General features: G+C 35.9%; 4 protein-coding genes and 3 long non-coding RNA genes across 10 annotated transcripts; 2 read left to right on the top strand and 5 right to left on the bottom strand.

Moving 5' to 3' along the window:
* Window positions 1-501: 501 nt before the first annotated feature.
* Window positions 502-1,115, bottom strand: LOC142541006 (uncharacterized). Its single transcript, XR_012819203.1, has 2 exons — window positions 1,013-1,115; window positions 502-879 (listed from the first exon to the last, which is right to left on the bottom strand). It is a non-coding gene; the product is annotated as an uncharacterized LOC142541006 (long non-coding RNA).
* A 12,880-nt stretch (window positions 1,116-13,995) lies between these two features.
* On the top strand, window positions 13,996-19,730 carry LOC142541004 (uncharacterized). Its single transcript, XR_012819202.1, has 4 exons — window positions 13,996-14,725; window positions 14,787-15,364; window positions 15,514-16,900; window positions 18,715-19,730. It is a non-coding gene; the product is annotated as an uncharacterized LOC142541004 (long non-coding RNA).
* A 1,292-nt stretch (window positions 19,731-21,022) lies between these two features.
* On the top strand, window positions 21,023-22,744 carry LOC142538588 (SNF1-related protein kinase regulatory subunit gamma-like PV42a). The gene is given in 3 exon segments (XM_075643896.1): window positions 21,023-21,558; window positions 21,940-22,291; window positions 22,409-22,744. Coding segments are annotated over 3 exon segments (1,134 nt in total). The 5' UTR covers window positions 21,023-21,112.
* Window positions 22,745-23,741: 997 nt separating this feature from the next.
* Window positions 23,742-27,799, bottom strand: LOC142541003 (uncharacterized). Its single transcript, XR_012819201.1, has 2 exons — window positions 26,263-27,799; window positions 23,742-26,022 (listed from the first exon to the last, which is right to left on the bottom strand). It is a non-coding gene; the product is annotated as an uncharacterized LOC142541003 (long non-coding RNA).
* A 5,294-nt stretch (window positions 27,800-33,093) lies between these two features.
* Window positions 33,094-34,292, bottom strand: LOC142539082 (DNA-directed RNA polymerases II, IV and V subunit 8B-like). Of its 2 annotated transcripts, XM_075644375.1 has the most exons (4): window positions 34,133-34,292; window positions 33,786-33,943; window positions 33,478-33,600; window positions 33,094-33,293 (listed from the first exon to the last, which is right to left on the bottom strand). In XM_075644375.1, exons 1-4 carry the CDS (start codon window positions 34,281-34,283, stop codon window positions 33,159-33,161), a joined length of 567 nt encoding a protein of 188 aa, XP_075500490.1. In that variant the 5' UTR covers window positions 34,284-34,292; the 3' UTR covers window positions 33,094-33,158. The 2 variants fall into 2 exon arrangements, with proteins under 2 accessions (XP_075500490.1, XP_075500491.1); XM_075644376.1 differs by lacking the exon at window positions 33,478-33,600.
* A 1,064-nt stretch (window positions 34,293-35,356) lies between these two features.
* On the bottom strand, window positions 35,357-37,647 carry LOC142541002 (DNA-directed RNA polymerases II, IV and V subunit 8B-like). Of its 2 annotated transcripts, XM_075647530.1 has the most exons (6): window positions 37,515-37,647; window positions 37,135-37,215; window positions 36,789-36,946; window positions 36,477-36,599; window positions 36,183-36,292; window positions 35,357-35,705 (listed from the first exon to the last, which is right to left on the bottom strand). In XM_075647530.1, exons 2-6 carry the CDS (start codon window positions 37,202-37,204, stop codon window positions 35,594-35,596), a joined length of 573 nt encoding a protein of 190 aa, XP_075503645.1. In that variant the 5' UTR covers window positions 37,205-37,215; window positions 37,515-37,647; the 3' UTR covers window positions 35,357-35,593. The 2 variants fall into 2 exon arrangements, with proteins under 2 accessions (XP_075503645.1, XP_075503646.1); XM_075647531.1 differs by lacking the exon at window positions 36,477-36,599.
* Window positions 37,648-40,045: 2,398 nt separating this feature from the next.
* Window positions 40,046-42,356, bottom strand: LOC142539081 (DNA-directed RNA polymerases II, IV and V subunit 8B-like). Of its 2 annotated transcripts, XM_075644373.1 has the most exons (6): window positions 42,239-42,356; window positions 42,056-42,136; window positions 41,710-41,867; window positions 41,398-41,520; window positions 41,104-41,213; window positions 40,046-40,626 (listed from the first exon to the last, which is right to left on the bottom strand). In XM_075644373.1, the coding sequence occupies exons 2-6, from the start codon at window positions 42,123-42,125 to the stop codon at window positions 40,515-40,517; spliced, it is 573 nt and encodes a 190-aa protein (XP_075500488.1). In that variant the 5' UTR covers window positions 42,126-42,136; window positions 42,239-42,356; the 3' UTR covers window positions 40,046-40,514. The 2 variants fall into 2 exon arrangements, with proteins under 2 accessions (XP_075500488.1, XP_075500489.1); XM_075644374.1 differs by lacking the exon at window positions 41,398-41,520.
* Between the last annotated feature and the right edge of the window lie 29,733 nt (window positions 42,357-72,089).

The raw sequence follows: 72,089 nt of genomic DNA, 5'->3' as shown, positions 1-72,089 counted from the left end.
TAGTGGTCAGTACACAAAGATTTAAGGTCATTTCTTCAAATTGATCTCCATTTCTAAGTTCACAACCTTCGTGGTAACTTCATCGATATTACCTACCAAATAAAAGGCTTGTTCAGGAAGACCATCTAATTCTCCAAAAAGGATCTATTGAAACCCTCTAATCGTTTATGCTAAATCAACATATTTACCTGAAGAACCAGTAAATACTTCTGCTACAAAAAAGGGTTGTGATAAGAAACGCTCAATTTTTCACGCTCTTGCTACAATTAAACGATCCTCTTCGGATAATTCGTCCAAACCGAGGATATCTATAATGTCTTGAAGTTCTTTATAACGTTGTAAAGTTTGCTCAACTCTTTTCGCAGTTTCATACTTTCTCAGCAGGAGGGAAAAAATTCATGTTTTTCCTATAACATAATTTAACTGAAGTTTCATCAAAACGTTCAGTCGAGCCAAAGCCAATATATATATATGGAACAACCGTAAAACAAAACCCCCTCCTTTGTGGTTTTTTATGCGTATCCAAATCCATGCAACTCAATTTAAACAAGTAACAAATTGAACTACTAGATTCAATTCATCGGATATATCAAATGATTTCGAAAGAAAGAAATTCATCTTTTTTCAATATTTGTTGGAATTGATACTTTAGATGCAGATAAATCCTATCGTGTAAATTATTTTTGTCAATCGACCATTTAATTTATCCTTTCTTTTGTGTTCCATTACTAATATTAGCCAATAAAGGGTTTTCTTAATAAAGAAAACGGGTCCATCTCTGTCTTGTTTTACCACTTATTTTTTTATCTTCACAATATCTTTCTCTCAATTATTCTATTCTTCGATATGGATAATCGTTGGATTTTTTTTCAAAATATTCTATATTTGTATATAAAAGAGAATTCTTTCGCCTCAAAATATCAATAATAGTCATTTCTTAAAGTGTCTCATTTCGGTCATTCATCGAAAGGAGACACTTTAAGAAATTTGATGAATTGAGATATCTGAAAACGATATTTTTGATTATTTCTTGATTCAAATTCGAAGCGGAGTCGTAGTCTATTTTTGTATTCGTTCTAGATTCACACAAAATCACAAATAAAATAGATTCATAGGTGTGATACCTTGTCTAGAACTCATGGGTAAAAGAAATATTCGATCACATAGAGTCGACGAATGAAGTGGGTTAATTAATAATTCACAAACGAAAAATGGCAAAAAAGAAAGCATTCATTCCTCTTTTGTGTCTTGCATCTATAGTGTTTTTGTCATGTTAAATATGGAATCTGGGGTTACTAATTGGTCGAATACTTATCAATCCGAAATCTTTTTGAATGATATTCAAGAAAAAATTATTTTAGAAAATTTCATAGATGTCACGGCCTAGTCCACTTGTGATATTGTCTGCTTTGGCCCGAGAGCCTCACGGCTTTAAAACGCGTCACAATGGGTTGCTACACGCTCATTTAAATGCCCAACATCTCTCCCGTTGTTTGGCGATGTGGGATTTCGCCTAAGGGCCCTCTCATCCCCCCCTTTCGGGACTCAGCGTCCTCGCTGAGGTTTGCCCCACCATCCCAAACCCACGCGGAGTCGCTCTGATTCCAAATGTCACGGCCCAGCCCACTTGTGATATTGTTCGCTTTGGCCCGAGAGCCTCACGGCTTTGAAACGCGTCACAATGGGTTGCTACACGCTCATTTAAATGCCCAGCATCTCTCTCGTTGTTTGGCGATGTGGGATTTCGCCTAAGGGCCCTCTCCATTCATCTGACCAAATTAATCGTTGATTGTTCTGTGTTAGTTGAGTAATATGTTTAGCTATTTTCGAAAACCCTTACAATAAATCAACGATAATATCCAGCTAAACCCATGAAGCTACGGATCTCAGGAACATTCGTAGGTCTCGGCCAATTCAATACAGCTTCAACCTTCGCAGGATCAACTGATATGTCATGTCTCGAAATGACGTGATCTAAAAATATCACTTTGTCCATCCAAAATTCACATTTGGACAATTTAGCATATAAATGACTATTGCGAAGAGTTTGAAGTACCAGTCTCAAATGTTCAGTATGCTCTTTTTCCGATTTCGAATATACAAGAATATCATCAATAAAAACAATAACGAATCGGTCAAGAAAATCTCAAAAGACACGATTCATTAGATCCATAAATACACCAGAGCATTCGTAAGACCAAAAGGCATAACCAAGAACTCATAGTGGCCATACCTGGTACGAAAAGCAGTTTTAGGCACATCTTCATCTCGAACTCGTACTTGATGATATCCATAACGAAGATCAATCTTAGAGTAAACAGAAGTACCCTGAAGCTGATCAAATAAGTCATCAATACGAGGAAGTGGATACTTGTTTTTCACAGTAGCCCGATTCAATTGCCTATAATCGATACACATTCGCATAGTACCATCTTTCTTCCGAACAAATAAGACTGGAGCTCCCCAAGGTGATACACTCGGTCGAATATATCCCTTATCGAGAAGATCCTGTAATTGTTCTTTCAATTCTAGAGGTGTCATGCGATAAGGAGCTTTAGAAATAGGTGCAGTCCCCGGCACAAGATCAATACTAAACTCAACTTCTCGATGAGGAGGAAAATCAGGAATCTCATCGGGAAATACATCCGAGAATTCTTTCGTAACAGGAATCTCAGATAAAGAAGGCTCCTTCTTAGAGACATCAATAGCGTAGATAAGATAACCTTCATCCCAGCTAAACAAAAGTCGGGACATTTCCAAAGAGGATACCAATGGAATTTTAGCTTGGGAACCCTTACCATAAAAATTCCATTTGGGTCCATCAATAGGTCGAAATCGAACCACTCCACGACAACAATCAACAGTAGCTCGATTTGTTGTCAAGATATCCATGCCATCAATACAATCAAAGTCGTGCATTGGAAGGACAATCAAATTCAGAAATATCACATTGTCCTCATATATCAATACACAATTTTGCACAACTTGCTCAGAAAAAATAATCTTTCCTGCTGGCGTGGCTATCGATAGTGTATCATACAATGGGGTACACATAATATCATGAGATGCAACAAATGCATGAGATATGAATGAGTGGGATGCTCTTGTATCAAATAAAACACGTGCAGGATAATCGCAAAGCATGCAAATACCTGCAATCACACCACCAGGAGCTTCCTTCGCATGATCCCCCGTCATAGCATACACTCTAACTTGAGGAGGAACTTGAGCAGTCTGACCACCTGGTCCTCGATATCGTGGAACACTCGACTGCTGAAAAGAGGGAACAGGAACAACAGGTCTCATCATACTAGGGCCACCTCTAAATCCAGGCTGGGGTTGAGAAGAAGTCGTACCCCTGTTCGGACATACTCGAGAGAAATGGCCTTCCTGTCCACACTGATAACAAGTACCAAACATACCTCGACACTGCTCGATAGTATGTTTACCTCCACAATGGCTACAATAAGGAGCAATCACAGGACTCCCTCTCTGGGATCCACTCAAACTCGAAGAAGACGAAGAAGCAGAACCAGTCTTCTTGAACTTTTTACCTCTTGGGCGCAATGTAGGCTGCTGAGCTGACACTGGTGGTGGAGGAGTATACTATGGACCTCCTCGCCTGAGTCCAGCCTCGGCTGCCTTGGCTCGTTCAACCGCCTCTGCGTAGCTGGTAGGCAAACCAGAAACAACAAAAGTATATAAAGCAGGATGCAATCCATTTACAAACCTATTATATTTTGCTTTTGCATTCCCAGCTACGTGAGGTGCATACTTCAACAGAGTAGAAAACTTCGAAGCATACTCTGCAACAGTCATCGTTCCCTGCTGCAGACTATTGAATTCATTCTCTTGGGCAGTATAATAAGGAAGGGAATACTGCTCCAAAAACTGGGCCTTGAAGACATCCCATGTGACTTCAATCCCGGCTTCTTTCAATCCAATCTCAGCGGCTTCCCACCAAGATTTAGCTCGGTCTTTCAATTGATAAAGAGCAAGTTTTATTCGCCAAGCCTTGGAATATTCAACGATATTAAACAAGTGCTCAATATCTTTCAACTAGGCCTCTGCCCTTTCTGCACTCTCATTGCCAAAGAACCTTGGTGGTTTCAAATCCTGGAATCGAGCCATCACTAAATCCATGGACAATCCTTCAAATTGTCCAACTATCCTCTCAGTACTGCTACTCGCAGTTTCATTCGTGGGATCCATCTACAAATCAGAGGATGAATATCACAAATCAATATCAATTTTCACATCATCATCATCTCATATAATCAATTTCATCAATAACTTACTCAAACTAAATCAAGTACGAGCAAGTAATACAAATAAATCAAACACATACGCACAATTCATTTGTGCCTATTCACGTGTACACAAGACTCAATCGAGCATTCTCAGCGATGCTCTGATACCATACAATGTATGGTCCCTTAACTCCTAATCGTTATTACAACACAATCTGATTAGGGTTAATTAATTACAGCGGAAAACGAGTTTAAATTTTCTTTACAATGAGCCCAAATCATTTTATTTGAATACTAAAAATAGTATTTAATCTCATATCATAAAACTCGCCCACACATAATCAAATCCAAATACAGTCAAACAACTCATATCTTCGGGACATGTCCCGATATATAGATACATATATATACTGGGAACAAAACATAAAACCTCAACTCAAACTGTGACTCCCTCCAGAAGTACCCTCTCCGGCCTCCTGATATCCTGGAGTACTTGTCATTGTCCACACACAATGACAACAACAGCCCCCCTTGGGGGTGAGCAAAGCTCCGTATGGATCAACCATCATATATACCACAAGTATCTAAACAATGATATATGGTATGCAATGCATGTATGTCGTGGAGGTATCAGGTCAAATGCCCATCCACTGAGCACCTGTCAGAATCAAACGAATCGCTATCAAATCAATGCTCGTGCTGGCACACCGACATCAATCAGGGATACTTGTATGATAACGTGGACAAAGCGTCATCAAATCCCAAATCTCAATCAATCATCGGGGCCACAAATGTCTATGTTTTAAGGGTCATATAATACCAAACATAGCATTGTGCTCACAAACCCCAGAATCCAATCAAATCATATCAGGGTATCAAAGGATCATAGCTCAACGTGCATGTCATGTATCGATGTATGCATCAACGATGTGTGTTAACAAAACATTTATTTTATACATCGATATTCAAATCACAATGTCATGTATGCCACATAAACTCAACAAATAAGGCATATAGACATGTATTCTCATTCCAATCAATCAAACATATATCATATGATACAGATACATGTCGTATGTTACCCGGTCGCAACATACCTCAATTTTTCGTTCCAGTTGATGTAGTTTGAAGATATCAGTATAATAATCTATCTACATCAATAACATATTCATTTCAATCAATAACATGATCCAAAATCAATAATATAAGTTCCAAATATCTTTTGAAACTTTGAAAATTCATATCAAATCAAAATCATAACATAATTCAATTTCGACTTCGAATATGAGTTTCTTGTCGGTTATTCTACCACATATAGGAATCTCGACTTCAAATACATGATATTCCAGCACTTTCATATTTAGAGCTGCTGAAACTAGAAGAAATTTACCTCAAAAAGAAGCTCTCGACGCGAAGATTTCGAATCTATAATTTGTTTCGCGTTTGGACAACAGTTTCGAAGTCGATTTCGTACGAAAGAAATCAATTTCCCTCTTTTCTCTCTCGAAGCATTCGGCGGAAAATGAAGAAGAAACGAACAAAATTCCTATTCTTATCTCCACCGCATTCGCGCTCGGGCGGTAGAATTCTCGCGCCCGAGCGCGAGATGTTCTGCACCCGAGTGTCACTTGCACCGCGCTCGGGCGGTCATAAATTGCCGCTCGGGCGCGGAAAGTTCTGTCCGAGCAAAATTTTGTGCTGCACTGGCGCTCGGGCGGTCATTTTCTTCCGCTCGGGTGCCACATGTTCAGTACAATTACTCACCTTGTGGTGTACTGGCGCTCGGGCGGTCATCTTCTACCGCTCGGGCGCCAGATGTTCTGTCCAAAATATTAGTCTTGTATTGTATTGACGTCTGACTTCTCCACTCGAGCTCTTACAACTTCAATTCTGTTAATTAATCAATATCTAGTGCAATATTTCATTATCACACTTATTTTCTCATTTTCATTGTGATGATATACCTCATGTACATAATCACATGACAATTTCATAAATTATCGATAATCAACATAGGATTTACGATAATACGATACACGGTCCTTACAATAGAATTAGAGGAAATCCTCTTCTTGGACGAACTGATCAAGGAATACTCGAAAATACATCTACAAAAGCTTCCTAAAGGAATCCACAAAGAAACGATCTAATTAATCAAGATACACAATTGGTTAGTATACATATGATTTTGCACTTCTCGATAAATATAATATGTTTTGTATTCTAAATGGTTATTCTATTTTAGGTAATGAAGAACTTGTTATTCTTAACTCTTGGGCTCAGGAATTCCTATATAATGTAAAGGATACAGTAAAAGCTTCTTCGATTCTTTTATTAACGGATTTATGTATCGGATTTCATTCATCCCACGGTTGGGAACTAATGATTGGTTCTGTCTACAAGGATTTTAGATTTGTGCATAATGATCAAATCAAATTTGGTCTTGTTTCCACTTTTCCAGCTATTCTCGATACTATTTTTAAATATTGGATTTTCCGTTATTTAAATCGTGTATCTCCGTCACTTGTAGTTATTTATCATTCAATGAATGATTAATAAATGATCCACCATTATTAATCTAATCAAATTATAATGTTTCTTAATGTATAGTTCTACATAAGCATTAAAAACTTTCTACCCGGGGGATTTTCATCCTGTAGCATTCCAGTAAAATGATTCCAGTAAATAGCAGAATCGTGGATAGGGAACTATATGAGCGACCTACCCAATTTATTGTAGAAATTTTCGGATCAATGATTAGACCATGCAAACTAGAAATACTTTTTCTCGGATAAAGGAACAGATTACTCGATCTATTTCCGTATCGCTCATGATATATATCATGACTCGAACATCCATTTCAAGTGCATATCCCATTTTTGCACAGCAGGGTTATGAAAATCCACGATAAGCCACTGGGCGTATTGTATGCGCCAATTGCCATTTATCTAATAAGCTCGTGGATATTGAGGTTTCACAAGCGGTGTTTCCTAATACTGTATTTGAAGCAGTTGTTCGAATTCCTTATGATAAGCAAGTGAAACAAGTTTTTGTTAATGGTAATAAAAGGGGTTTGAATGTAGGGGCTGTTCTTATTTTACCGGAGGGGTTTGAATTAGCTCCTTCCGATCGTATTTCTCCCAAGATGAAAGAAAAGATAGGAAATTTGTCTTTTCAGAGCTACCGCCCTAATAAAAAAATAGTCTTGTGATAGGGCTTGTCCCTAGTCAAAAATATAACGAAATCGCCTTTCCTATTCTTTCCCCCAACCCCGCTACTAAGAAGGATGTTCACTTCTTAAAATATCCTATGTACGTAGTGGGAAATAGAGGAAGGGGTCAGATTTATCCCGGCGGAAGTAAGAGTAACAATACAGTTTATAATGCTACAGGAGCGGGTATAGTAAGTAAAATCATACGAAAAGAAAAGGGGGGGTACAAAATAACCATAACAGATCCGTCAGATGGAGGTCAAGTGGTTCATATTATCCCTCCTGGACCAAAAATTCTTGTTTCAGAAGGTGAATCCATAAGATTTGATCAACCATTAACGAGTAATCCTAATGTGGGTGGATTTGGTCAGGGAGATGCAGAAATAGTACTTCAAGATCCATTACATGTCCAAGGTCTTTTATTCTTCTTGGCATCTGTTGTTTTGGCACAAATCTTTTTGGTTCTTAAAAAGAAACAGTTCGAGAAGGTTCAATTGGCCGAAATGAATTTCTAGACTCGTCGATTTATCGATATCAAGTTCGTAAAAAGAAATAAATTATTGTTGTCGATTATGTTTCATCAAAAAAACTGAAATTCTGAAAAACCTTTTATTTACTTGTTTATACTATTTTTCTACGAGCTTCGGGGAATCTCTTGTACCGCATTCCTAGTCATATCATATATAGGTATATCTTTTTTGAAGAAGACTATTTTATTTGACTTTACCACCGCTTTCTTTGTTTTTTTTAGCCAAATTGAATTCGTACGACTATGTTACTATACTATATGCCGGATTTCAAATAAAATAAGATTGGGATAGATAGTCGCATAAGTAAGCGAGGAACTATAAATGCGGGCAACAAATAATTCTAGGAGGGATTATTTATCTTCCTATTCTTCGACACAAGAATAGGGGTGGAGAAAATTCCCCTTCTTGTGTCGAAAGAGTAATGATTTTTGATCCTGTTCGTCAAAAATTCCTAGTCTTGGTGTCGGTTTTCAGATGTATCAGAACTTTCTTTTTTATTTATTACGTAGAATAAAAATAAAGTAGTGGACAAACAAAAAAGGAGGGAATCTCATTTTTTTTTATTAAATAGAAGTTATTCAATGAACTTATAAAAATTGAAATCTTTCTGAGATAAGAAAATAAAATAGAAATTAGAAATAAAGTTGAGAGTATAGAAAGTATTTGTACGATATCCAATCTACAGAAATATAGATAATCCGAAAATTGAGTAATTCCCCCTTTCTTATAACTTGTAAAGTATCCATAGATACTATCAATAAGAAGGTGAATCAATCAATGAAGTTAATTTTTTCAAAAGGATCATCAATTAGAAAAAACGGATTGGAGTTTTTTGGAACAGTAGAAAACTAAATCAACTTTGTCATTTAGACGAAAAAAAAACTCTGATTCTTAAAAACCCAACGGGCCCTTTCCCCTCGAATCAGACAAACAAAGAAGGGAATCTCGTCGGGTTCTTACGTCTACAACGCAATTCATCCGATTACTACAGGGATGAACCTAATCCGGAATATGAACCATAAAAGAAAATACCTATTTAACCAATCACAAGAATACCAGTTATAGTACCTATTATCCAAAGAGGAATCCTTCCAGTAGTATCGGTCATTTACTCCACTTCCCTCCAATTTTATCAAGTGGTCATGCTAGAGACATAAATAGTCATGGATAATTATGAGATGAGATCCTTCCGAATGAACTAATACAATGCCTAGAATTATTATTGATTTTCTTTCGTTTTCATAATTGAAGAAATAATTGGAAAATAAAACAGCAAGTACAAAAATGAGTAATAATCCCCAGTAGAGACTAGTACGATTCAATTCAACATTTTGTTCGTTCGGGTTTGATTGTGGCATAGCTCTATAATTCGGAATTAGGTTTATCATTGGATGAACTGCATTGCTGATATTGACCCCAAAATGAAGACGGTAGGTACAGCTAGACCATGAACAGCCACCAGCGTACTGTAAAAATTGGGTAGGTTCGATCTATAGTCATTTGATTAAGGCCTCCTAAAATGATCTACTAAATTCATTGAGTTGTTCCAAAGGATCAAAACGGCATGTTATTAATGGAATTCCTTGGCGGCTATCTGTGAAATATTTGTTTGGCCGAGGGCTTCCAAATACATCGTAAGCCAAACCGGTACTCACAAATAACCAACCGGCAATGAATAGGAAAGGTATAGTAATGCTATGAATGACCCAATATCGAATACTGGTAATAATATCAGCAAAAGAACGTTCTCCTGTGCTTCCAGACATGCTCAACTCCACGTATTCTTGTACAGTCAAAGGGGATTCGATTCCGCAAAAGATTATATCAGTAAACGGCAATCACTGAAATTAGATCTTTATAAGATTATCAATATAGTACCGAGAGCATCTCTAGAGTATACCGAATCAGTATAGCTCTCCTTCTTCTGACACAGGAACGCTATTTGCATCAGTATCGAAAGAAAGTGTGAAATAATTGATTTATTGCTTTCATTTAACATGTTGCTGTGAAACAATGCTGTATTTAATAGAAAATTTGTACAATGAAAGATATTTTCATATTTTCACAATTTTAAGTAGATCCGAGATCTAGAAATTTATTTTTCATGATTGTAGAGACAGTTTTTTTTGTTGGAATCCCTTTTTCCCATTTTAAGGAATTGTTTAATCGTCCAGTGACAAATACGAGTAGTAGATTTTATTCGCTGAAAGAAAGCGAAGAAAGAATTAAATAAATAGTTGTGATGAGGATATCAATCAAAATCTTGATCTATTTACAAGGATGATGCTTTATTTTCAAATATAGAAATAAAAAATGGCAAAATGGTATTCCATACAAATTGAATTCACAATTAAGAATTCAAAAGGAGTTTCGTTTTTGAATGAAGTTACATGATCTAGTTCGTATTATTAGTTTACGCTCAACGAATCGGTTGATAGGAATCACGCGATGGGTAGATGTTAGAAATTATGAATCGGTTTCTTTTATATGTCTGGCACTTTACCTTTATTTGTGCCGTCTATAATGATAGATGAATCAAAAACTTTCAATTGAACTTATTTTTTCAATTGTTATTTTTCTATATTTTCCTATTTTACAAAACCGTATTTCATTTAGCCCCTTGATGCTTACTATAACTAGTTATTTCAATTTTCTATTAGTGGCTTTAACTATAACTTCAGCTCTATTTATTGGTCTGAGCAACATACGACTTATTTAACTATTTGAAAGAAGCAATTCATAAAAAAAAATCTTTCTGTGAGATTCTATATATTCTATAGTTCCTTATCAATTGTTAATGTTTAGTCATTAAGATTCACGTCAATTCGGATTACTTTTTAGGTCAAGATATTTCCTCTTTTTTTTCTCCTTTTCGAAAAATTGAGATGATTGAAGTTTTTCTATTTGGAATCGTGTTAGTCTAATTCCTATTACTTTTGCTAGATTATTCGTAACTGCATATTTACAATATAGACATGGTGATCAGTTTTACTTTGATTTATTAACATTTATTTTTTTGATTGACCTCCTCCTTTCTTTAATTCACACGGGTTCAAATTTGAAATATTGTGCAAGTGATTGAATCGATTTCAGTCTAATTCGATCTACAAAGAAAAAACCACGCTCTGTAAGATTTGAACCTACGACATCGGGTTTGGAGACCCACGTTCTACCGAACTGAACTAAGAGCGTCCTTTATCAGGATAGATAAGAGACTACAAAGAAAATGATTCTTTTTGTAACCCTTAAATATATAGTTTCATAAAAATGAATGATTCCGTCCAATTTGATCTCAATTGATTCCTCGTTACTACTCCTTTGAGTCGTAAAAGGTAGGGATGACATGATTTGAACCCGTGACATTTTGTACCCAAAACAAACGCGCTACCAAGCTGCGCCACATCCCTTCAATTGTTCTATAGTGTCATTGTAGAGAATTCTTGTCTTGTTTTCCATATCCATAGTTCTTGCTGTGAGTAACACAAAATTTCTGCTCATTTCGTCTTTTTAGTTTCATTTAACATCTAATAATAAGAAAAGGAAAATCTTATGGATCATTGTACATTTCAATTTGAATTAGGGATTTCGTGTACAACTCTAAGTGTCCCTTAACTACATATGCATATGATATATATGCATTATTTTTATTTTATGTATTACAATAAATAAAAAAAGAGGTTTTTCAATGCGAGATCTAAAAACATATCTCCCCGTGGCCCCAGTACTAAGTACGCTATGGTTCGGGGCTTTAGCAGGTCTATTGATAGAGATTAATCGTTTTTTCCCGGATGCGTTGACATTCCCCTTTTTTCATTCTACTTATTGACATCGGAAGGAGTGAAGAAGATTAAAGATACAGTCAAATATCTGTGACTCATCCTTCCCCCTCCCTTTTTTCTATTTTTTCCATTTATTTCTTATTTTTAGAATAAGGGACGAAAGAGAAAGAATAAATGTGTATTCAGCGCCTGCGAGACTCGGGTTTAGATTCGAATTAAATAAATTAATAGAGGAACGGGGGTGGGGTAGAGTAGAAAATGTGGGTCTAGGATAAGAATACACGATCTTTAACTGCAATACCGTGCTTGGGATTGAAATATAGTTTCAAAATCATAGTCTTACTTCTTTTTTACTACAGCTTTACTTTGATTTATTATTACTTAAATTGAATTTATTTTTGTCTTTTAGTAGTGGATTTCAAGTTAGTAACTTCTCTTTTTTCCTTCTTTCCTTTTTATTCGTTTCGAATAAAAAAAATGGAAGAGTTAAATAAATCAAAAATCAAAAGGAGGTTCATGGCCAAGAGGAAAGATGCACGAGGAACGGTGATTTTGGAATGTACCGGTTGTATTCGAAATGGTGTTAATGTTAAGAAGGTATCAAAGGGCATTTCCAGATATATTACTCTAAAGAACCGGCACAATACCCCTAATCAATTAGAATTGATAAAATTCTGCCCCTATTGTTACAAACATATGATTCATGGGGAAATAAAGAAATAAATCGAACCAAGCCTTTCAAGGACTGGAGTAAAATCACGTTATATAGAACATATTCATATTTAAATCATCCTATTTTGGGTTAAAATGACAATTCAGAAATAGGATTTTCGAAATAAGAAAATAATAAATAAATTAAACAAAAAAACCATGGATAAATCCAAGCGACCCTTTCTTAAGTCCAAGCGATCTTTTCGTAGGTGTTTGCCTCCGATTGAATCGGGAGATCGAATTGATTATAGAAACATGAATTTAATTAGTCGATTTATTAGTGAACAAGGTAAAATATTATCTAGGCGGGTGAATAGATTGACCTTGAAACAACAACGATTAATTACTATTTCTATAAAACAAGCTCGTATTTTATCTTTGTTACCCTTTCTCAATAATGAGAAACAATTTGAAAAAGTCGAGTCGACCGCTAGAACTACTAGTCTTAGAATAAGGACTAGTAAATATGAAGATTCCATCCTCTTGCAGATTGAAGTCACTAGAATAGCTGTGAAATTTCTAAGACTCTAGTGGTTGTTGAAAAATTTATTTCCCAGTCATTTTGCAACAAGGAATGTCATCACTGATGGCATCAGTTGGTGCAGCTAATGGATAAAAAACACAGACATAAGGAATTGGCACCCGACGCATGAATTTCAAGCACACTATCACAAACAAACATTTCAACGTGAAACCAAGCCTCTCAAATGACAACCTCTACCTTCATGGTTTGGAATTACAAAAAACACTGCTACAAATATCAAGTATGCAAAATGAAGTGATGCAAGAACATAATGGTAACATCAGAATCAACTATTATCTCCTCTTATTACCAAATTAAACAACTGGTTCTTTTTGCAACTTAATTAAACTACAAGTCAACTCTCAATTGGCCTAGTATGAAGAAACTAGTTCACGATTCAAGCAATTATTCAAAATTTAAGATCACATTGGATGATCTAAAATTAACCCAAAAAAAATAATGCATATAAGGTTTGAATTAACATAATACAGAGCAAGATCAAGAGTTCAACTATGTTATAATATTTTTATTACCCCTTAAATTTTTGTGATTGACAAAATAATCAACATCGAGTTTTTTTCGGATCCAACCACTCATTTATTTGTAAAACAGTTTTTCAGACCGTTGGATCATTTCAAGTCGTTCTAAGTCGTTCGGTCAAAGAAGTCAAACCGTTGTATTTATTGAACTCCAGCTACGAGATATCATCTGCCAAACTGAACGATCCTAACACTTATTGCAGTACACGTGTTCAAACCGATAAAGCTTTATTGTATGCAAACGGTCAGAAAAAAGTATTTCAAAACTTTCACGCCCCGAAACCGAGGTTAGTCGACACCGGCGTTGTTTAACAATTTAACATTGAAACAACAAGCCTCATAGTACAAATCTTACCAAAACCAATCTATTTCATAATAAAAAAATATTGTCTTTATAATGAAAATACGGAAATGCAGAAGCGTAGAAAGTATTAAAAGAAAAATAAGAAGTGACTTATTCACCATCCAATTGTGATCTTAAAATTTTTCTTGTTCGAATTGGTTTGTCCATGCCCGTAGTTGTATGATTTAGTGTAGACTTGAAAATGTATAATTGCTCGATTACTTGTCCTCGTATTTTAGGTGTGATAACACATAACATTGAATATTATATTTAAATTTAGTCATTTGCCATTTTCCTATAAAACAGTACATGTGCATACATACATCACTAGTTTATTCTCAATAATTTATTTATTTTTATCTGAATGTTATGGTAAATAATAACAAATTAGGGAAAAGTAACCACACATAAGTTTTTATGATATACTAGAATTGTTTCATCATCCAAAAAATTTAATCTTAGATAAATCTTAATTAGAAATATTATAAATTGGAAAATACCAAAAAATGTACACAACACCACACCCCGTCAAATTCATGGCTATTTGTTAAAACATCAAAATTACATAGTTTATCATGTAGTCAAAATCTCAATCATACTATTTTTAATAATCGGAAACAAATTGTGTATATATATTTGAATTAAGCGCGGAAATGTATGATCTCATTAATCTTGGTTGAATACCTTTTTCAAGTCCGAATAAAATCAAACGTACCTTCCTTCAGCATTGCACTCACTTTCTCTTCTTCCCACTTCCATGGCTTCTTCCTCATCATCTTCTTCTAGCAGCGGTGCCGGTGGAGAGCATGGGAGAAGACGAAGACCAGTTCGAGTTTTAGGTTTTAACTTTCAGTCTTCTTTCTTTTTCATTTTTGATTGATGTACTCATAACAATTTCAGAGTTCTTGTTGAGAGGTGAGCAACGGATACGTAGGGTAAAAAACCACAGGGAGAAGATGGAACCATTCAACAAGCAATTTTTCAAATGGAAAAGGAAGACGAAACAAGAATTCTGTTAAAGATGCAATTTCCTGTTCCGAAGCCTTAGACAGAAGATAAGATTAGGTAATTACAATTTATTCTTTGTGTTTCTATAGTTCATTATGCACTAAATTGCAGAACTCTACTCCTTCCATACCAATTGGAAATTTAGAATGGTAAGCGTGAGGTTGGAACAACAAGAAGAAGAAGGTGAAGAACATGACCTGAACGAGGATGAGGAAGATGAAAGTGATGGGCAAGATGGAGAAGATGAGGAAGAGCATCAGGTATGAAACTACGTGTTCTTCATATTAAGATTGAATGTCTTTTTTAAAATTTTATCGGAACCAAAAACTAACGTGGAACGGGAACATGAACAAAACCCCAACCTGAACCTTCAAGGGGACCCCGAGAACTATAACCGGGGCCTGAACCTGAACGATGATGAGGAATATGAAAGTGATGGGCGAGATGGAGAAGATGAAGAAGAACACCGGGTATGAAACTACGTGTTCTTCTTCTCTTCTAATACATATTAAGATTGAATGTATTATCATTTGGAAAAAGAATTATCGAATGATTTATTAAAATTTTATCCGATCCGGGACCGGAACCAAAAACTAACGAGGAAGGGGAACATTAACAGGAACAGGAACGTGGACAGTAACATGAACAGGAACGTGGACAGGAACATGGGCAAGCCCTGTATGAAACTAAGAATTGTTTTGAGCTCATCTTTATTAATAATACCTTTGGCTTAAACAGCCATTCAATAAACAATCTTAACAGAAATGAAAAAACAGCCCATTTAGCGGAAATCAAGCCAAGTGGTATCGGAGACTTGAAACAATTCAAATACAAGTAGATGTTCCTAAAGACTACTTCTTTATTCTAACACAAATCTGCAATAACCTCCTTCTTTCCCTCTTTTAAACTAAATGTTGTGAAGCAATTAGTTTCTATCAGAAATTTCACATACTCCCAGCAGCTCTCGAAGCTTCTGAAAAACTTCAAGCTTCAATGATTTGGTCATTATGTCTGCCACCTGACCCTGACTCCCATAATGAACTAATTCAATTGTACCCTCCTTAGTAAGATTCTTTAAGAAATGAAAAGTCACATCGATATACTTTCTGTCACCATGCATAACTGGGTTTTTAGACAGCTTGATGGTTGAACTGTTGTCACACATCACAGTAGTACAGCCTCCATCAGAATGTCCCAGCTCCTTTAAAATCCTCTTCATCCATATTCCTTGACAAGTCTAGACTGCAGCTGCCACAAACTCAACTTCTGTGGTTGATAAAGTCCCAACAGGCTGTTTTTTTAAAACCATGAAACATTATTTCAACTCATTAAAAACACGTAACCAGATGTACTTTTCCAGTCTTCCATATCTTCGGCATAGTCGCTATATGTAAACGCCAACAACTCACCATCTCCTCCTTTCTTATAATGAATTCCATAGTTCACAGTTCCTTTTAAGCATCGAAGTGCTCTCTTAGTTGCCTGTAGATGAATCTCCATTGGTTTTGCTATATATCTACTTATGAGACAAGTGTCAAACACCCTGTCAGGTCTCGGTGCAATGAGATACATCAAACTACCCACCAACTGCTTCTAGTATGTCTCATCGACAAAGTCTCCAATTCCGTCTCTGCTTATCTTGAAACCTGGAATTATTGGACTGTCCACCTAGTTACTTTCCATCATACCAAACATTTTCAAAATTTCCAATGCATATTTCTTTTTACATAAGTAAATACCATCAGATAGTTGAGCACCTCGTTCCCAAGAAAAAACCTCGTTTTCCTCAGGTTAGACATATCAAACTCTTTTAACGCTTTTAAATTCAGACATCATAACTTCATCATTACGAGTAAAAATTAAATCATCAACATAAACACTTACAATGATATTTTTCCCTTATCTGCTTCTCTTTGTGAATGATGTATGCTCGCTATCGCACCTCCGAAACCCTTCACCAATGAAATACTGCTTTTCGATTCGACTAAACCAAGCTCGTGTTGCTTGTTTTTGTGGGGACCCGAACCTAATCCATCTTCTTAATCATTATTAGGATCATTTAATTAATATGGGTCTAGATTTTTTTTTTTAAAATACAAATGCGGAAACGTAAAGTAATCAATCTGATATAAATATCAACATAAAGTACAAATCATGTACAACATATGTTTATCACAACTAGAGTTCAGTCACTACATCAAGTACTGAAAATCAATCTACTCTAAGTCCGGATCTCCATGGTAATCTTGAATCTCTCATTTTCTTCGTGACCCTGATCCTATCCCACCTGTTGTCATGCACACATACAAACAAGACAACAGCCGGATAACTCCGGTGAGAAATATATCCCAGTATAAACAATGTAAACATGCAGTCATATAAAAGCATATATAAAAGCATGAAACATATATCAACATCATGTATCAACTCAGAAGACATATATCGATATGAGGCTGTAAATAAAACTCTATACTCGTCATCTCAGACTCGACTCATCTATAATCTAGGGATCCCGGTTCCTGGACATTGGTACGATATACCGAATTTCAGCGATAGGAATGAATCAACTCCTAAGCGACATCGATATAAACCAAACATCCAGTGTCTTGGCGAATCAGCCAAAGACTTGGCACATCAGCCAATGACTGGGCACATCAGCCCCTGACTCAACACATGCTCTGCTATAAATCAATAGACTAAGCATACTAATCTCAAGAATTGCAAATATCAATGCAATAATCATTCAGTATGTGATTTAGGGAAACTCAAGTTGAATCAAACTCGAGTTGTGCAATCCCGAATCAACATTGATTTATACATTTCTTTCTTTCAATCTGACTCTGTCGAAGTCTCGGATTCAATGTCTGTCAATACTCAATCTGGCAATGACAATATCGAGGGTATCGTACCAATATACAACTCAGATCAATACTGGATATAATCAGAACTGAATCAAATTCTGTTTCAACAGCATAACTGTACAATTTCAATATACCCAGCAATACAAATCAACAGATATCGAATCCCTCAACTCATAATCGATACAATACAAATCTGATATCAAATCTCAATCAAATCAACTCATAAAATCATAACAATTCTATACGGTATCCGTTCTTCAATCCGGTTTTGATTATACGATGTCTAACATATCAGAAAAATCATATATGAATCATATCTAATTCTGACAGTATCATAATTTCAAAACATTACAAAATCTAATAAAACTTACGTCCAGTTGAAGCTCTCGTCAATAGAAACACGGTACTGAATTCGGATTGAAAATCTAACGGACGGATCGAAATATAAAGGCGTAAGGATTTCTGGCAAACTTTCCTCGGCCTTTTTCGTTTTCTGAATTCTGAATGCCAAACTTCGATTTTGATATATATATCATGCATGTGAAGGCTAGGTGGATACTTCTATGTGCAGCACGTCTCGCGCATATGCGCGACCTCAACCGGCGCATATGCGCGAGACCTACTGGTCTCGGCAGTTTCCTTCTCGGCAGCTCGCGCATATGCGCGCACCTATTCCGCGCATATGCGCAAGTTACTTTACAACTCTCGGGTACCCTCGCGCACATGCGCGAATCCATGTCGCGCATATGTGCGAGGTTCTCTGCCTGCCCGCGCATATGCGCCCGGCGGGCTCGCGCATATGCGCCCGGCAGGCTCGCGCATATGCGCGAGGTCTCATCCTCGCACATAGTTCAATCTTTCTTCCGTCTGTCCCGGTCTGATCCGTTCCGTCTATAATCACATCACAATTCTCAACAAATCATATCAGATTACAGTAATCAAAATCTCGGTCATTACAGTTTTAATCCATATAGGGCTTTGTATAACTTGTAAACTAGATGCTAACTGCTCTTTTTTTCATATCCTCTTAGCTGCTCCTCATAAACATCTTCACTCAACTACCATGGAGAAAAGCCAACTTGACATGTAGCTGAAAAATGGTCCAATTCTAATGTGCAGCTAGAGCAATAATCAACTATTTTATTCCTTAGAATCCAAAACAAGCAACAATCAACAAGAATAAAAGAAAGATTCACAATCAAGCCTAATTCCCTTATCTTTGAGTTTCACGGTTGCCCCTTGCATCTTCTAATATGTCTCTTGAGGTGTTTTTGACGTGAAGTGTGTGTGTATCCCACAGGAGTCCTCTACGTATTTATATATATCACCAGTGCTTCCTATCAAGATTCCCTTCCCTTCTAGACTTCGAACCAGTATCAACCATTGACTTTGTATTCCACAAGTATACTGACTCATGTTTGCCAACTCCTTGCAGAAAGAGAAACTCGTCCTTTTTCCTTATCCTCTAGAAGACCCAAGCTTTCGAGACACTTCCTTCAACAAGAATCAACAGAAACAAGTTTACTGGTGGTGGAGTTTGATTCTAAGTCCAAGAACTTCTTCAGAAGTTGAGAATTTTATTTTTGACAGTGTCCTTTTTTGTTGTTTTTCGTAATGAAACTAGCTTTAGAAGTCGAACATTTATTTTATTTATTTTATTTTTTACTTTAAAATCTTGTGTTATATCATAAGGTGAGGCATCAATTAAGACGTGGAAGTGGAAACGGAAGCCAAAGTGACGATGGATATGTGAGATTAAGGTAGAATCGTTGTTGATGTTAATGATTTGAAAAGATTACATAAATTTGATGCATTATTTTTTTCTTATCAGCTATCAACTTAGGAAGGTAGAAAATGCTATAGACAGGAGGAAAAGAATCATTGTAATGATAAGGAAAAAAGCATTTGCAAATATTAGAGACTTTGCCATTCTAGCAAAAATTTGTTTTAACTACTACTGCTGGAGTTACCGATCCAGAGGAAGACTCTAGCCCGACTATTTAAGGAGGAAGTGATGATACCCCCATAAAACCCCGGGTCATGGATGACCAGAAAAAGTGGAAAGAGCCCGGGTTGTCCATGGATAGCCCAGATCGCGATGAGTTACCAGGGTGATTTTGTGATTAGCCGGGCAAGCGAACGCCCGGGACGTCATTCACCCGGGCAACCAGAGGCCCGACCTCTTGAGCAAGCTCTCGGGTGATGACCATCTACCCTTTATGCCTCGGTAACAGCACTGTACTCGAGTGCTTGAGTAGATAAGATCTCGTCTAGATAAGCATTCCTGACAAAATCATACTGATTTGACGTGAAAGAAAAGTAGGGTGGCGTGACAAGAAGTCAACATCATAGGCTATAAGTGGTAAGTAGACACTGAAAATAAGGTAATCATGAGATTTCCTCCTATAAATAGCAGGTTTGTTTTACATTTATGACAATTGAATTTTCATTCACTCACACATATATCCTCACATATATTCACACCAGTAACATTTATTGCTACACTGGTTTTTATCATCTTCCTCACCTTGCTGACTTAAGCATCGAAGTGGCCACGCCAGACACCACTCCGACGCCCATTCACGTGTTTTTCTCTTATTGACAGGTCTTCATCCCAAGTTTATTCTGGAGAATATCTTACAGCTCATTTTCCACCATCAACTTTATCGGATTCTGTGGATAGCCGACCCAGCTCACCCTATTCATGTGGATCGCATCAATCGGATATTGGATCAAACACCAATTACTATATGAATAATTCTCAATTGTTATCTTCTAATGTCTCTATTAATGTCTAGTAACACCCAATTGTTATAAGAAAGTGCAAACTCATCGTGAAATATGATTCATTTTTAGTTTGAATTATAGGTATACGATGTCTAATAATGCCCAATAACTGTCTGAGATAAAGTGGGGTATGAAAGAAAGAAGAAAAGCTTAAACACAGGGATTTTAAGTCTATTTTCCGTTGATCCCAATAAGGTGAAAAATACCCGCATCATTTTTCAAGTGATACGAAAGCATTTGTCGTTTGATCAACCTCGAAGTAATTCCTTAAGACTAAGGTCGAATCAACATGTGTACGGCTGACCATGGGAACATATAGTGATAGGTGGTTGCCAAGTAATTATTATCTTAATTGATGAAATCTTATTTCAAAGCGTATCTGTGTACGTGTATTAATTTATACAAAAGATAAATGTCTGTACAAAAGTGAATTATGAATCACAGCCACGTGCCACGTGCCACGTGCCAAAACCCATGCAAGCTTGAAAACTGACACGTGCATGAGGTTCCCAATCGTTCTGCGCCTCAAATCCATGGCAGATTCCCTCTACTTCTGAGGAAATTCCAATCATGCAAGCGACAAGAACAGATAAGAAATCCTCCGAGTTTCAGAAGGCTCAGCTGCAGAGGCTGAGGGAGAAGAGAGTGAGTGATTTGATGACGGACATGAAAAGAAGGCTGGTGGAGGTTCCCTACACTGCTTCTTTGGCGGATACCATGAACGCCCTGATGGCCAACAGGGTCTCCGCCGTGCCTGTGGCGGCGCCTCCGGGGCACTGGATCGGTGCCGGTGGTTCCATGATCATGGAGTCCGATAAGCAGACTGGGGTCGCCAGGAAACACTACATAGGCATGGTGACTCTGCTGGATGTTCTGTCTCATATTGCTGTGAATCATCTTGACCTGGAGGGGGGCCAGGCCGGGGAATTTGAGCGGAAGATGCAGGTACCCGTGTCATCCATTATAGGGCATTGCCTCGAGAGTCTCAGTCTTTGGACGCTTAACTCTAATACCAGGTTTGTTCTCGGTGTTCTCTGCTGAGATTGAGTGTTTCTTGAGTTTTAAAGCCAACACTATTTATCTATCTCCGATCCCAAATTATTAAATTCTTGTTCGAACATATGTAAACTGAAATCGTACGAAAATTTTATGTTGCTTTAAAGATATTGGATACATATGTTTAGATGGTGAATTGAACATGGTTTACGTTGTTGTGATTCATAAATCCATCTGTTTGTTTCTATAAATTAGATTGATGTGAAAATCATAAAACAAGTTAAAGAAGCTTCCATTCGTTTATAAATTTTATATTTCCACCATGTTTTGTTCACATTTCTTACATTTTTGGGGAAAATAGCATTAATGGAGGTATTTTAAACTGTTCTGTACAAAATCATCATATTGGACTGTATGGAAGTCCTAAGCAAAGGAATTCACCGGACTTTAGTTCCAGTGGACAGCAACATGGAAAACGTTGTCGGAGTGGAGCTGGTTGAAATCGCATTCAGCTATAGAATGCTAACTCAAATGGATCTGCTCAAGTACTTGAAAGCACACGAGTCTGAGCTTAAAGGTATTATGGGTCGACGTTTGAGAGAACTCGGAGCCGTGAGTGAGATCGTTTTCGGGGTTACCGATAAAACCAAAGTGATTGATGCTATTAAGTGCATGAATATGGCTTCACTCAATGCCGTGCCCATTGTCGAAGCTACGGAGGATATTGAGGAGGATCGTAGCCAGCTTATCAATGTAATGTCATGTACTTTTCCATTTAGAAATATGTAGATTTTTTTGTCGACTCCATGCCCACGATTAAGTCTTTCTCTTCTGTCTTCACTTAAGCTGCTTCGTTTATCACTATTTCAGGGAAAAGATAGGAAACTTGTGGGAACATTCTCATCGTCTGATCTCGGAGTGTGCCCAATATCGCAACTCGAATCCTGCCTCCATTTGAACATCGTCGACTTCATCGAGAAACTGTCAGAGACTCCGCTTCACAAAGCCTGTAACATGAAAAATTCGACTAAAGAACTCATTACCTGCCACCCCGAGTCGCCCCTACAGGAGGTGTTGGACAAGGTCATCAACAACCCCGTTCACCGTGTGTGGGTTGTGGATGAACAGGGTATGCTGGCGGGGATTATTTCCCTGTCGGATATCATCCACGCGATCCGAGATGGGATGCTTTAGGAGCCGGCGTGATCAGGCTAATGTGAGTTATGTTTGGTCTTTTTGGTGAGTAAAGCGACCCAGTTTTTTCGTAGTTTTCACCAAACTCTGTTACGAAGTTTGTATATCGTGTATCTTTGATGAAAATAGAACTCGGACCGTGTGTTGTTAATGGGTGTTGGTGCTTAACCACAAGTATCAGCCTTTTTAGTAGAATTCTGAATTAGTTACCATCTTGTTTTGGCTAATTTAGTTGTTGGTCTATGCTACATCTGGAGTAAGATCTGCGTCGTCTTGGATTTGAGAGGCTCAGACGTGAGTTGATAACAGGAATATGAAAACTTCGTTATCTCTTTAATTGAGTCTTCATGGTATTGCACATCATACTAATTCGGGTTCAAATCGAACTCATCATCATTATCTGTTAATGGTGTATGTATGTCTTTGTTAATATAAAACATTCATAAAACTACATGTAATTCCCAAAACGTGGTCAAGAAAATCAATTCACTAGCCGTAAACATTGCTTTATTTGGTGCAAAAAATAAGACATTGTTGCATCATCCAACACTAAATTTTATTAGAACTTTAAAAACAGATATATTTTCCTTATGGTTCATCATTCTTCTTTTACGGGTCAGAGGGTGTCATATTGTCGTTCATCAAGATTAAGAACTTCCTGGATGAAAATTTGTACAAAAGAATTTAGTTACTAGATCTTCTAGTATCAACTTAAAATTATACATCATCGCTGCAAGTTTATTAATATATAGATATAGAGTTTTGATATGATGCAAATCTATCGTGTATACTTATATGAGCATCACATTCAATAGGTGAGTGACACATAATCGATGTTCACATGATGTACACGTTAGGAGTGCATCATTTCAAAACTCTTATATATATATATATGTATATATTCGAAATTTTAACAATATTTTTAAAATATGCACCATATATTCATGAAAAGAAGTTGGACAAATTATGAAAAAAATTAGAACAAAGCATACTTACAATATAAAGTAACTAGAATAGAAACATATTGATATCTAACCATATATGTCACCAAAATCAAAAGATTAACAATTACTATTTGTATCATGACAACAAAATTAAATTACAAATTTGAAATATGCAACAATAGTTATTCAAAATCTGAATCAGTTCAATAATTTCTTCAAAAGCACGACCTGTGCCTGATCATGCAAGCTAAAGGAAAACTCTGATTCATGTGTATTGTTCACTAACAGCTTTGCTACATCAACTCTTTCCTCCAAAAGTAAATCTTAGAATTTTCTCCAAAGCTTCGAAAATGGTTTCTCATTGTATTTGATGCATCATGTGCATTACCAGTCATTTGTGCCTTCGTGTACATAATTCTGAGCGTGGAATATCACATAGAGGGCTTCTTCGGGTGTCGGAACTGCAAAATCTTGAACGAAGGGAACGAAGCGGTTGCAGAGATACGACGCAAGGTGTTTCACCTGAGTTGGGTTGGCTCTGGTAGGTCGAGTTGTGAGATTATTTGGTCGGAGAGTTTCTCTTGGGCTCTTTCACCCGAGTTGTATGTCTCTTTTTTTTATTTTGTGAGTAAATTTTCGAAACTAGTAGGCAGTTTTTTTACCAGTGAATTAAAAAGATTTCATGGCCTCAAGCCTTGAATAAATGTGCTAATAAGCAAGTCCAGTGTGGCGGAGAGGACTTCTAGCACTTTTGTTTTGAATCTTTGAAGATAGGCACGCAGACTCTCATGTTCCTGTTCTTTGATACCGAACAAGCTTAGGGTGGTCAGAGGCTGCTTTTACTGCTCGTGAATCTGTGTAGTGTGCGGTTGAACCACTGTTGGGCTGCCGCTTCCAGAGTGTTACGAAAAATCAGACACTTGATAGGGTCTTATAGTTGAACCACTATTGGGCTGCCCCTACTAGAGTGTTAGGAAAAACCCGACACTTGATAGGTCGGCATACCGATGCAGTAGGGCCAACATTCTCGAAATGGGACATATGCTCCTCTGGATCAATCATTCCATTGTAATCCCTTATGTTGGGTAATTTAAAGTGTCGTGGCAGCTTGGCTTCCAGGACTCTGCTGAGAACGGGACAGCTTGGGTCGGTGGTGGAGGAAGGCCTTCCCGAGTCTCGCACAGACACTTTTACCTCTTCTTGGAGTCTTCTCATCTCTTCTGTAACTTCATTCTGATTTGTTAGAGGATTTGGAGGCAGGTTGTTTTCTTGTCTCTACTCCCAACACTTTCTCCATAGTGGTGGTGATCAACGGCGTGAGTTGATCTTTACCAAAAAGAAGAGGTTTCGGAGGTCGATTAATCTCCTAATTCTGTTTATGCCCATGTTCTAACTTTGATCATGGTTGATACTTCTGTCATTCTCGTTTTCTTGGTTCATTATGCGGCTTCTTGCACGAACAACACGTCTTCCACGACCCCTAACCATCTTATCTTTGCATCTTCAATTTCTCAAAAACAGCGCCAGTTAATGTTACCAAAAAATTCACGTATCTAAGATCTGGTCTGATGAGCAAAAATTACAAATCGTGCTAGCTAGTGCGGAGTGAACCGAGCATATCCTCGTCAATTAAGAGCAAGCCGAGCTGAATTTGCACCGACGAACAAACATGAGAAGGCATCGAAAATGTTTCCGACATAACCCCTCCGAAGTTTAATTCAGTACTTAAGAGCAAACGTAAGGGTGCGAAAAAAGTAGTGATTGTGTAAGCAATTGATGAATATGTAAAATACCTGATATATATAGAATTGGAGGAGCTAGATAATGCATTGTATGGGAAGAACTCCAGTAAGAATAGTTTTCTAAAATATCATATTTGTATTTTATATTGTCTTTAGTTCCTCGGGATTTTTCCCTTATCACGGTAGTTCAGGAGTCTTACACGAATAGGACTTCATTCCCGGTCCTCTATATTTTGAGTTGAGGATTATAACATTCGAAACAGATTCTTCCCGAGCTGAGAGTAGTTTGGATTCCGAGCAGAGCATCGGGCTCCTTCTTGGATTTAATCTCATTACTCTTAGGCCCGTCGCCTTTCCAAGATATCAGATTCTGTTTGTTCAGTTTCGATTAAAAGTTGGATCAATTAGGTCGGCTCGAAAAAAGTTCAGTTTACTCGGTTTTAACAAATCAGTTCGGCCATTAACTGAATCAACGAATGCTCCAACACCAGTGTTATAGATGATGGAACAGGATTCAAATGGCACACCTACTAAATGTGGAATTTTTGCTCAAGGAATGGAGGAAATTAGCATCCCTAATTGTCAATCAGTACTTTCATCATACCTGCATGTAATCAAAACAAACTCTTGATTAATAATAAATTCCACAATTAGTCATACTTCAAAGAAAAAAAAAACATTAAAAAAGTATTACTAACAATAACGATAATGATAATCAGAATGACAATCATGATTTAAGATTTAACCTAATTTTGCTTAAAACTTTAGCTAACAGAAATTTTATTGGAAAATTAAGAAATTGAAGGAGGATAAAGGAAAATTTCAAGAGAGATGGATAACAAACATTGATCGGTTCAACTCTTCCAGGAAAATTTTTTTACCAAGACAGAATCTGTCGGTTCATCGGTTTATTCTGTTAAATCCACCCAAACCGTTGAATTATTATAGTTTTCGCTATATTGGCAAATCTGGCCCCAAACTATTCGTATTTACCATGTCAACCACAATGGCAGAAATCATTCGTCCATGTTTTCCAGATTATTCCTGAAATATGATTTGATTTCAATTTTTTTTTAAAAAAAATAAAAATTGAAAGTGAAGAAAGACGTGAATAAAGCAACACTAGCAACTTGGACATCTGTGAAATGACACAACTGCCCTCGTCCAAGTTCAAACCTCGTATATACAAAAACATCGAAAATTTCGCTATAAGTCCTCGACTTTGGACATCACAGAGAGCCGGCTCTTCTGCGGCCGGAAATCGGCGCGGCGGCGCAGGCTGTGGGAAGATGGGTGGATCAGAGCTGAGAGGGCCCTCCTCAGCAGATCCCCCTCCACCGTGCCGATCCGAACCAGAGAGTTCGTCATCGCAGATCTCCGCATATTCAGGTGGTGTTGGCTCGGACGATACGACGACGTCTGATGCGTGCTGTAACCAGGTGACAGACTGCCCTTGTGGAGGCTGCACCTGAAGGAACCCGGGTGCGTAGTAGGGGAGCACATACACGTCTTTTTCGGACCCGGATTCAACGATCTAGAGCTAGGTATCTGGTGGTGGTGTGCGGCGGCGAGTGGGTGCCTCCGGGAGGCGGAAAATCGGACGGTTGAAGATGGGGAAACGGATCTGCCGAGGGTGACCCGGGTGGGGCTGTTCGGGCGGGGGAGGATAGGCTTGGATCGGGCTGGAAAGGTGCTGGAAGAGGAGGCGGAGATGGAGGAGGGGAAGAAGCGACCGGACGGGGAGAGGGAACGCTGGAAGTGGCTCACGAGTGTGGTACCTTGCGGGGATCTATTTCTGTTAGACGCTTCCATCGGTTGTACCTTCGATTCGAAATATGAAAAAAAATATTGAAAATTTTAAAAATTATTATTAATGGAGAGCCGTTTGGCTCTCTATTTTGGCAAACATAACAACAAGTGAAGCATCGTTTATATAGGAGAAGACGGGCAGGGGTGTTTCCGTAAATATCACGCGATACCAGGGTAATTTCGGAAATCCGAAATTGACCGGCCGTTGGCTTTAGATAAAAGGATGGTGAGTTGTGCCAAACTATCCAATGGGCTGTCGGGGGGAAGAATTTACCACGTTCGTCTCGACTGCGTTAGATGGACGCGCTGGATGTTGATGATGGTAATAAGGCCGAGATTGGTGCGTGTGCCTCAATCAACGTAGGACGATTGGAAGGGGGACTGTCGAGGGGGAGAATTTCTAGACGCGCCGAATTTCCCACCGTTTGTCACGACTCTATTGAGACAATTTCATGTGTGAGCATACAAAATAATGTAATAAGATGTAAAGGACATGTTTGGATGTTTTTTTGTTTCCTAGATGGATAAATTAAGTGTTTTTTTATTAAAAAAATATTTAGATAAAATACTTATTTGAGAAATAATCGTTTATTGAAATGCTTTTAATAGAATTATATATTATGATAATGATACGAATATAAATTCTCTGAGTAAGTCTCTTGTGAGACGGTCTCACGAATCTTTATTTGTGAGACGAGTCAATCCTACCTATTTTTAAAATAAAAAATAATACGTTTTTTATAGGTGACCCAAATAGACTACTATATGTCTCACAGAATTTTTCCATGAGACCGTCTCATATAAGTTTGTGTGAAATTCTTGTAGATTTTGTAACTGTAAATTTGTGATGATTCTATCGATTTATTGACCATCTTTCTGTCGCAGTTCGTGAAAGTTAAATATGTGATTTCGGATTTTATGACGATTGGTTTATGCCTTTTAACAATATAAAATATGTTTTAAATAATTTTGAATTCAAAAAATTTGTAAATCATTTATATATCTCTACTCTCTTTTTTTATATCTGTCATACTGTCATGCTACCAAATTATCAAAAATTCTGTACAAATAATCATTTTTATTTTATAGATGGTGATTATTAATTTATTATTAGCTACATGATAAGCATTTTAAATTCATATTTTCTTTGTCACAATTATGTAGTCTTTTTTTCGTTTGAAATTTTAAATTCGTATTTTCTTCGTCGCAATTATGTAGTCTTTTTTTCGTTTGTTTCAAATATATAGTGAATTTTCACCTTTATTAAACTTTTTTATCAATTACAAATGATAAAGGTACAACCAAATTATATTTACAACAATTATATCGTGAGATTTTTTTTATTATATTGTGAGATTTTAATAAAATTAAATTATTGCATTGAATTTTTTGTGTTGTAAGAATTGTTGTACATATTTGGTTATACATATAACATTAGTCTTTATTAATACAAATCTATTTATTGTGTATAATTTTATTCAATTTGTTTTCTCATTCTCATTACATAAGAATTTATTATGAATTTGCGTGTATAATTTGTTTTCCTGATAGCAATCTTAATTTGTGTAGTAAAACAAAGTTGATTATATAATTAAGATGGAAGAATAATTTTGTAAAGGAAATGCGATTAAAGAGTTACATAGTTCCTTGTAAACTAAATAAACGTTCACACGTTTACTAACTTCCACATAAAGGTATCTAGATGGTTTAAATAAATAAATAAATAATTTGGATGATACGATATAGTGAATCCTAAATAAGAGGTTATGAGTTCAATCTTTCTCTGCATCTACTATTTCAACTTTGAGTATGTTACGAAAAGCATGTTTAGTATGATTTATGATCTGGTCAACATAGTTTGCAGACTATTATACTTTTTAGGTTTACCCGAAACACACCAAAAATAGCGACGTTAGGTTCCTTATGTCAAAAAATAATGATAATAAATAAATAATATGTGTGTGCATTGGTACGCTAAAATCCAGGGCAAAAACTTGTGTGAGACAGTCTCAAGGGTCGTATTTGTGAGACGGATCTCTTATTTGTGTAAAAAATATTACTTTTTATTGTGAATATGGGTAGGGTTGACTCGTCTCACAGATTAAGATGCGTGAGACGGTCTCATATGAGACCCACTCAAAATCCAGTAATCACATGACATAAGTGCATCCAAACAATCAAATAGATTTGAAACTCGGGTTTTCGAAATTCTCGTGTAGAAATTCTCAAGTGAGACGTGAGCGAACAACGGAGGACTTAAAAAAAAAATGCCCACCTCAGTTAGCCGTAATTCCTACTTCGTAGAGCTGGCTTCAGAGGCACCGTTTCTTCCAAACTTCTTGTATTGTATTACATATCAGTCCAAGTGGTTTTCACTCAACCTAAGGTAATGTTTGGTTGCGGTTTTATATATCGGTTATTTATCTCGTATAAATCAAATTATTGATTATTATCTCTGATGAATTAAATAATTGAATATAAAATTGCAATGTTATCTTTCATATTTAATTAATTTATTTGTTTATAATAATTACTGGAAAAAAAATTATTAATTTTATTATCTTATCTCAAATTCAATCGATCAAATCAAACATATTATTATTTATTCAATATTATTTTATATCATTTTTAAATATTTTTATATATAAAATCCAATCAAATCTTATCCACCTAGCTAAACGGACTCTCCAAGTGTAAATCTAATATCTATAGTACAGTAATTGCTCAAATATGAATAACATGAATAGAAAGTTTGGTGGAGATAATTTTTTTTAATCAGCTAACATGTATAAACAAATATTATCTCCACCAAACTTTATATATATATATATATATATATATGTTAAAAAAAATATTATCCCTCATTAATAGGTACAGAGACGTGCACTGTTGATGAACAATATAACAAAATTAATCGGATATATGTGTGCGTGTGTCATTCTAAGGCCAATAAAAAAGGCGTGGGAAAAAAGAAGAGAGGACTTCAATATAAAAAAAAAGCCTAAATTTAGATAATCTTTTCAAAACTTCAATATTTATTAGTCTCAAATATATACAATTTATTTGAATTTCCACATATTAATAAAATAATTAAAAAACAAACTTTAAATACAAATTTCCTATTTTTTCTTGTTTATAAATGGGAAATTGTAATTAATAGTATATGTTTGTTTTTTAGAAGTGTTCGTACACGGGTTAGTGAAAGTTCCTTTCCCACAGTGTGAGTGTGATGAGGGTGAGTGTTGTGTGTATCAGAATGTAGGTGTTGTGCGTAGGTGTTGTAACACCCACGACAACATGCAGCGAAAATTATAGTTTAACACATTAACACACAACTGGAATGATAACAATACGAGAGACGAGATATAAATTATGCACAAGTATAAAATACTTGTGCGGTGCCTCATTGCAAAATAATTCACTAGAAAAACTTGTAAGTTTACAAAAACCAATACTAGTGAAAGAATAAAACAACTCGCTTATTAAGACGAGTAACAAATTGCATCCTAAACCTCTAGCAAACCGTATAACCAAAATACATAGGATGCATCAACTGAGAAGTGAAAAGTCTTCAAAAATCAACGCACTAATGAAAACAGTGATTAGGTGTTGTCTTCAGATGTTGTCAGCACTTCACAGCAACAGTTTATCAACGACGCGAGATTGCTTCAATAAAAAAAACTCTCTTCGTACGAATTCGTCTCTCCAAAAGTTTTTTTGCTCTGTATCTTCTTCTCCATTTTATACTAACTTCTCTTCTTAGTCCTATTAAACATGGAAACCAATTTCATTAGGAAACAAACTCTTTTAAAACAAGGATATCATATCTTAAAGATATTATTGGTCATATAAATCTACACGAGATCATATCATAAGTTCGAGATTATTCTCATGTCTAGAAAGGCAAAACATTAAAGATATTAAAAAGGAAAATATATTAAGAAATAAAATTCCTTTCAGTTAGCTTTCAATCTTAGTGATGTGTATTTTAGATTTTAGTAATTTTTGTCATTTTATATTGGGAGGGTTGATACGGCGTAGTAACAAAATATCACACTCAATCGGTGCACACTAGCTTTACCCTAGAAAAAGAACTAAAATTAAAACAACAATAAAACAAAAAACAAACAAATAAAATAAAGCATATTGACACTGAAATTCGATAATATAGATATTAAAATCTCAAAGACAAATACATAGGACTAAATAAAATCTCCACAAAAACTAATTTTTTGAGACATATAGACTATTTGGGTTACCCATGAAAAATTTATTGTTTTTTGTGTCAAAAGTATTATTTTTTATTTTTAAAATGGATAGAGTTGACTTGTTTCAAGAATATTTATTCATGAGACCGTCTCACAAGAAACCTACTCAAAAATCTGAATGACACATATATACATGACCAAAAACACTTTATTTAAAAAAATATGACTAACAAGCGGGAAGTGGTTGGAAGATGTTTTCTTTTATTTATTATTATTATTAATTTTGATATTATTGGATGGAAGATTTGAATTGCTTTAAGAATATGATAAAATTTTATTCTCCTTTAATTTAATAAGTTGGGGGCATATATTTGATTGCACACTTTTACTCCATTGTGGCGTAGGTTGGCATATACTTGATCGGCAAGCACTTGACTACTTATTTACAATTTATGAATTATTAAACATATTATGATTTCTCTCTTTCAAAAATAATAATTAAAAGTTTTTATTATTTGACTTTTTTGTGTTGTAAATGAACCGATCTGGCCTCAGAAATTTGAAATAAATTAAACAAAGGGTACCATAGTCTACAATGAAAATTATACATTTTTAAAAAACACTAATTTTCATCAACTTTTTATTTTTTTATTGTGATAAAAATTCATATTCACTGGAAATATTTGTTATTAAAAAATTCAAAAGATCCAATTAATGGATTATAGAAACCAAAAACGAAAACAAAATGACATGTAAATTTTATCTAAGACCGTAACGGTTTTTCATAAGGTTTTATTAGAACCGTCGTCAATTTTGTTAAGCAACAGTTCACTAAAAACCGTCGCTATAATAGCAACGGTCTTATTAAAACCGTCGCTAAACCTTTCGTTTTTTTGTAGTCATGACTTGATTGAGGAGTAAATAAAAACATATACACATGCCTTGGTTTGTTTTGAAAGAAAAACAAACGAAACGACCACGCGGCGCGGAGGAGACGGAGTTCTTTTGTAGAACCCGTAAATTGGACTGCGTATAAACCATGCATAATTTCTAGTATTTAAATTAAAATAATTTTTATTGCATGAGTATTTAAATTCTTTTCTTTAAATTTATTTATTTTACGCAGTAGTTTAATTGTTACCTTTTCAGTTAAATAAGTGAAGCCGGACTGGAGATGGAGTATTGAGATAAGTTAATAAAGACTTATTTAAGAAGTGGTAATTTAGCATGTTAGTATATATAATTTAAAAAGTTGGCATGCATGCAAGTTATTAAACTTTTTTGGTATTTTATTTAATTGTTTTAAAGCATTAAATGCATGTTTATTTCAATAATTTATGTTTAATTATTTTTATGCATTTTAAGCATAATTCATGCATGATAGGATTTGTTTCATGAAATTTTAAAAGTTCGTGCATTAAGATTTTTAAGTTGCGTTCGAACGAGGATTGAAAACCGGAGAATTTTCAGGAAAATTATTTTAATACACGATTTATTTTTATAAATTAAGTTGAAGTGTTTTTAAGTGTATTTTTCAAAAACGGGAATTTTTGGGTATTTTTACCCGCAAGATTTTAATTTTTATCGGTACGCAAATTTTATAAAATCGGGGGACTTTTTAAGTTTCCGGCTAATATTTTCAAAATCTTTTCAACCTCTCACTTAAACAGCTGATTGAATAATATGGCAAATCAAAATTTTCTAGCAACACAATAACTTATTTTCAACAAAGAGGTGCTACAACATACACTTTAGCATCACTGTTTCCATCATCAGTCTTTACTTGAACTTCTGACATTTTATACGGAAGGCCATGCATCACATACTCAAATTTGTCTGCAAGTGATTTTTGTTTGCCCTGCAAATGGACGATATGACCATAAATGAAAGCAAGAGGCTTGACCAATAACAATGCCCTTGACGATGTCGACAAATTGTTGCTTTAGAATGAATCCAAACAAAGTCCGAGAATAATGTAACAAGAACCACTCCGGATCGCAACTCCTTAAATTTACAGAAAAATAAAACAAACAAAGGATCACCAAATAAATCACAAGCCTTGTAACAAACTCTTCTGCCCAGATGTTCGAACACACAAAATTGATAATTGTGAAGAACCGTCTATTGATGTATATGTCCCAACTCGAAAATTCGGTAATACAGTTCTACAAACCAACCACATTTACCATCACGAACAAGAAATGCAGCATTCATCCAGCAGATGACGAAATATAAAAGAAGTCCACAAGAAATATGTCAGATACATTATCTTCGCAGAACTAATATGGTAAACATATGGAATTTCCTCAACTTTTCCAATCGAGACAGAGTGAGAATCAAACAAGAGTACCTCAGGAAAGTAGCCTGTAACAGCCGAACCATCCATCAACAGAGTGTTAGTTATCACCATTCGGTATTTCTCACCCGGGAGCATATGATATATTTCTTTGTTCACATCTAACTCCAGATAAAACTCCTCAACTTCACTTCTTGCGATGATACGCGAAACTGAAAAATCATTCAAACCCATTAGCTAAAACCCAAAGATTTTCTTGTTCCAACACAATTTTTTACAACTTTATGTTTTGTTTTTTATCCTAGCAACTGCAGCAATATATAAAAGTCTCATTAACTGAAACAAAATATAAAATCAAAAGTGAAAGTAGAGAGTGAGAGAGAAAGCAAAGTTTTCACTACCCTTGTCATATACAACTTGATTATCCACTTTATGGACCTTGATTATCTCGTCAAAGTAAAACTCCGCCATTGCTCTGCAACCTGTAATGCATATCGAAAACGAAGGACAAAAATTTTCAACATTTGAAGAGAATATTCTGAATTTTTTCATACGTCCTAAGAGTGTAATGGCCGAAAATTAAGATAATGGTAGGGAAAAATATTTCTTAAATGATGTATTTTAAATCTTTAGTGTTTTATCTACCCATTAAATATTTTAGTGAATTAAGAAATTAATTATTGAACTTTATTTACTATTTATCTCAATTTACTTAAATAATTCCTTAAACATTCTCTTACATTAAAAATACTTATTAATTATCTTAAATAAATTCTAAGAATGTTTTCTTAATATTAAATTTTATCACAATACTCCAACTCCAGTCCGGCCTCACTTATTTAACTGAAAAAGGTAACAATTAAACAACTGCGTAAAATAAATAAATTTAAAGAAAAGAATTTAAATCCTCACGCAATAAAAATCATTTTAATTTAAATACTATAAATTATGCACGACTAATACGTAGTCTGATTTAACGGGTTATACAAAAAGCATTTTACGTTTTTCAGCCCTCGGTCTCCGTTCTTCGATCGCAATTTGAATAATCCCTAAAAATACAATTTTATGCATAATGACAATAAAAATCCTATTTAACATATAATCATGCATGTCACATAATCAATTAAGCAATTAAAATAATTTAATTAACCATTTTTCAGAATTCCTAGATTTGCATGCCGTTGGATTACGTCGTCTTAATTTTGGACCTTACAATAACCATACTTTTACCATTCCAATGAACATAACCATAAACAATAATCATTACCATATCATACAATAATAAATCATGAATATCCAATAACCATATCTCCAAAACATCAAACCAAAGAATACATCATTGACAATAACATGATAAAAGGTTGGGATATTACAAGTTTACTTTAAAAGATTTAATTACATTTCAGATTCTTTTATGCTCAAACATATGAAATGCTGTTTCATTTTAGTTTTTCCTTTTGGGAGATCCTTTAATATATTATTGTTTATTGTCATTTTAAGCTAGATCAAGCCAACTCGACAAGCTAACGAAGACTCTTCACCCTAACTATGGCAAATGGTGAGTGCAAAAATGAGGAGTTGCCATCTTCTCAAGGATTCATGAAGATGGACACTGTTACGGAGAGTGTTCAAAGGATCTTGATTTTCCATAGCAACTGATCCAGTTCTGACAAGAATAAAACATACATCGGCTGACGCTTTCCAGCTCAGCTCAAAGAACCTCATTTTCGCCCAAACAAGCATAAAACTAAGTTAAATGACACGTTATACATTGTTCCAACATTTTCTTGTGGTTAACCAAACAGCAAGACTAGAATTAATGCAAACAACATAGACCCGAAATCAAGACCTTATGTTATGTTTCATATCTTTCGCAACAGAAGAAACAGCTTCTGGTCGACTTTAAACTTGTGCACCTTCAGGGGATCGCCTCTCAGCAGCAATTGAAGGCCTCCAAATGAAACATAGACAGCCCTGTCACAAATTAAAGATCAGATTGATTGCTCAATGAACAAGAGCTGAACAAATCATAATTCCGATGAAAAAGCAAAGCAACTGGGTGTTAATGTATAATTTGTTTCATGTAATGCTGGGGTTGAAGGATTAGGTTATTTTCATTAGAAATACTCAATTTTTAAGCTATAGTTATGAATACAGAAAGTATCCTCAGAAAAATATAATTATAAATTGCCTATTTAAAATAAGAATATGAAATTCATGACTCCAGTTAAATAAAAAGCACTTGAAATTTTTTTAATATCAGAAAAAAAAATGAAAGATACGAAATACACGTCAAGATCCTTCGATTCAAAGACAACTCAATAAAAAAATGAAGCAATTTGGACTCTGACTTCCAACCTCTCACTTAAACAGCTGATTGAATAATATGGCAAATCAAAATTTTCTAGCAACACAATAACTTATTTTCAACAAAGAGGTGCTACAACATACACTTTAGCATCACTGTTTCCATCATCAGTCTTTACTTGAACTTCTGACATTTTATACGGAAGGCCATGCATCACATACTCAAATTTGTCTGCAAGTGATTTTTGTTTGCCCTGCAAATGGACGATATGACCATAAATGAAAGCAAGAGGCTTGACCAATAACAATGCCCTTGACGATGTCGACAAATTGTTGCTTTAGAATGAATCCAAACAAAGTCCGAGAATAATGTAACAAGAACCACTCCGGATCGCAACTCCTTAAATTTACAGAAAAATAAAACAAACAAAGGATCACCAAATAAATCACAAGCCTTGTAACAAACTCTTCTGCCCAGATGTTCGAACACACAAAATTGATAATTGTGAAGAACCGTCTATTGATGTATATGTCCCAACTCGAAAATTCGGTAATACAGTTCTACAAACCAACCACATTTACCATCACGAACAAGAAATGCAGCATTCATCCAGCAGATGACGAAATATAAAAGAAGTCCACGAATCAAGAAATATGTCAGATACATTATCTTCGCAGAACTAATATGGTAAACATATGGAATTTCCTCAACTTTTCCAATCGAGACAGAGTGAGAATCAAACAGAGTACCTCAGGAAAGTAGCCTGTAACAGCCGAACCATCCATCAACAGAGTGTTAGTTATCACCATTCGGTATTTCTCACCCGGGAGCATATGATATATTTCTTTGTTCACATCTAACTCCAGATAAAACTCCTCAACTTCACTTCTTGCGATGATACGCGAAACTGAAAAATCATTCAAACCCATTAGCTAAAACCCAAAGATTTTCTTGTTCCAACACAATTTTTTACAACTTTATGTTCTGCTTTTTATCCTAGCAACTGCAGCAATATATAAAAGTCTCATTAACTGAAACAAAATACAAATCAAAAGTGAAAGTAGAGAGTGAGAGAGAAAGCAAAGTTTTCAGTACCCTTGTCATATACAACTTGATTATCCACTTTATGGACCTTGATTATCTCGTCAAAGTAAAACTCCGCCATTGCTCTGCAACCTGTAATGCATATCGAAAACGAAGGACAAAAATTTTCAACATTTGAAGAGAATATTCTGAATTTTTTCATACAATTTCTTTGAAATAATTAATATTACTTACAGATGATGGGAGGGTCTTGCAAGAGAGGGAGGGTCCGAGGTTTAGAGTTTTATAAAATCCGTCGCTATATTAATCGACGATTTTTAAAAAAATTGCCGCTTAAGAAGCGACTGTATTTATGCGTAAAAATAAAAAAAACTACTACGTAAAAATTAAAATTATGTATAAATTTTTTGTAAAAAAAAAAGTTTTAAAACCTGATTTGGGCGAAGATATGCAGCTTCACGTAACGGGAGATCGCACCGACGAAGAAATCTACGAAATGAATACGAAAAAATGTTAGTACAAAATAAAAAAATCGAAACTTCGAAAAAAGTGATAGAGTTTCGCTACTACCAGATATGGGTGACAAATCATTTAAGAATATGTTCATGAACCTCGGTATATATAGACAAATAGCGACGGTGTTTCTAAAACCGTCGCTATTAGCTACGGTTAAGCTACAACCGTCGCTATAATAGCGACGGTGTAACCTAAAACTGTCGCCGATCAGATCGGCGACGGTTTGTTAATAACCGTCGCCGATCTCGATTAACAGTCGCTATTCTCTACATCGGCGACGGTTTGTGCATAACAGTCGCTATTAAATCAAAAAACAACCGAAACGACGACGCGGCGCAGAGGAGACGGAGTTCTTTTCTTTACTCACTTTCTCTCTTGTTTTACCTTGCTTTCTTTCGACTTTTTGCTGAATATTGTTGTGAAGTTTTCGAGATTATGGGGAGGGAAATTGGCTAGGATATGAATTGAAAGTTTACTAATAGATGGGAGATTAGAAATGTACTAGACTTGAGACGTAATGAGAATGATTTGATATCAAAAAATTTGAGGGATAATTAGGAGTGCACTTGGTCGATTTTTTGTCTAGGAACAAGGTAGAAAATTGCTTAATTAATTATTTGTTAGTGATTTAAAAGTGGGGAAATTATCTATCAAGAAAGATTATGGAATTGAATCAAGGAATGAGTTGTTAAATATTTTGAATCTAGAAAAGGAGGGGGCCGAAATTTAACTCTTAAAAATGGGGTGGAATATTGCTTAATTATTAATTATTGAAGATTTAAAGTTGAAGAGATTATTTACAATGAAAGGGATAAGGAAATGAATCAAATAATGGTGAGTTGTAAATTCCATAACAAGTCTTCCAAGGTGGCCGATTTTTCTAAGATAAATGGGGATGAAATATTGCTAGATAAACATGGTAGAAATATTGCTTAAATGTTAATTAGTGGTGAATAAAATTGAAGGGAATTATCTACTATGAATGGATAGGGAAAGATATCAAAGTTTGAGAGTTGACAAATACAATTAAATCCTAAGAGTGTAATGGACGAAAACTAAGATAATGGGAGGAAAAAATATTTCTTAAATGATGTATTTTAAATCTTTAGTGTTTTATCTACCCATTAAATATTTTAGTGAATTAACAAATTAATTATTGAACTTTATTTACTACTTATCTCAAGTTACTTAAATAATTCCTTAAACATTCTCTTACATTAAAAATACTTATTAATTATCTTAAACAAATTCTAGGAATGTTTTCTTAATATTAAATTTTATCACAATACTCCAACTCCAGTCCGGCCTCACTTATTTAACTGAAAAAGGTAACAATTAAACAACTGCGTAAAATAAATAAATTTAAAGAAAAGAATTTAAATCCTCACGCAATAAAAATCATTTTAATTTAAATACTATAAATTATGCACGGCTAATACGTAGTCTGATTTAACGGGTTATACAAAAAGCATTTTACGTTTTTCAGCCCTCGGTCTCCGTTCTTCGATCGCAATTTGAATAATCCTTAAAAATACAATTTTATGCATAATGACAATAAAAATCCTATTTAACATATAATCATGCATGTCACATAATCAATTAAGCAATTAAAATAATTTAATAAACCATTTTTCAGAATTCTTAGATTTGCATGCCGTTGGATTACGTCGTCTTAATTTTGGACCTTACAATAACCATACTTTTACCATTCCAATGAATATAACCATAAACAATAATCATTACCATATCATACAATAATAAATCATGAATATCTAATAACCATATCTCCAAAACATCAAACCAAAGAATACATCATTGACAATAACATAATAAAAGATGGGATATTACAAGTTTACTTTAAAAGATTTAATTACATTTCAGATTCTTCTATGCTCAAACATATGAAATGCCGTTTCATTTTAGTTTTTTCTTTTGGGAGATCCTTTAATATATTATTGTTTATTGTCATTTTAAAATACCATATTTTATTCAGATTATTATGATGAAGCAATCGAATAGACCAAAATTTTGAGATGTACAATCGATTTGCTATAATTAAATTTTTTTTCTATCATTAAATTATATAGCATAAAGTAAGATTCGAAATTCAGCTCCGTAAAAATTATTCGAAATTTAGCTCCGTAAAAATCATCATAATGTATGACCATTTACTATGTCAAATGTGACGTCAGAAGATACAAAAGAATATGTGAACTACATATTGTAAGACATTTTTATTAAAATCATATTCTAAATTGTCATTTGAACTCATTCCAATTAATCAAATCCATTTCTACATTTTTCTTGTGGGATTTAACCTAAAGAATTCACGAAATTTCAAGAATTAAAGCCCATTCATGAACAATTTAAAAAACCAAGATCGGAAGCTTGGTTAGCAGACTAACCGCACACAAGCTTGTGTTTATATATATAAAAAAACAAAACAGATAATAATATTTTAAACAATAAAAGATGGCTAGATATCGCACAAGCTTTTGAAAGCCTACACCCGAGCGTAAGCTTGTGGTCGATTAAGTTCGAGCTTGATTTAAGCTAGATCAAGCCAACTCGACAAGCTAATGAAGACTCTTCACCCTAACTATGGCAAATGGTGAGTGCAAAAATGAGGAGTTGCCATCTTCTCAAGAATTCATGAAGATGGACACTGTTACAGAGAGTGTTCAAAGGATCTTGATTTTCCATAGCAACTGATCCAGTTCTGACAAGAATAAAACATACATCGGCTGACGCTTTCCAGCTCAGCTCAAAAAACCTCATTTTCGCCCAAACAAGCATAAAACTAAGTTAAATGACACGTTATACATTGTTCCAACATTTTCTTGTGGTTAACCAAACAGCAAGACTAGAATTAATGCAAACAACATAGACCCGAAATCAAGACCTTATGTTATGTTTCATATCTTTCGCAACAGAAGAAACAGCTTCTGGTCGACTTTAAACTTGTGCACCTTCAGGGGATCGCCTCTCAGCAGCAATTGAAGGCCTCCAAATGAAACATAGACAGCCCTGTCACAAATTAAAGATCAGATTGATTGCTCAATGAACAAGAGCTGAACAAATCATAATTCCGATGAAAAAGCAAAGCAACTGGGTGTTAATGTATAATTTGTTTCATGTAATGCTGGGGTTGAAGGATTAGGTTATTTTCATTAGAAATACTCAATTTTTAAGCTATAGTTATGAATACAGAAAGTATCCTCAGAAAAATATAATTATAAATTGCCTATTTAAAATAAGAATATGAAATTCATGACTCCAGTTAAATAAAAAGCACTTGAAATTTTTTTAATATCAGAAAAAAAAATGAAAGATACGAAATACACGTCAAGATCCTTCGATTCAAAGACAACTCAATAAAAAAATGAAGCAATTTGGACTCTGACTTCCAACCTCTTACTTAAACAGCTGATTGAATAATATGGCAAATCAAAATTTTCTAGCAACACAATAACTTATTTTCAACAAAGAGGTGCTACAACATACACTTTAGCATCACTGTTTCCATCATCAGTCTTTACTTGAACTTCTGACATTTTATACGGAAGGCCATGCATCACATACTCAAATTTGTCTGCAAGTGATTTTTGTTTGCCCTGCAAATGGACGATATGACCATAAATGAAAGCAAGAGGCTTGACCAATAACAATGCCCTTGACGATGTCGACAAATTGTTGCTTTAGAATGAATCCAAACAAAGTCCGAGAATAATGTAACAAGAACCACTCCGGATCGCAACTCCTTAAATTTACAGAAAAATAAAACAAACAAAGGATCACCAAATAAATCACAAGCCTTGTAACAAACTCTTCTGCCCAGATGTTCGAACACACAAAATTGATAATTGTGAAGAACCGTCTATTGATGTATATGTCCCAACTCGAAAATTCGGTAATACAGTTCTACAAACCAACCACATTTACCATCACGAACAAGAAATGCAGCATCATCCAGCAGATGACGAAATATAAAAGAAGTCCACGAATCAAGAAATATGTCAGATACATTATCTTTGCAGAACTAATATGGTAAACATATGGAATTTCCTCAACTTTTCCAATCGAGACAGAGTGAGAATCAAACAAGAGTACCTCAGGAAAGTAGCCTGTAACAGCCGAACCATCCATCAACAGAGTGTTAGTTATCACCATTCGGTATTTCTCACCCGGGAGCATAGGATATATTTCTTTGTTCACATCTAACTCCAGATAAAACTCCTCAACTTCACTTCTTGCGATGATACGCGAAACTGAAAAATCATTCAAACCCATTAGCTAAAACCCAAAGATTTTCTTGTTCCAACACAATTTTTTACAACTTTATGTTCTGCTTTTTATCCTAGCAACTGCAGCAATATATAAAAGTCTCATTAACTGAAACAAAATACAAATCAAAAGTGAAAATAGAGAGTGAGAGAGAAAGCAAAGTTTTCACTACCCTTGTCATATACAACTTGATTATCCACTTTATGGACCTTGATTATTTCGTCAAAGTAAAACTCCGCCATTGCTCTGCAACCTGTAATGCATATCGAAAACGAAGGACAAAAATTTTCAACATTTGAAGAGAATATTCTGAATTTTTTCATACGATTTCTTTGAAATAATTAATGTTACTTACAGATGGAAGCGTCTTGCAAGAGAGGGAGGGTCCGAGGTTTAGGGATTTTAATGTTTCCCACTTCAGCTTCGAAAATTCACGGGGTGAAGAAGGAATGTTTTATTTTATTTTATTTTATTTTATTTTTTAAAAAGACTTTTAGTGGGTTCGGGCTCCAATGTGATTTGTCCATAATATATAATAAATTAATAAATAACCTGATTATATTTTTTTAAGAAAAACCCAGTTAACAGCCTCAAAGAGTGCTGAAAATATTTTCTCCGGTTTACCTGATTTTCGTTGATTTGCAAGTTGTTACGCTATGTTAGAAGGTTTACCATTAACAAAAAGAAAACAAGAATGCTAAAAATAATGACCGAAGAAAGATTTAAATCAATGAACAATAGCCGAAGTTCAATTCATCATAAAGAGGGATTTCAATCAATGAACCAACAATCCCAGTCCAGCCACAAGGGCCACGAGGAATAACATTACATTCCACATGAGAAAGGTAAGGAAAAGATAATAGAGGATGAATGCAAACCTAGAAAAATATATACGTCAGAATGTGAAAGCCAAATTTGCTTCGAGGCGATCAAAAAGAAAAAGAAACTAAATGACGAATGCAAATATTAGAAACATAGCAGGATGGATATTCCGCACTGCACTGAAACGTCTGCCATTTTTATTGTTTTAAAAATATAGAATTTTTTATTTATTTTTTTAAAAAACCTTACCAAAATTTTGGCCATTACATACACATATACATAAAAATACTTTTGCATCATTTTAAAAGAAAACATTCAACTAGTAATTAAAAACCCAAAGGAAATAGTCAAAACAAGAAATCGTTAAACGTTTTACCAAACCTAAAAAGCACTAAATTTGAAAAGTGTCATCCTCTCAAAAACCACTCAAAAGCATAAATAAATAGTCTTAAAAATCTTTTAATGTAAATCGGATTCATAAATCATAAGTGCGGAAAAAGTAGAAGCGCTAGTCCTCGGGTTGTGTGCATCGACAGTCCAAAAAAATCAATCATCAAGTCCTCCCTCAAACTCAACTGAATCCATCACACCTAGTGAGTCTAAAGACTCAACACACCATAATCTTTGTAACAAATATTAAGTATAAAATCACAAACAATAGTGAAAATAATTTTACGTAAAAATAACATTTTTATGACATACAAACATAAACCTTAACCATTTCTTTTTCTCAAACATAACATAAATTTTTTATCATGATCATAAACATTTTCCTTTCCTTTATTGAATTCAGATCGTTAATTGTGACTTTCCTCAAACCTCAAAAAGTCGATGAATCCATCTACATGAAACCGCAGTACTGAGCGGCGGGAGACACCAGCAACACTCTCACCGATCAACTGGAACCTGGCCTATCCTCATCGAATGAAAATACGATCGTTGGGGCTCCTTCTGAGGCCTTTTCCCATAAATGGGCTCCCTCTGGGGCCTTCTCCCCTCACGATATTCCCATTCTTACCTCAAACCTCATAACCTCAATAGTCACAATTACTTCACTTCTTTCAACGTTTTACATTCTCATCACTTTACAAAAATCGTGCATAACATATCATTTTTGTTTTTGAAACCAAGCATGCAACATATTTTTTAAATGTCAACATTAAATCATAAAAATCTAATAGACATTTAAAAATCATAATTTAATCATGTAACCTTTCATAAACATTTAACAATAATTATAATATCATAAAAACAACATTTAGAGCACTGTCATGACGTTTACTAATTTATAGGTGTAAAAATACCGTTTTACCATTGGACGTAATATTTTATGTTTTTGACTTTTTCTTGATTTCGTAACTCTAACATGTCCCAATTAATTATTTAAGCTTAAATTAAAATTTCAAAAATTTTATTTAGTTTAAAAACTAGACTTTTTAATTTAACTTTAATTAATCGTTTTGACGGTGTTTTAATCCCGAAAAAAATCTTAAACTTTAATATAAAATTCCTAAATTCAAAACTAAGTCTTTTTATATTAATTTAGCCCTTATGAACCATGACTCGACCCCCATGAGCTATTTTTCGATTTTTAAAACAAAAAAGAAACCCTAATAGAACCTTATGTGTTACCCTCGAGCCATATGTGTTTTCCCATGAGCCAGGCCCGAACCATCCTGAACCAACCACAAGCCAGACCCCCTATGGACCCTACTGGACCCTTAGAACCCTTTAGGAGTCACCCCAAGCTCGAAAACGATGCTACATCCATGGCCGAGAACTTTACTTGGCATAGGACACTCCCAACTTGCTAGGACTCTAACCAACCGAGCTAGCCCCTAGACCAACCTATCGTGCACCCTCTTAGGACCCTAGTGAGACACCCTAGCCCAGCCCGTGACCCTTGGCTGCACCGCACCAATGCCTGCGCGCTGCTGCACCTAAGCGTGCAGCAACAACTCTATAAAGGCCAGAAAATTGTTGTTTGAAAATTTGTGGAAAAATTGAAAATTTACTCTTTAAAATAATCAAAATTTGCCTCATTCACAAAATCAACTGATAAATCAAGTTTAATTGTTCAAAATAACAGCGGAAGAAATTATTACTCGCCAAAATAATAAGTTAAAGTATCCAACAACTGATAAAATGTTTGAGCATAAAAAAATGGCAAGTGCTGTAAATGAGGTCCTCGGGTTCCACTACTGCCGACCCAAGCTAGCTCACTGGTCCCCGCCCTCGGCCCCGACATCATCAGTACCTACAACAATCAAGTCTAGTGAGCCTAAAGACTCAGCATTCATATATCGTACATAACGAGTAAATAATATAGTAAAATTTGCTTGGGTAAAAATATCATGTCATGAGGCATAACATGAAAATAACTTGTTATGAGCAATTATAATACGTGCATAACTGAACTGAAAATCATAGTGAAAATGTTTGCTCCTTGGAGCCCTGTAATAAAATAGCATGTAATAATTTTCTGGTGAGATTATGGTCTACGCAAGTGGCCCCTGAACTGAACTGACCGGTAACTGGCGACCGGGCCTGTAACTGGCGACATGACTTAGTAATGTACGTCTGATCAGACCACTGCCACAGTACTGGGTGAAACAACTGAACTGACCGGTAACTGGCGATCGGGCCTGTAACTGGCGACAGGACTTAGTAATGCTCTCATAACCGGTAACTGACGACCGGACCGGTAACTGGCGATCGGATTTAATCATGATAGTAAAGTGACCACAAGCAATATCGCATAAATCTCAAAATGAATATTTTTGCACGTAATATAATTAGATAACATCATTAAATATGAACAATTTCGATCTTCTTGCATTAAAATCATGTACTTGCGATATTTAAAAATACCTATATGGCTTGATTGAAGAGTGAAATAAGATATAAACATGCCTTGGTTTGTTTTGACAGAAAACAAACGAAATAACGACGCGGCGCGGCGGAGACGGAGTGCTCTTCACTTTCTCACTTTTTCTCTCTTAATTCCTTTAAACCAAGCATGCACCATAATTATTATAATAACGTAAAAATTGTAAACGTGATGCATTAACATTTAAAAATATCATGATTTGTGCTCAGGGCGCTGCTAGGACCAAAATCTCACCCTGGGTGCAAAATGACCATTTTGCCCCTGTAAACCAAAAAATTGTCGTTTCAACCCTGGACCTCTAAAATTGACCCGAAACTTACCAAACTCCTTAAAAATATCTCAAAACATATTTAAAAATATTTCTTAGACGTAAACTTGAGCTCGTTTAAAAACTTAAACGGTGCGCTTTAAAACTTGGACCGGAGTCCCGGTTTTAACCCGAATCGACCCGAAACTTTACCAAAAATTTCCCTAACTTTTTATCATACCTTAAAAACACCTAAAAAGGTCCTAAAATTCTAATATCAGGCCTAAAGACCCTCGGCTAAATTTTCAGCTTCAGCCACAACTCACGGCCCTTCCCATTTTTATAATCCTATTACAACACGGCCCCCAATTCTTTAAACATTCGGTCCTCCCTTATATCCCCACCTGTACAGCACTTAAGGCACACCATTAGGACCCTAATGACCCTTCTAAGCCAAGCCAAACCAATACATAAGGCCGCTGCACAAGCCACGTGCAGAAACCAACCGAAAATTTGCACCTCCATCATGATTCACGCTAGACTTCCAAGGATCGAGCCTCTCCCTCGACCAAACACCCATGGCTCATTCCTAACATCTTACTAGACTCTACATGGTCTGAAACACAGCTAGGTTCGAGTCCATGCATCGCAGCACCTCCGAACCTTTCGATCATGCCAAACCGAACAAAACCCAAGACATCACCTCTCGATCTCTCCTCCTACAGCAGCACTGCACCATTTTCACTCCAAGACTCCATCGTGACACTACCATCAGATCTTGAACAGCCCCAAGCCACAGCCCCTTGCAACTCAATTAAGAAAACGTGAGCACAAATAAGAAGATAGCATGAACGTGTGAAAACCGAACCCATCTGTTACGTATAGGGCTGGATCGAAACATATCATGCATAAACACATTCATCAGTATGTAATACATGTATGATGCAGAAAGAAATGATACAAAGCATGCCTTAATGAGAGGAAGAACCAAAACGAAGCAAATGGAGACCCGGGTGAAATTTTATTGCAAGAACAAGCCAAACACCGAAAGCTTCCAGCTGCTGGGTGATGAAACCGAGGGGTGGGAATATGAAAGAGGTGGGTGTCGGCTGAGATGGGATTAGGTTTAGGGTAAATGGTGTTTAGGTGCTAATTATATAGATAATCTTAAGTTAATGGGCCATAATTGTATTTTAAAGGTTTATAAAAGATTTTTAAGCCCAATAAGTCCAAAAATAGGCCCATTAAATCCAAACGCACTCCCGAAAAATATTTTGTGTTGAAACGATTTTGAAAATATTATCCGAGCCCTAAAAAAATTTTCCAATTCGATAAAATTTGCGTACCGTTAAAAATAAAGTCCTGCGCATAAAATACCCAGAAAAATCCCATTATTTGAAAAATCCTTTTAAACACCATATATTAATTTATAAAAATTAATCATGTAATTAAAATAATTTTCCTGAAAATTCTCCGGTCTCCGTTCCTCATTCGAGCGTAAAATACACCTAGAAACCCTAATGCGTGAACTTTTAAAATTTCATGAAACAAATCCTATCATGCATGAATTATGCCTAAAATGCATAAAAATAATTAAACATAAATTAATGAAATAAACATGCATTTAATGTTTTAAAACAATTAAATAAAATACCAAAGAAGTTTAATAACTTGCATGCATGTGGTTCACGTGGACTTTTCGATTTTCGGGACGTTACAAACTCTCTCTGCTGGGAGTCCTAGCGTGGCTAGAACTCCTTCCCCAGCCCTTATCTCGAGTCCTAGCCTGGCTAGGACTCTCCCCTTGACCCTTCACCGACCCTGAGCCAGGCCCTGGTCCAACCGAACCCAGCCCTAGCCGCTAATCCCCCTTAAACCGAGCCCTACCACCCTTATCAGAAAATCGGTTATTGCTTGCTTGTTTCTAGCTTATGCATCGGTTTGGTGGTGTTCTAGGACTCCTATGTCATGTAAAAACCGTTCCCTTACCCTTCCTAATTGTGGCAGCCTCTTAACCAAATAATATACAAGTTTTTTGAATCATAAACCATGTTTTAACATCACATATGCTTGAAAAACGAAAATATAATCAAGTGCTCCTTGTTTTTCATGCAAAACAATTTTAAATATTTACTACGGTGTGAAAGACAAGAAAAAGAAGAAGTATGGCGTGTCTTTGTTTTTAAACACACGAATATACGTTGACGATTTGCGAAGAATGGGGCAAGACCTTGGCTAGAATTTTCCTTGCAAAAAATCTCGATTTTTCTCCTTGTTTTTGACGTGTGTTGTCGTGTGTTTGTGTGATGGAGAGAGTTTTAATTTGATTGAAAGTGTGTGGCCGTGTGTATGTAGGTTTGGGGTGAGGTGATTAACACTTTAAATACTTAATTAATCCCTTAAACAAGCTTAGGCCCATTAAGAGTATAATTAGGCCCATAAGTGCTTGATTAAAGTTTAATTAAAATATAAAAATAGTTTTGTTAAAATAAGTTTGTGAATTTATTAGCCGGGATGCCAAAAAGTTCGTATTTTTGTTGAAAAACCAACACCGCTAAAATTTACATCCCGGCGTATAAAATCACCTCCAATCCCATTATTTTCAAAAATATGAAAAAGCAACACTCATATTTTAAATAATCAAAAATAATTATTTAATAAAAACATTTTACATTTTCAGCCCTCGGTCTCCGTTCCTCGATCGCAACTTGAATATCCCTTGAAATTACAGTTTTATGCACAATGATAATAAATCATGTTTAACATAATACCATGCCATGTCACATAATAATTTAAGCAATTAAATCAATTAATTACTCATTTTTCATATTTCCTAGATTTGCATGCAGTTGGATTACGTCATCTTACTTTTGGACCTTACACTGCACGCTTTGAAGCAATATCATATTAGTAATCCGATTAGCTAAATATAGAGCGAGTGTTTGTAAGAATGAAAGTGAACTCTCCGATTTTATCTTTGCTGGGGTATTATAGGGAACCAGAGTCGATGACCACTTCGAGATGCTCGGGTAATGGCCACAATGTAAGGACATGGCCCACATCTTGGCTTCCGAATTATCTGAGATCATGGAAGGGAACATGCTCCTTGATTATCGATGGATAGGTTCTATGATTAATTAACTTAGTATTCTTGTGTTGCCCGATTGAGGCCATGGGCTGGACTTGTATAAGTTGGTAATGTTCTGATAGGTTTACTGGGTTTATGCGTGCCCGTGGGGTTTAAACAAGGTGCTCTTTCTTTATTCGGGCTGGCTTCCACCCAGTATGCTCTTGGATTCCCGGTACCAGTTCTAGTTGATAGATGCCCATGGTGGTTTGAACAAGGTGCTCTTTCTTTACCCAGGCTGGATTCCACCCAGTCTTCTCTTGGCTTCCCGGGTCCAGCTCTGGTTATCTGTCTTTCTTCCCCCTCTTGAGTCCAAGGATGACTTGGGCCCTTTCTGGAATATCATCACTCCCTCCTTAAATAGTAGGGCTGGAGTCCTACTCGCTTTCTCAAGTGGTCGGACTTGGACTAGGGCAGGAGAACATTTACATTTCAAATTTTAGGTAGGCTAAGGCTGACGGAAGAGTGACATCAACCCTAGAAATTGGAAAGATGGCTATCATGTCAGACATCGCTTCACCTACCCGACCCCCGTTCTTTTTACGACAACTCGTTTCCTCAATTACAACCACTTCTTACTCTTCTCCATTCTCGTAAGTTTTTCTTTTCATTTCCAGCATGTCTAATTCTACCCCTTCTACTTCTGGTGCCAATGCTCATGGTTCATCAGAGTAGAGTCTGCCACGTTGCACTCCAACTCCAACCCATCCATGTCCCCTGCTATCCTTTCTAGCACCACTTTTAAAAAAATAGTTCCTTCCCTTCCCTCCAAAAATCCAAAAAACCCAAAATTTCCCAGGTTTCCTGGCCTTCTAGTGTGCGAGAGAAGGGAAAAGAAAAAGCTACCCCCAAGACCTGGATCGAGGCTCCTGGTGGTCCATGGTTCTCTACCTTGGCTAGTACCCTGCGCTCCGAGAATGACAAGAAAATTTGTGTCCTCGGGTCCATCCCTTCCACTTTTCTATATCATTATTCCTGGACCCTCGGACCGCTGAACAACCCCATAGGGCTATTACACCTTCTTTCGAGACCAAGTCCGTAGTGGTCTCCAATTTCCCATTCCTCCCTTCTATCTCGAAGTGATCCACTTTATCAGGGTTCTCATGAACCAACTTCACCCTAACTCTTTCTGCAAAATGGTCGCGACCTTTGTGCTATTTAAAATGCATAACTTTCTGATCAATCCCCTCATCCTCTATTATTAATTTGTCTTCCGCTTTAATGAGTGTGCATTTTCCCTAACTGCCCGATTGAATAGTTGGTTCCTTGATGATATCCCTTCTTTCTTGAAGGGTTGGAAAGGCCGGTACTTTTACATCTGACTTCCTTCTTCTCTTCTTGCTGGATCTGCTTTCAATCCAAACTTCTTGCCCAACCTGAGCTTCTTGTGATTATAAGACCCAGGATCCCTATGTCCGTAATCAAGAGCTCGTGGTAGGGCATAAAATTTCCTCATCTACCCTGATTTCGGAGGAGAATATATTTTCATATGGGTTGGGCACCCGGGCTGAAGATCCCATGGGCCGGGATATTGATGACTTCTATGCCCTGAATGCTCAACCCGATATGCTTTCCTTTCATGCGTACGTTTTTTCTTATGAGTCTCTAAAAATATCTAACCCTTGACTCTTGAAGAAAACCCAGAAATGAAGCAGGCCTTAGCCCAAAAATGTGTTGCAGTGAAGGAGGCTGAGGAGAAGAAACTGGCATCCCGAAAGGCTGCTGTCGAGAAGAAAACCCCGGCCAAGAAAGCTGTCGAGTAGGAGAAAAAAGTTGCTGAGGCCCGGGATACTGAATCTCGGGATGCCCGAAGGGGACTACATGGGAGAAAATAATCATGTCCCGGATGGAGGAATTTGACCAGGGTCCCGAGGAGTCAGAGGAACACATCCCTCATTGTCCCCGAAAGAGGAAAGCCATTGCTGACCCCGAGCTATTATCATTAGTGATACTAAGGAGAGGGTCCCAGAGGCTACCTGAGCAGCTGGCCCATCCTCCCTAAAGTTGATTGTTCCAGGGCCATATCTGTCGAGTCCTCCGACGACTCGAGGGAACATTTTCTTGGATGGGGTTTCTTCCATGGGGTCCGGCTGGTGAATAGACTGATTTCCCTGGCCGAGCAAGCCCATTTTCTTAGCCTGAGCTCCGACCACAAGTTCCTTGAGAGCACCACCCGAGCCTTCTTTGTAAGTCATTTTTCCTTTAATTCCCTTTTCTTTCCTTAACAAAATTTTTTTATTGGGCTCGGGCCTCTAGGGAACTTTATACCCAACTCTAGGGCGATTAGCCAGGACCCATGTTATGCACGGGAAAATAGTAGACATGCTAAGGATGACTACGGATGTGGTATATAAACAAATGGGCGTCGACCAAGCTGATTTAGAGACGACCCAGATAGAAGCAGAAAACTCCCGGGGCCTCGTACTCTCGGGCTTAAATAAAATGTCGGGACTGAAACGACCTCGATTTTTTTTGATTATAAATCATAAATTCTAAAATACTAACTAAATAAATAACTTAGCATTTCTAACAATCAATAATAAATTAACATATGAAATCTCAAGTGCATAAAATAAATGCTAAATCATCGACTAATCAAAACTTTTCTAAATTGACATTTAAAAAGATCAACTAACAATAAAAATAAAGCATAAAAACTCTAATAAAAATCCTTAACATAAATCCTTAAATCATAAATTTATCTAGCTAGTGCGGAAACATAAAGGTTGATGCGACTTTGATTGTTGCACTCCCAAGAGCAGGTTGTCCACAGGTAGTTTAATTCGGTGAGTTCGATATCGTATTCACAGGGAAGTTAAGGTAATTACAAGTCAACTACAATGTCTTTTTGTTTTTAAATTGTATGAATCTTTAATTGATAATTTTTAATTGTTCAAATTTTAATTTAAATAGTTGAGATTAAAATATCCACTCTTGGTATTTTAATAAATTTAACATTAATTAACATTATTGAAATCCATTTAATAAAATGGTTCCAATATATTAAATAATCATATTTATATTATGTTATATATTATTATCTTATAAGTATATAATATATATCAAAACTTATAAATGTTGTCAAGTATCTATTGTGCTATATATATATATTTGTAAACACTAAATCAAGGTTCCCACTTTAAATGGTTGGTAAAACCAAACAAACATTTAAATGGTACCAAGAAATTAATATTATGATATATTCATATATAATAAATCAAGACATCCACTTTAAATGGTTGGTAATACCAAGCTAACACTTAAATGGTTCCAAGAATTTAGTGTAACATATAGCAACAATAAATCAAAACTCTCACTTATAAGTAGGGTATAATAATGCTTAAAGAAATAAATATAACATAAACAATAAATAATAATTAAATAATATAAAACATAGATTCTTAACTTTTAATAACCTTATTATCATGCCAAGAGTTTCACCTTTTCATCTCAACTTTGGGAAGTTAGTTACTCATTATTCAAAGTATAAAACTTTGAATATGGAATTAACATGCTAATTATATTTAAATGAATAAATAAAAAAAACAAAGAAAGAAATATTATTATAATGGCCCGAAAATTCATGTTTGAAAATTTGCGGAAAAATTAAAAATTTTCTTTTTTAAACTAAATAAAATATCTCATTCATAAGATAAACTGATAAATTAATTTTAATATTCAAAATAGCAGCGGAAGAAATTATTACTCGCCAAAATAACAAGTTAAAGTATCCAACAACTGATAAAATGTTTGAGCATAAAAAAATGACAAGTGTTGTAAATGAGGTCCTCGGGTGCCACTACTGTCGACCCAAGCTAGCTCACTGGTCCCCGCCCTCGGCCCCGACATCATCAGTACCTACAACAATCAAGTCTAGTGAGTCTAAAGACTCAGCATGCATATATCGTAAATAACGAGTAAATAATATAGTAAAATTTGCATGGAATAAAAATATCATGTCATGAGGCATAATGTGAAATTAACTTGTCATGAGCAATTATAATACGTGCATAACTGAACTGAAAATCATAGTGAAAATGTTTGCTCCTTGGAGCCCTGTACTGAAATAGCATGTAATAATTTTCTGTTGAGATTATGGTCTATGCAAGTGGCCCCTGCACTGAACTGAACTGACCGGTAACTGGCGACCGGATAATACAATGCTCCCATGACCGGTAACTGGCGACCGGGTGAAGTAATGAACGTCTGATCAGACTAATGCCACAGTATACTGGGTGGTACATAACTGAACTGACCGGTAACTGGCGACCGGGTGAAATAATGCTCCCATGATAGTGAGATGGCCACCAGCAATATCGCATAAATCTCAAAAATGAATATTTTCTATGCACGTAATATAATTAACCAACATAATTAAATATGAACAATTTCGATCTTCTTGCATTAAAATCATGTACTTGCGATATTTAAAAATACCTATATGGCTTGATTGAAGAGTGAAAGAAGATATAAACATGCCTTGGTTTGTTTTGACAGAAAACAAACGAAATAACGACGCGGCGCGGCGGAGACGGAGTGCTCTTCACTTTCTCACTTTTTCTCTCTTAATTCCTTTAAACCAAGCATGCACCATAATTATTATAATAGCGTAAAAATCGTAAACGTGATGCATGAACATTTAAAAATATCATGATTTGTGCTCAGGGCGCTGCCAGGACCAGAATTCTCACCCTGGGTGCAAAATGACCATTTTGCTCCTGGAAACCCAAAAATTCTCGTTTAACCCCTGGACCTCTAAAATTGACCCGAAGATTACTAAACTCCTTAAAATGTCTCAAAACATTTATATAAGCACTCCTAAACGTAAACTCGAGCCAAAATCAGAACTTAACCGATTCGTTTTAAAACTTGGACCGGGGTCCCAGTTTTAACCCGAATCGACTCGAAACTTAACCAAATTTTTCCTCACTTCTTACAACATCTTAAAGACACTTAAAGTTACTAAAACAATGTAACTAAGCCCATAAAACCACGGCTGAAACTTCCAAGAAAATTACACTCTCGGCTAACCCCTTACCTTTAATCCCATTACAACACATGGCTCCCCCCCCAACTCATAATTCTTTCGGTCCCCTCTAAAGCCACCACTTGTCCAGCCTCTAAAACTAACCATTAGGAACCTAACAACCCTTCTAAACTAGAGACAAACCCAAACAAACAGCCGCTGCACTACCACGTGTAGAAAACCAGCCGACTACCACTACCCTCTCGAATCTCGATTCACACTAAGCCTCCGAGGATCGAGCTTCTCCCTCAACCAAACACCCATGACTCCTTCCTAATATCTCACTAGACTCTACACTGTCTGAAACACGGCTGGAATTGAGCCCATGCACAGCCGCACTCTCCATACATTGATCAACCCATTACCGAACCGATAAACGAGAACCGAGACCACCCTTACAAGAGGCTGTGATGATCTCGATTTCAGCCTACCACTCCACTCCCTACGGTGATAACAGCCTTCGAACACACCCTACAGCAGCTCCCTTGCACAAACTGAATGAAAAACGTGAGTGACAAACCAAAAGAATGCAAGAATCATTTGAGAAATCGTAAACCATGTGAACTCCCGCTTGGATCAGAAGATTTACAGACAAATATACATATTACCGCAAGTATATAACGTGTATGATGCATAAAAGAATGGTACAATGCGTGCCTTATTGATGCTTGAAGAACAAACAAGAAGTGGGAGACACCGGTGAAATTTTCTTGCCACAACAAGCCAAACACCGAATGCTTCCGGCTGCTGGTTGTTGAAAACGAGGGGTGGGATTCTGAAAGAGGTGGGTGTCGGCTGATATGGGATTAGGTTTAGGTTAAATAACACTTAGTAGCTTAATTATATAGGTAATATTAGCTTATGGGCCATAATTTACATTTTAAAAGTTTTAAAAGGGTTTTTAAGCCCAACAATTTTAAAAGTAGGCATATTAAATCCAAACACACTCTCTGAAAATATTTCGTGTTGAAAAGATTTTTGAAAATATTAGCCGAACCCTTAAAAAGTCTCCCGATTCGATAAAAATTCGCGTACCGTTAAGAAATAAAATTCTGCGGGTAAAATACCCAATAAAATCTCATTTCCGAAAAATACACTTAAAAACACTTTAAATAAATTTATAAAATAGATCATGTAATAAAATAATTTTCCTGAAAATTCTCCGGTCTCCGATCCTCGATCGAATGCAACTTAAAAATCTTAATGCACGAACTTTTAAAATTTCATGAAACAAATCCTATCATGCATGAATTATGCCTAAAATGCATAAAAATAATTAAACATAAATTAATGAAATAAACATGCATTTAATGCTTTAAAACAATTAAATAAAATACCAAAGAAGTTTAATAACTTGCATGCATGCCAACTTTTTAAAATATATTTACTAACATGCTAAATTACTACTTCTTAAATAAGTCTTTATTAAGTTATCTCAATACTCCATCTCCAGTCCGGCCTCACTTATTTAACTGAAAAGATAACAATTAAACTACTGCGTAAAATAAATAAATTTAAAGAAAAGAATTTAAATACTCATACAATAAAAATCATTTTAATTTTAAATACTAGAATTATGCATGGCTTATACGCAGTCCAATTTACGGGTTCTACAATCATGAACTCAAAGGTTTGTTCATAAAATAAGGGATATCTCAATACATTACAATGCACCCCTATTTATAGCCAAATTTGGGGAGACAACCACAAATAAAATATTATTTTTTTTACACATAAGTCTTCTATGATGTTTCAAGAAATTATATAATAATAAACATCACTTTTGAAAATCTTCACATCCGAATTTGCTTCTCCACATAAACAAAACATGTAAATAATTGAGTTGTCTGAATTGTGATATTTTTTTTACCATTTGACCAAGTAATTTAAGAGATATGGTCAAAATGCTAGAGTATGGTAAAACTGTCACTCCTTTGGTAGCTTTATTTGTTGCTTAATTTGATTCTAATTGTGAGAAGATTTTTATCTCATGCTTCTCACCAATATTATAGATATTATCATCAATTTTCTACAGGTCCAAAAATCATCTTAATCTCATTTGCAACGCCAAGGTTATTCTTGTTTTATCGAACCTGTAAAAATAGTAAAAACTTATAATTACACAACAACTTATTTTTTATACAATTTATTATAAAAAATTTAATATTTAAACATTTAATAAAATAAAACCTATAAATTTATATTATAAAATATTTAATTAATGTACAATTTTTATGTTTATCACACCCCCAACCAACTTATTGGCTATTGCTAGTCCCTAGCAATTTAAGCGTTAATAGCAATACAAAACATATCGATTAATTTAAATAGAAATGTAATCGGAACTATCCAAGTGTTTAAATTAAATTTGAAAACTGTCAAAGTTATATCAAGATCATCATAATTATAATTTATGAAATAATCTTAGCTGATCAATTCAAAGCTTATTTTCAGGTAATTAAATGTATATGGCCTCCAGAAATTCCTAGTAAGAATCTCAACTCCATATCCTCACAAGTTAATAAATGTTTCAATTCATGTGAACGATTTCTCTCATGGAGTTGGAATACAGATAAATGCTCAGAAAAATGGTTTACAGAATGCAGACAGACAAACAAGCCAAATTAATCAAAAGATAGGAAATCCATTGATTCAAAATCTAGTTATTCTTATTATATATATTTTTCCCTGATTTTTTTCATAACATCATGGAATCAGATTAAGTTTATGCTTCTTGACCACATATTTATTTAATTTGTACAATATATTTCTCTCTTTCTATTTCTTTTTCTTCTTTTTTTTTTATGAGAGATAAATGGGGTCGTAGCATATAACTTTAAAATTACATAGATATTTAACATCTTTCTTTTTTTTCTATTTATTTTTCTTCAAGAAATATCATTTTTTTTCAAAATAAGAACTCAAGATCTAAACAATAGATAGCCTCTTAATAATCAATAAAGGCTCGCAAGCTGTTTCTCAATCCTCTCCACTCACTCACAAAATATATGTGAGTTTAAAAATTTAAGTCACTCTTATCAGGTATATCTTGGGTCATATACTTTAATAACTGATTTTATCACAATGGTTAATCACTCAAAAAGATTTCATAAATCATATTTTTATAGTGATCAGAATATTAAAATTGACTTTTTTTTTCAAATAAAAATTTAAACATCCTTAGATAGATTAATACATTATCTAATTTAAACCTTTCAAACATGTAATGTATGATATTTTTGCAAAAATTACTAAGATACAAACAATAAATATGGTTTTATTTTAAAATAATATATTTTTAAATATATATATATATATATATATATATATTTTTTTTTCAATTTTTTTTAAAGTTTTTTTTTTTATAAATTTGTTGTCCCCCCAATCAGCATATGACATTGTCCCTAATGTCAAAATAAATTTTAATAAAGAGTACATAATGAAAGAGATATCACCTGGAATTTTATTGAAGATAACAAAATAAAACAAACGCGAACCAATCCATGGCTTTTGAATCAATTATCCAACTTTCTTTCTTACTGCTTGATTGCGACCAATTGATCTTTGTTATCATCGGATCAGGCTTATGAACAAAAGCTTCCAAATCATCAATTAATTGATCGGCAGTTGATAGAATCGATTGACGTGTCAAGAGTGTTTAGAAGGGGGGTTGAATAAACACTCTCAATTAATATTGGTCTTATCGAATTTTTGAGTTCAGTTTGGTGACAAACTGATTCTCGGAATCTTGTTGGTCAATATCAATCAGTTAAACTGAGGTAATTGCGGAAGGTAACTGACTGACAGATAGAATACATAACTGAAATAAAATACACAAGAATTGTTTCTGGATGTTCGGAGAATTCAATTACTCCTACGTCACCCTTTCTATCACAATGATATGATTTCCACTAAAAGACTTTGATCCAATACAACACTTGTACAGGCCCACTTCAGTTAGGACTTACCAACTGCCTAAACTGAAACTCTTAGTATTACAAAATGATCTCTGTGCGTAACTGATCTTAGCACTATTGAATTAACAAATATTACAGAGTGCTAGTTTGCTCAACTTGTAGCCTTGATTGCTACGAATAAATCAAGTAAGAGTGAGCTGAGATTTTGACAGAGTAATAGCAAGTTTTGAATGATGTATCGTCACTTCTTCTTTTTCTTCTGCCATATTTATACTCTTCTTTTCCAACGGTAATCTTGAGATAAATTTGAATCTTTGTATCCGTTGGTTTCCACTTGATTATTCCTTCGATATTGTTTGCTTCATTTATTGTAATTCGGCGTCTTAATTGCTTTGTCCGGAATGCGTTGTTTTAAGTAGTCTTGGTTGTTGTGCGGTGCTCTTGTAAACTGTTATGTCTTCTTCGTTCTTTCCCGAGACATCTTCAGTTGAGAGACTTTGAGGCATTCGGCTGAATGTTTTAACTGATCAGTTCCAACTGATCAGTTTACTCTGTATCATTGTATCAGCTGATTTCAGTTGATAAGTTCAGTTGCCGAATTTGCTTGCGCGTATCAGTTGATTCATATTTTGTTAATCGATTGATTCATGTTTTGTCAAACTCCAGAATCTAGTTTCCAACAATTTCCCCCTTTATGGTGTTTGACAAAACCAAGTGATTTAAGATCGAATAACTGAGCTCTTTGTAGATAATAGATTACGCAACTGAATCATAAAATAACTGGATTCCTTGTAGATAACATAAAATCTGAGAATATTATATAAGTTGATTCTAATAATCTGATTAATTCTTCTTCAGCTGCTGTTCTTCCCCCTTTTTGTCAAACAACTCCATTTTTTCTGATAACTTTCGAACGTCAATGGAAAGAATTTTTATATCTGATGAGATACTTGTGGCAACAGTTGTAAGGGAGGTCTGTAGCAATTCTATTTTATTTGAAACAGAGGTTTCCAGTCGCTCAACTCTCTGACTGATTACATCCTGAGTTGTAAAGAGTGAGTTAACTAGCCCCTTCTTTATTTCATGCACAGTTCTGCTAAGAGAGTCCATGTTGGCTTGAAGAGCGTTTAGTTTCGCCGAGTCAAATTCAGTCGAAGAGTCTAATTTGACAGTATGAGACAGTTGTTCGAATTGAATTTTCTTGATTTCAGCGAGCATCTGCTGCATATTGTACTGTATGTTCTGGATTTCTTCAAGAACAACATCCATTTCTGTGGATTGAATTGGAGGTCGCTGGCTGGGCGTTTCTGAATGCTTCGATGTTTGTCCAAAAAGAACTAATGCTTGATTAGTTTCCATTGTTCCAGCCATAGGCTGAGCTGGAATGTTTTCTTGAATTTGAGATGATGAACGTTGGTTTTGATCAAGAAATGGACTGTCTGGCTGAATGATGGAGATGGATGGTTCATACATAGGGGCCTCCTGTGGAGAATTAACTGAAATTTGTTCTTGCTCCTTTGATTCAGTGAGCAACTGACCTTCTACATGTTCAGCAGTTTCTTGTTCTGAGGGTTTTGCTTGTTCATCAGTTTGAATATCTTGTTCAGCAGAAGTTTCTGGCTGAACTGGTGCTTCAGTTCGAGCTTTTTCCGATTCAGTTATTTCTTTTTCTGAAGTTTGGTTTGGCTCTTCAGTTTGATCTTCAGTTTGAGCAGATATAAATTTTTCAGCAATAAGTGACTCAGCTGGTGCTTCAGATGATATCTTAATGTCTTGCTCTGGTTGTTCAGCTGAATGGGTAATTGAGTCATATTGTATTTCCTCTAGCTGAGCTTCCAAGGTAACAGCTTGAATGATTTCATCAATGTTTGCCAAGGATAGTTCTGCTTCAGAATATAGCTGATGTTCTGTCTGAGAGGATTGAGGTATTCCCTGAACTGGCTTTTCAGTTGCCTGTTGTGGAGATGGTTCTTTTTGTGGAGAGGAGGATAAATCTTTTTCAATATTTGAGTTGGGGGGTTTGTCATGAAGAACTAGTTCCTGATCTTCTTCCCAAAATCTGATTTCACTCTGCAGACTACTAAGATCTGTGTCCAGTTGAGTGAACACAGCTCTATCATTGTATGCAGTTGGACTTGTGGGATTGTAGTTGGACTTCAGCTTTGCTACCATTCTTGTTAGCTTTTTGACGCGAATCTGATTAAAGAAATATTTCTGCCTTTCTAATGCCTGTGGAATTGTAGCAGCTTTGACTACTTTCATCACAATTGCTTTTAGCTTGATGAACTTTTTCAGTTGAGATCTATGCTTCAGTTCTTTGGCAAAGATTTCTGTTATGAAACTTTTCCAACAATCAAAAGATTTTAATTGTGATGTGGCAAATGCATTGACCTGTTCCCAAACTAGGTCAATGTGTGTTTGAATGACATTGGATGGCCGAGGTTCTTCAACCAGCTTGTCTTTTCCTTTTTCAGTTGAGAGAATGTGAGGAAGATCCATTCCAGAATGTGTGGACTGCACTGGTTCCCTTAATATTACACCTTTAGATTTGGCTCTAGGCAGGATGGTAGGGCGATTTACAAGAGTCAAGGGAGCTCTTACCTTAGCTGGTGTCTTTGCTTTGGTAACTGAATCATCAGGTGAGACTACTTGCAAAGGGATAGCCTGAATGGGCTGTTGAGCAGCTGATTTAATAATTTTCTCAGGTGGAATGACTTCCACTGTGGTTATTGGTTTGGTTCTTTGAGTCCTTGGTCTCTTGACAAGATTAGGGGAAGGAGTTTTCTCTGAATCTGATTCACTGAGAATCAGTTTCCTTTTTGCTGTTTTGACCTTCTTGACTGGTGATGGCTCAACCTCTATTTTGGTTTTTGATGGCAAGGTGGTTTTGGCAGTAAATACCTTGAATTTTGATGATGTTTCAGCATTTTCAGCTACAAAACCCTTCAGTTTTAACAGATAACTGATTTGGATGGCGAAGCCACATGACTGTTTGGATGACTTGAGCATATTCTTCAAGATGTTAAAAAGAATATATCTCCAATTTGCTTTCTTTTCACCCATGATTATGGTCATTACCTGGAATTTTTCGAGTGTAAGAGCAGCATAAGAACCGGCTTTTGCTTTATTCCCTTTGCCACGATATCAGCTAACAACTGAATTTCTGGTTTCAGTTCTTTCTTTGGACCGGAAACCTTGATTTTCCGTCCATCAGCAGATAGTCGAGACTGCATTTCTTCAATGTCATGAGTTTTTACTTCAGAAAAGCTGACATAACCATCAGTTGGCAAAGAGAAGATTTCTCCGAAAGCTTCTTCAGAAAGGAGTAGCAACTGATCATTGATAGTCACAGAGATAGTGTCATTAGCAGTGATAAATCCCTTCCGATAGAATTCATTGACCTCCTTGAGGTATATCTTCTGAGAAGATTGTCCCAAGAACATCCTGAGACCTGCCGACTCAAGCTTTAGAAATACATTCTTAACGTCTCCTTCTTGAATCGATAGAACCGAGTTAAAATCGATGACCATCGCATTCAGGATATGGGCTGGGATCTGGTTTGCCATTTCGGAAAGTGTAGTGATCTGCAAATTGAAGAGAATAAGTTCTGAAATTTGTATACTCTTAGAAACTGATTGTAATTGTGAAGAATAGAACTGAAGTGAAGCGGGCAAAATGCTTTTGTTCGTGACTGTTCAAATTCTGGACACGTGTCAGCTCGGGAAAAATTTTGAATAAAAATGTGTGCACGTGTGCTGTAATCGTGTGTATATAATAATGAGCGATTTTAAAATATGCCACATCATAAAAATTTAGTCACCTCATTTGATTTGGAATATAATAAGTTTTTAATTGGTTAACTTATGTGAGAAGATTTGTAAAATTTTCAAGCTGAACGATCAGTTGAGAAACTGATTCAAGTCAGTTGAGAATTCACAAACGATTGTCTTCTCAGTTAACGTCTTAAAAACTGACATTCCCCCTAAATTGGTGCATATAATAATTAAAGTAGTGCTACAAAATAATTTTAAGAGTCAGAGAGGTTATTGGTTTTGCTGAAACGTTGACGACTCTTCAGCTTTCTTGATATTCTGCTATAAATAGAAATGACTCAATTAGTTTTAGACATATCATCCAAAATATTCAAGATAAAAAATGTCTGATACGGGTGACTCAAGTCTTTCTCCCTTTTCTGTGGAGGCCAGGAAGGCTGAGATAGAAGACGAAGTCTTCTATGAAAGTCTGCATTACTTGGAGTGATTGCAGGAGCTTGAGCTCTTATACAACTCTGGGGAGGCCACCACTCCTGAATTGGTGGCAGAACTGAATCAAGTGCGAAAGCACTTGAATATTGCTGTGTGGGTGGACGTCTTCAAGGACGGTCACATGTATCAGCTGATGCTCCGCAAGGAATTGAAGATCCTGAGGCGCATAGCTCATTCTCACAGCTTTCTCATGACTGCTCCTTCTTCTCTATCTGTTTGGCTGAAATTTTGGATAATTGTTGTGGAGGAGAAGTATGATGATGTAATCCAGACCAACATTTATAAGTAATGAAATATTTATCTGGTTTTAACTCTGTTTTTCTGCAAATGATATATTTCATCAGCTGTGATATGTAAACAAATGAACTGATGAGAGACTAACTGTCATAAGTTGATCATGAACTGGGACTATTTAAACAACTATTAATAGAATTCAAACTGGTGTCAGTTGACAATGAACAACTGATAACTTAAAGTCCTTGGTAAATGTGAAAGACGCATTGATTAACTTGAGACTCTTCAGCTTCTCCAATGTCATTTTCCTATAAATAAGATGATAGTGATAAAAATGTGATGCAATATCAGTTCAAAAATATTTCAATATGTCAGATTCTGATGCATGCAGCAGCACTCATGTTCATGTTACTGAGCAGTCAAGCCCTCGTTTAAAAGATATCAAGAGAAAGATGGAGATATATGTTTTTCAGAAGGTAATGTTAACATGGGAAAAGATTCATGAGTTGAAGAAGGTGAGTGACAGTGGTGCTATTCCTACTCGTGCTCAGGAGGCAAGAGCACTGAAATACCTTGAACGTTTTGAAGTGAGGCATGTTAGGGATTTGGTTGAAGACAAATGTCTTTTGGAGGCGATGCTATGGAAGGAGTGGCATGTTGTTGATAAGATTTCGAAATCTAGGGCATTTGCTAGAGTTCGAATTTATGAGTTAAATGATTGGGTTAGAGCGTGGCTAGATTCAGTTGATTCCATGATATCTTCTGTAAAATGGGAACGTTGGTATTCTTAATGAAGTGTTATTTTCAATTTGTTGTGTTCTTATTTTCTGCATATAATTCTGTTAGTGAAGCAATATTACTAATAATTTCTAAGATAAATCAATTAAACCAAGAATATTTCGAAAGTAAGAAAACTTAGCCTCGGGTAATGGTTTTGTGAAGATGTCAGCTGCTTGCTGTTCAGTTGAAATATATTCTAAACGAATATCCTTCTTTAACGCATGATCCCTAATGAAGTGATGCCTGACATCTATATGCTTGGTCCTTGAGTGAAGAACTGGATATAAGTGATGGCAATTGTGCTGATATTATCACAAAATATGGGCGATTCAGTTGACGTTACTCCATAATCCTTCAGTTGTTGCTGAATCCAGATCAGTTGTGCACAACAGCTACCAGCAGCAAGATATTCTGCTTCTGTTGTTGAGGTAGCTATGGATGTCTGCTTCTTGCTGAACCAAGAGACAGTCTGTCTCCTAAGAACTGACAAGATCCACTTGTACTTTTGCGATCAAGCTTACATCCTGCATAATCTGCGTCTGAATATCCAACTAAATTGAAGGTGGAGTCTTTGGAATACCATAGCCCAACATTTTGCGTGTCCTTAAGATATCTCAGAATTCTTTTAGCAGCTGAGAAATGTGATTACTTAGGATTTGCTTGAAATCTGGCATACATACAGACAGCAAAAACAATATCAGGTCGACTGGCTGTTAGGTACAACAATGAACCTATTAATCCTCTATATAATGTCGCCTCTACTGATATTCCCCCTTCGTCAGTATCTAGTTTAACTGATGAGCTCATGGGAGTAGTTGCAGCTGAGCTTGATTCCATACCAAATTTCTTTAGCAACTCCTTTGTATATTTTGTTTGACTAATGAATATACCAGTTTCCAGTTGCTTCACTTGCAGTCCAAGAAAAAATGTCAGTTCACCCATCATGCCCATTTCAAACTTTTCCTTCATTAACTTAGCAAACTTTTCGCACAATTTGGGGTTAGTTGACCCAAATATTATATCATCAACATAAATTTGAACTAATAGAATATGATTATTTTTAGTAAATTTGAACAAGGTCTTATCAACTGATCCGACTGTAAAGTCATGATCAGTTAGGAATTTTGAAAGAGTTTCGTACCAAGCCCTGGGAGCTTGTTTAAGACCATATAATGCTTTGTTCAAATAGTATACATGATCAGGAAGTTTGTGATTGACAAAACCTGGAGGTTGTTCAACATATACTTCTTCTTGTAACTGACCGTTTTGGAATGCACTCTTCACATCCATCTGGTAAACTTTGAAGTTTTTGTGAGATGCATAAGCAAGAAATATTCTGATTGCTTCCAATCTTGCAACTGGAGCATACGTCTCATCGTAGTCAATTCCTTCTTCTTGCCTATATCCTTGTGCTACTAGTCTTGCTTTGTTGCGTATAACTGAACCGTCCTCGTTTAGTTTATTCCTGTACACCCATTTTGTACCTATAATGGTTTTTGAGGTTGGTCTTGAAACTAAGTTCTAGACGTTATTGTGAGTGAACCGATTCAACTCTTCTTGCATAGCATTTACCCAGTTAGGATCAGCAAGAGCTTCATCAGTTTTCTTTGGTTCCATTTGTGAGACAAAGGCTGAATGAATAAATAAATTTAACATTTGATTGCGAGTTCTTACTGGATCAGATGGATTTCCTATTATCAATTCTGGTGGATGTGATTTTCTCCATCTGTACTCAGCATTCGTTGCATCTGCAACTTCTTCAGTTGGTAACTGAATGCAGTTTTCAGCTTCAGTTGATGCCTCGTCAGCTGATATTTGAATATTATCATTTTCCTTTAATAACTGATTGTCAGCATTGACTTCCTGCTCATTTAATTGATCCAATATCTCTGGTTCTGGTGTTTGAAGGATGTTTTGATTATTATGATTTTCATCTTTGTCATCATCTTCCAAACTGATATATGAAAATCGATCAGCTAGCTCAACTTGATCAGTTGGTTTATCAGTTAGTGCAGTTTCATCAAAATCAACATGCGCAGATTTTTCAACATTTAAAGTTTTCTTATTAAAGACTCTATAAGCTATACAAACTGATGAATATCCAAGGAATATTCCTTCTGCAGATTTGGCATCGAATGCTTTTAAGTAATTTTTACTATTATCATGAATAAAACATCTACAGCCGAATATTTTGAAATAAGTGATTATACTTTTTCTTCCATGCCAGATCTCATATGGTGTTTTCATATGATTCTTATTAATCATTGATCTGTTCTGAGTATAACATGCATTGTTTACTGCCTCTGCCCAAAATCTTTGAGAAATACCAGAATCAGCAAGCATTGTTCTAGCAGCTTCTTTAAGGGTTCGATTTCTTCTCTCAGCTACACCGTTTTGCTGAGGAGTTCTTGCTGCTGAGAGCTCATGCTTGATTCCAGCATTTTCTAGAAAGCTTGAAAGTGTTTGATTGATGAATTCAGTTCCTTGATCAGATCTGATTCGATCAATCCCAACTGATTTTTCATTTAAAAGTCTTTTAAAGAGTTTAATCAGTTGTGCAGCCGTATGGTCTTTGGATTTGAGAAAGATAACCCAAGTAAATCTTGAAAAATCATCTACGACCACCAAGGTGTATTTCATTCCCCCTAAGCTCATGACTGGTATTGGACCGAAGAGATCCATGTGAAATAGTTCTAAGCATCGGGATGAAGACTTACAGCCCTTGTTTTTGAAAGAAGATCGTACTTGTTTTCCATACTGACATGCTGAGCAAAGTTTTTCTTTTGAAAAATTTATTTTGGGCAAACCAGTTACAAGTTCATGTTTACTCAGATAGGCAATGGATTTAAAGTTTAAATGATTTAACCTTTTATGCCACAACCAGTTTTGAGATGATTTTGAAGCAATAAAGCAGACTGGTGCATGAGGCTGTTCATTCCAACTGACTTTATATGTGTTTCCACATCGTTTGCCAGTTAGTATGATTTCATCAGTTGATTTTGTAACTGAGCATGAGTTTTTATCAAATTGTACCGAGAATCCATTGTCGCATAACTGACTGATGCTAATCAAGTTATACTTCAGATTCTCTACTAATAAAACATCTTTAATAGTAAAGTTACTATGGATAAGCTTACCCTTACCCACGGTTTTACCTTTGGAATTATCTCTGAAACTGATGTTTGGACCACTATATTTGGTCAGTTGAGATAGCATACTTGCATCTCCTGTCATTTGTCGTGAGCAACCGCTGTCCAAATACCATATTGAATTTTTATCTGTACCTGTTACCTGCAAGCACACACATAATATGATTTGGTACCCATATCTATTTGGGTCCAAAACTTATTAGTCCCTTTGGAACCCATACTTAGATTAGTCTAACTGACTTTCCAGTAGCTGTATTCCAAATGGTTTTTCTCGGCTTTTGTGTGCTTGGTGAGTAGTGTACAGTTGATACAGTACGTGTTTTAGTCTTATTCAACTGATTGTTCAATCTGTATCTCTTCTGAACTGGCTTGCAGTTATAGTAATTGACATAGCCATTCGAATAGTTTTTGTGAAATCTTTTTGATGACCCGCTTTGTGAATCAGTTGAAAGCTTTTGGCTATAGCCAATCCCATATCTTCTAGCCTTGTTCAACTTCTCACTAGGTTGTTCAATCAGTTTACTGGGCTCAATTTGTTCTTGTACCACTGCTGATTTGACAAAGTGAATGTACTTCCCTTTGTTCATTGTCAGCTTTGGTTGAGTATCATTTGAAAACGTTTCTCCTTGATTACTGAACCCTAAACCAATTTTATCAGAAACTGATTTTTGTGAATTCTGCATCTCATTCAGTGCAGTAGACGACTTATTCCAAGATTGAATGAGTTCAGTCTGTTTTGAATTTTCAAGGATCAATTTCTGGATCAGTGACTGATCTTTCTTTCTCTCTGCTTTTAACTCAGCAATTTCCCTTTTTAGACTCAACCCATCAACTGATTCATCAGTTTTTGGTTTTATTGTCCATGGGATCATTTTGCTTTGACTTTATTTCCTCAAATGATGATGCAAGTTTCTGGTACTCATTTACCATTTCATGCAATGTTAAAATGAGTTCTTCTCGTGTAAAATCAGTTGAACTAAAATCAAATACCTGTTGACTTGTAGATTCTGCTTCTGTATCATTGGCCATTAGACATTTGACTTCCTCTTCATCACTTGAGCTATATGAGCTTTCTGGTTCTGATTCGTCACTATCAGTTTCTGCCCATTTGGATTTGTTCTCTTCAGCTAATAGAACCTCATGTTTCTTTTTGTAGGTTTTCTTATCATCTCTGGATCTTCTCTTATGCGCATATGATTTCTTTCTTCTATCAGTTGATCCTTGACTGTCCTTTTTAGGTTTAGGACAGTCAGCAATATAATGACCTGTTTTGCCACAATTGTAGCAAGCATTTATTTCTTCTTTGGAATTGTTTCTCTGGTATTGCTTCTGAAAGTTTCCTTGGTTCTTTCTCATGAACCTCCCAAACTTTTTGATGAATAATGACATAGCATCATTGCTTAACTGATCGGCAGATTTCTCGACTGAACTGGTTGATTCAGTTCTTACAGCTGCTAGAGCAGTTGTAGCTATAGGAGTAAATGGTTCTCCTTCTCTGCTCTGCAATTCAAATTCATAAGCCTTTAAATCAGCAAATAGTTCATGAAGTTCGATCTGGTTCAAGTCTTTAGATTCTCTCATAGCCATAGTTTTGACATCCCATTCTTTTGGAAGACCTCTCATCACTTTTAGTGCAACCTCTTTGTTAGTATACACCTTTCCGAGTGCATTTAATTCATTTACAATACTGCTCACCCTTTCATCATACTCATTCATTGATTCTCCAACCTTCATTTTGATATTGTCAAATTTCTGAACAGCAACAGAGAGTTTATTTTCTTTTGTTTGGTCATTTCCTTCATATAACTGAATCAACTTTTCCCAAATTTCTTTTGCTGTTTTGTACATCTTTATTTTGTTGATGTTGCTTTGTCCAGTGTTTTATATAGAGTATCTTTGGCCACATTGTCAAGATTGGCTTTTCTTTTGTCCTCAGTTGTCCACTCTTCTCTGGGCTTTTGAATTCTCTGTGGTGCCCCTTCAGTTATGGCAATTGCTGTATTTGCTTTTAGAATCTTCATGGGTCCGTCTGTTATGACATACCACATGTCATCATCTTGTGCAGCTAAGTGAGCCTGCATTCTGATTTTCCAGTCATCGAAATCTTCTCTTGAGAACATAGGAATTTTATTGAATGAAGTCATGCTAGCAGATTTATAGATCAGAAGTATTCAAGAACAAGATTCAACCGCTCTGATACCACTTGATAGGATCGATTGACGTGTCAAGAATGTTTAGAAAGGGGGGTTGAATAAACACTCTCAATTAATATTGGTCTTATCGAATTTTTGAGTTCAGTTTGGTGACAAACTGATTCTCGGAATCTTGTTGGTCAATATCAATCAGTTAAACTGAGGTAGTTCCGGAAGATAACTGACTGACAGATAGAATACATAACTGAAATAAAATACACAAGAATTGTTTCTGGATGTTCGGAGAATTCAATTACTCCTACGTCACCCCTTCTATCACAATGATATGATTTCCACTAAAAGACTTTGATCCAATACAACACTTGTACATGCCCACTTCAGTTAGGACTTACCAACTGAAGTGGATCCAATGAAACACACTGTCATAATAATTATTGATATTCAACAAGCCCACAGGTTTATTATGGATATTAAGTTGTGCCCGAGAAACAGTGTGAAAAATTTCTTCTAATGTACCAAAACCATCTGGTAGTGCGATAAAAACATCAGAATTTTCAATCATTTTGGTGATTCTTTCATACATAGAAGAAACTTTTAATTCCTCCCCAATCATAACACCTGTAATATTTCCTTCAGCTAAGGTTGTAAGAATAATACCAAAAACCTGACTACCTTCAAGATGAGCAGATGTTGAAACAGATCCCATTAACCCAATATTACCTCCCCCATATACCAAATGAATTTTTCTCTCAGCCAATATCTTTCCAAGATTATTCGCTGCTTCCACAAACATTTCATTTTTTCCAGGACTCGACCCACAAAATACACAAATATTTTTCAATTTTTGTGCAGAGGATCCAATGAAACATGGTACTCACATCGCAGATACTAGTCTCAAACTCGAGCGGCCTATATCCTTCTTAGCGGCGGCTTATTCGACTAGGAACTGTTTAAAATATACAGTATTTCAAATATGAGTTTCATGATACTCATCAAATGAGCATCTCATATTCTTTCTACTATTTGTATATTCAAGGTCTTTATTTATGCAACTAGCATGGGTATACAGATAAAGATGTGCCAAAACAATAATTTCAAATATAATTAAAATAAAGATTGTTTATACATAGAGTTTCATTGTGAACACTTGGCCAACACTTGGCTCGACGGGCACCTACTCTAACAATCTCCCACTTGCACTAGAGCCAACTACCCATATGCTTCAAACCCATCGATTCGCGATGCTTCTCGAACAATGGTCCAGGTAAAGGCTTAGTTAGTGGATCAGCAACATTAGTTGCGGAGCCAACTTTGTCAATCGACACTTCTCCTCTTTCCACAATCTCTCGGAGGATGTGGTACTTTCCCAATACGTGTTTGGATTTCTGATGAGACCTTGGCTCCTTTGCTTGAGCTATAGCTCCCGTGTTGTCACACAACACCGGGACTGGAGCAACTCCATTAGGAATGACGCCCAACTCTTGGACGAAATTCCTTATCCAAACAGGTTCCCTTGCTGCAGCTGATGCAACAATGTATTCGGCCTCAGTGGTGGAATCCGCAGTACTGTCTTGCTTGGAACTCTTCCAAGAGACAGCAGCACCATTGAGCATGAATACAAACCCAGAGGTTGACTTCGAGTCATCGATATCGCTTTGGAAGCTAGAGTCGGTATAGCCTTCCAATTTCAGTTCTCCACCCCCATAGACCAATAACAACTTATTGGTCTTTCTCAAATACTTGAGGATGCCTTTCATAGCTCTCCAGTGTGAAAGGCCAGGGTTCGATTGATATCTACTCACTACACTTAGTGAAAAAGCCACGTCAGGACGTGTAGATATCATCTCATACATGATGCTACCAATCGCAGATGCATAAGGAATGCTTGTCATCGCCGCTATCTCTGCATCAGTCTTGGGAGACATAGACTTGGATAGGGACACGCCATGACATATTGGTAGATGTCCTCTCTTGGACTCATCCATCGAGAACCTCTTCACGATGGTATCAATGTATGTGGACTGGGTGAGACCAAGCAATCTTCTCGATCTATCTCTATAGATATGTATTCCCAATATAAAAGATGCTTCACCCAAGTCCTGCATCGAGAACTTACTCGCTAACCATATTTTAGTTGATTGCAGCATCCCTACATCATTCCCAATGAGTAGAATGTCATCAACATAAAGCACCAGGAATGTCACAACACTCCCACTAACCTTCTTATACACACAGGGTTCCTCAGGATTCTTAGTAAAACCAAACTCTTTGATTGTACTATCGAATCTAAGGTTCCAAATCCTAGATGTCTGCGTTAGACCATAAATAGATCTCTGAAGTTTGCAAACCATATGCTCACTTCTAATAGATGTAAACCCTTCAGGTTGAGACATGTAAATCTCTTCCTTAATATCCCAATTAATAAAAGCTGTCTTAACATCCAACTGCCATATCTCATAGTCATACCATGCAGCTATGGCTTGCAAAATCCTTATAGACTTGAACATTGCGACTGGGGAAAAGGTTTCCTCAAAGTCAACTCCTTGTCTTTGAGTATATCTTTTTGCCACCAATCGCGCTTTGAAGGTCAATACTTTCCCATCCACCCCAAGTTTCCTCTTTTAAATCCATTTACACCCTATGGAAACAGTTCCCCTCAGGTGGATCCACAAGATTCCACACTTGGTTCGAATGCATTGAATTCATCTCAGATTCCATTGCTTCAAGCCACTTGGATGAATCGGCATCAGATAATGCTTCCTTGAAGGTCCTTGGATCACATCCATGGTTAGGCTCATCATGGCCCTCTTCAAGAAGCAGACCATACCTCATAGGTGGTCTCGAGACTCTCTCGGATCTTCTAGGAGCTTGTATCTCCTCTCTTGGCTCTTCGGGTGTGGGTTCTACAATTGTGGGTGTCTCTCGAACCTCTTCGAGTTCTATCATCTCCCCTTTTCTATCCAATAGAAATTCCTTTTCCAAAAAGGTTGCATTCCTAGAAACAAACACCTTTGTTTCTTGGGGATGATAGATATAGTATCCAACTGAATTACTTGGATATCCCACAAAGTAACATAAAATGGTTCGACTATCCAATTTATCTCCCACTACCTGCTTCACATAAGTAGGGCACCCCCATATTCTAAGATAAGAATATTTAGGAGGCTTACCCCTCCATATCTCATATGGTGTCTGCCTTTGAATGGACATTTAGTGGAATATCTTTCAATTTTAAGTTATAGAGATTGTTTTCAAGTTCACAAGTACCAATCAAACATTCATTCTTGTAAATGTTGCAAGCACCTTTGCTAAATAAACAAGAATATCCATCTTTATCAGCATAGAAATGGAAACAATATTTTTCATCAACTCAGGTACAAACAAAACATCTCTAAAAATCAACTTAAAATCATTGTTCAATAACAAGTAAACATCTCCCACGGCCTTGGCAGAAACTCTTGCTCCATTGCCCATCCTCAAGAAGGTGTCACCTTCCCTGAGCCTCCTACTTCTTCCCATCACCTGTAAATCATTATAGAGATGTGATTCACAGCCGGTATCCAATACCCAAGAAGTAAATTTAATTGAAATGTTTA

This window comes from Primulina tabacum, chromosome 3, assembly GCF_025594145.1.
Source record: "Primulina tabacum isolate GXHZ01 chromosome 3, ASM2559414v2, whole genome shotgun sequence".
Lineage (NCBI taxonomy): Eukaryota > Viridiplantae > Streptophyta > Magnoliopsida > Lamiales > Gesneriaceae > Primulina > Primulina tabacum.
This window is presented reverse-complemented; position numbering and strand designations above follow the sequence as displayed.

Bases quoted from the DNA above. Each gene is read 5' to 3' on its own strand.
- LOC142539081 (XM_075644373.1), bottom strand. From the start codon at position 42,125: ATGGCGGAGTTTTACTTTGACGAAATAATCAAGGTCCATAAAGTGGAT. The intron at 41,214-41,397 runs GTGATCCTTTGT...GTCCATTTGCAG, and splicing joins CAAGGCTTGTGATTTATTTG to GGCAAACAAAAATCACTTGC. The intron at 40,627-41,103 runs GTATGTTGTAGC...AATTTGTGACAG, and splicing joins GGAAACAGTGATGCTAAAGT to GGCTGTCTATGTTTCATTTG.
- LOC142541002 (XM_075647530.1), bottom strand. From the start codon at position 37,204: ATGGCGGAGTTTTACTTTGACGAGATAATCAAGGTCCATAAAGTGGAT. The intron at 36,947-37,134 runs GTACTGAAAACT...ATGATTTTTCAG, and splicing joins TCAAGTTGTATATGACAAGG to TTTCGCGTATCATCGCAAGA. The intron at 36,293-36,476 runs GTGATCCTTTGT...GTCCATTTGCAG, and splicing joins CAAGGCTTGTGATTTATTTG to GGCAAACAAAAATCACTTGC.
- LOC142539082 (XM_075644375.1), bottom strand. From the start codon at position 34,283: ATGAAAAAATTCAGAATATTCTCTTCAAATGTTGAAAATTTTTGTCCT. The intron at 33,944-34,132 runs GTAGTGAAAACT...ATGATTTTTCAG, and splicing joins TCAAGTTGTATATGACAAGG to TTTCGCGTATCATCGCAAGA. The intron at 33,601-33,785 runs GTACTCTTGTTT...GTTGGTTTGTAG, and splicing joins TTACAGGCTACTTTCCTGAG to AACTGTATTACCGAATTTTC.